Source organism: Rhipicephalus microplus, chromosome 7, assembly GCF_043290135.1.
Source record: "Rhipicephalus microplus isolate Deutch F79 chromosome 7, USDA_Rmic, whole genome shotgun sequence".
In the NCBI taxonomy this organism is placed as follows: Eukaryota; Metazoa; Arthropoda; class Arachnida; order Ixodida; family Ixodidae; genus Rhipicephalus; species Rhipicephalus microplus.
Window position 1 is genome coordinate 140,217,882 of NC_134706.1, and position 72,089 is coordinate 140,289,970.

The following is a 72,089-nucleotide window of genomic DNA, read 5'->3' on the forward strand; positions in this document are numbered from 1 at the left end:
TTTCTTCTTATTTACATTCCATTAATGTTAATAACTTCCCCTGTACATTCCTTGGCATTACTGTCTGTTATATCTCATTATTATTGTGTTAAAAACACGGAAAACGAGCCCTTAGGTATACACTTCTTTCCCTTATTTTATATATATATATATATATATATATATATATATATATATATATATATATATATATATATATATATATATATATATATATATATATATATATATATATATATGTAACGTAAGAAGGTAGCGATGGTTAGGAGTTAGAAGTAGAAGCCGAGAAAGAAGAAGTGAGATTAGAATAAAAATGGGGTATGAGCCAGGCCACGTCTTCCAGTCATCATAGCGTCACATGAGTCGACAGGATGAAGACCTCCCAGCCACTTCATCAGTGTCTCATCATCGACGCAGTTCTACACAAGACGCCCTGACCATACTACGGAATCATCTCCTGGCCGCACACAGTGACCAGCACCATGCCAGAATCATTGACTGCCGTTTCCATCCCCCCAAGTACACCGGAGCAGTGGACGATGGACCTGTACAGAACTGGTTCGACCTGTTCGAGCTCCACGCTACCGCTGCATCATGGTCGGAACGGGAGATGGTTACAAACTTCAGCGACTACGTGACTGGTGAGGCCTTCAAATTTTACCTCACCCACATATTTCAAAACGATGAGTCATGGGAAAAGACAAAACAAGAAATGATCATTTGGTTTAAAGAAGACAATGATGACTACGACGAAGATTCGCTTATAACCGACCATTCACTGACAACCGCGCTCGGTCACCGCAGTCAAAAGCACTGCTCACGCATTGAGACGCGAAAAATGAATCAGGCTTTGAAACAAGAGCAATTAAAGCACCCTCTCATTGAAAGGCAGCCAGATCTGTTTGCAGGAGGAGTGTACCCTCCACCGCACCGCGTTTTGACTGCCCGATCGAAAACCAACCTTTACGTCATCACTGCACCGTAGCAATCACATTAGGGAGCCACCCTGTGCACAGTACTTCCCGTCTAGCGCACTTCGACCACCTCCTACTTTTCCGTCGCTTGGCCCTTCGGTCGCTCACAACGCCCACCTCGCGTCTCACGCGTTCACTATGGTCGGAATAGAGCGGAGAAGCTCCGAGCATTCTCAGCCAAGCCCAGGGTCTACCGTCCATATTCATGCATCAGAACAGTCAACCTCCAAAGTTGCACAGACAGAGAACCAATCCTAAGCAAAATCCGACCAAATCAAGCGTTTGTCAGTGTCGCCGTTGGGTTCCTAGCCACCTAGAAAGTCCAACGAAGACAGTAGGCTCGGAAGAATCAACTCTCAAGCACTGCCCTGTACCAAAAGCGTGTATTAAGAATGGCGTTGCAAGAGCCTCCAAAGACCTCCCTGTCAATTCTAGTGCACCACCTTCATTTTCTTTGGAGAATCACGACAACCCAACGACAACCACTACTAGCCACATCAACTATGAAGAAAAAGCAAGCTCGTGTTACTAAAGGAGTACCACCTCGTAAGATTCCGCAACATCAGCAGTGCCATCAAGAACTCAAAGAACTCCGGAAACTACGGCAGTTACATCAAGCACAACGACGAACTAAAATGAGATCACAACTAGATTTGTGGCTTAAGGATGGTCGTCAGAAACGACACCAACTAAAGGAAAGACCAAGTCAACATCTGAGCCATATTCGTAGAAGGAAACGTCAAGGAAGTCTTCTGTACAAGATATCAAGGCTTCATGTACAATCCTACCGATGGAAATACCACCACAAAAAACCACGAAAGAGACTGAACGTTACCATTGGAAAATTGCAGGTACACAGACATCGTATCATCAACTTCGGTTCTCGCGAACGCAAGCTTAAAGCAATGCTTCTGTCTGAGCCACGACAAAGAATACAACACACACGACAGAAAACTCGGCACCTACGACGTCCGACCTTCAAATTCTACAAGGACGTCCAGCATCGTTGGGTCTTCGCAGCTGCTGAATCCGTGTCATGGTCAGTGCAGTTGTGCAGGACGCGGTTATCTTATCCAGAACGCCACAGCCAGCCTCGTCCACCCGAGTTCTCTTAGATATGGCCGGACTGCTTCCCTCTGCTGTAGATTTTTTGTGTGAGTTAAGGAACTCCCCTCTAAAATGGAACTATGGTGCATTTTGATATTTTTCACTCGCTTTATGACCCGTTTTTGTTGTTTTGTTAAGTGTCTGACGCGACTTCTTCTGGGGGGAGGGGGAATCCTGCAACGTAAGAGGGTAGCGATGGTTAGGAGTTAGAAGTAGAAGCCGAGAAAGAAGAAGTGAGATTAGAATAAAGAAGGGGTATGAGCCAGGCCACGTCTCCCAGCCATCATAGCGACGCGCGCGCGCGCGCGCACACACACACACACACACACACACACACACACACACACACACACACACACACACACACACACACACACACACACACACACACACACACACACACACACACACACACACACACACACACACACACGCACGCACACACACACACACACACACACACACACATATATATATACACTCTGACGAAGGCTGGTCCACCAGCTGACAACGTTTAGTAAAGACGCTTCCACGAAAGTAAGTTTCGTCGTCTCTTTCTTGCATATATATATATATATATATATATATATATATATATATATATATATATATATATATATATATATATATATATATATATATATATATATATATATATATATATATATATATATATATATATATATATATATATATATATATATATATATATATATATATATATATATATATATATATGCTGGTCTCACAGCTCGCATTTGACGGGTCAAAGCGTCTGCTATCTAGCCAGTTAACGGTCAAATACTTGTGATCATTTAAACAAAAGTAACTTTAATTAACAGGAATTGGGGTCACATTTTAACAAACATTCACGAGCACTCAGTAAGTCCCCCGTGAAAAAGCGGTGCTGTTGCTCGGGCTGGAAGGGTGAGTCTGCCCGCCGCCTGGCATTTCTTCTTCCGTTGACGACCGGTGCTTTCACTCTCTTCGTGAGCCGACAGAGAAGATGACAAATGACGCTCTGAAGGTCGTTTGCGGCGCCCGTTTAAAGTGGCCATAACAAAGGAAAAAGGATTTTCAAGACGTGGAAGTAGCCCCTATTAGGCGCTTAAGCGTCCCCCCGACTTCCTTTGGCGGCACTTGAAAGGCAAACACGGCTCCTGGCCGCCGCTCTCTTCATATATATATATATATATATATATATATATATATATATATATATATATATATATATATATATATATATATATATATATATATATATATATATATATATATATATATATATATATATATATATATATATATATATATATATATATATATATATATATATATATTATATTGATCTGCTGCATGTTCGCCCTTTTACATCGATATGATTAGAAAGGCACACCGAGTGATTTCTGTAACTATAGCGACATAACGAACAACAAGAAATGCTCAGGATGAAAAAGAAAACAAAACAAAATGTGGGTGTGGTTGCTATCATGCGAAATTACGAACAATATACATGGTTACCATGATTCTTAACAAAAAATGAAACAAACTCTGTGTTACAGTCACTGCGAGCTTCGTATAGGCAGAGAGAGAAAGAGAGAGAAACAATTTTTTTAAGTGAAAAAAAAAATATTCACAGAGGAATGGCGATCAGGCTGTGCCTGGCCGCCACCTCCTCAGCTCGCTGTATGGCCCGGAGCTGTACTTCTAGGCTCGTATGTCGGAGTACTCTTTCCCATGCCTCGGGCGAGAGAGTGGTCAGGAGATCAGGTGAGGGTGGATCCTCGCTGCAGTCCCATAGTATATGAGAGAGGGAGGCGACGGAGCCACATTTTGAGCAATGCGGACTGAACTCATCGGGGTAAATTTGTGCGTATACACGCGGGCATGGGAACGAGTTCGTTTGGAGACGGCGCCATGTGATTTCTTGTGGTTTCGTGAGTTTGGGATACGGCGGTGGTTTTGTTCGACGTGCGAGGCGATAGTGCTGAGCGATTTCGTGATAGGATATGAGGGCTCGCCGGTGTTCTCTGGGTTCGTGGCAGGGCCCACCGCTCGGTTGACGAATTCTCGAGCTTGTCGGTTGGTGGCCTCGTTCCCCGGGTTTCCTGCGTGCGCCGGGACCCAGATAAGAGATATGGGAAACGGATCCTCGTCTGCGAGGTTGGCGAGGGACTCAAGGAGCCGTAAGGTACCGGGAGCAACGGTACCGAGAGCGAAACGGGAGACAGCCATTTTCGAGTCGCTGATGATCGCAGTGAACCCGGAGGACACCCCGAGAGCTACAGCCGCTTTCTCGGCTTCGGTGGGGTGGAGGGCATGGACAAAGCCGGCTACTTGCCAGATAGCGTTGGTGTTGAATGGGGTGCGAGTAGTTATTAAGCTAAGTGCGTACGCGCTTGGTTGAGAGGGTTAGTGGGCCGCGTCCACGTAGGCCACATCAGGCCGCTAGGCGTAATCGTCGTGTAAGGCTTGGGCTCATGCTCGCCGTCTACCGTCGTGGTGTTCTGCAAGCATGTTTTTCGGCAGTGATTTGATGAGAAAACGTCGACGTAAAGTCGGAGGTATAGAGACCGGGTCTGCGCCCGATGGTGAGGAGGTGAGTCCTATGTGAGCGAGTATCCAGCGGCCGGTCTTGCTACAGTGAAGTCTGAATCTGTGCTGTGCGATGCGCTTCGATGAGTTCATCGACAGTGTTGTGGGTACCGAGGCTGAGGAGATGCGACGTAGAGGTCGTGCGAGTGAGTCCAAGAGCCGTCTTGTACACTTTGTTGGTCCAGTTTGTCCCTCTCGCATCCCAGTAGGCGCAGGTATGGTAGCGCATATGTGAGACGAGATATCACGAATGCGTGGATAAGCTGGAGTAGAAATTTCATGCCTTGCTTTCGAGCGGACACGCGAGCAACGAGACGAATTGTTTGAGTGACGGCAACGGTGAGGCGTTCCAGTGCGATGGTGTTCCCTTGATTTGATTGAATGAATAGGCCTAAAATGTGCATGTGGTCAACTTGTGGTACGGCTACACCGTTGACATAGATTTGGCTGGTCGGTTGGGGAGGCTACTTGTTCCGACGGTGGTCGGGAGGATGAAGCAGCAAGAGCTCCGACTTGCTCTCCGAGCACGTGAGGCCTGCCTGCGTCGCGTGGCTAACGACGGCGTCAGCCGCACGTTGGAGGGTCGCCTCTATCTCGCCATCTGAAACCGTAGTCGTCCACAGCGTGACGTCGTCTGCATAGATGGTATGACGAAGGCCCGGCATGCCATCAAGTGATGGCATGCCGGGCAGCGTGTGCATAGCAAGGTTAAACAGAAATGGAGACAAAACCGCTCCTTGAGGGGTCCTCTGTCTCCAAGTGTGAGGTGCTTAGAGGGGGAGCCACCGACTAACGATATCTCAACGGTACGGTTCGAAAGGAAGTCACATACGTAGTTATACGTACGTTCAGCCGGGTCAATGGCAGCAAGGTTTGAGGCGATGGCTTCGTGGCGCACCGAGTCGATTACCTTATGAAGATCCAGACCGAGCACGGCGCGAGTGCCAGCCTTCGGCGGGGTATGAAGGAGGTTATGGTGCATTTGCACTAGTGCGTCTTGCGTCGTTATGTGGGCGCGAAATCCGAGCATCGTGGGAAGAAGGTCATTTTCTTCAGCGTAGGTCTGTAATCAGGCAAGGACAACGTGTCTATCAGCTTGACAATGCAAGATGTGAGCGATATGGGGCGTAGGTTGGCGATGTCCGTCTTCTTGCCTGGTTTAGGGATAAATACGAGCATCGCGTGTCTCCACTCCTATGGCATGTGGCCCGAGCACCAGCACTCGTTAGCGTACCACGTGAGCGCAGCCACCGATTTCACGTTGAAATTTCGAAGGGACTTGTTCCTTACGCCATCAGGACCAGGCGCCGGCGTTGTGCGAAGTTTGAGCATTGTGGCGTAGATTTCCGCCTCCGTAATATCTTCGTCCAGTCGGGGGTTCAGTCTGCCGTTGTACGGGGGAAAGTGTTTCGGTGGTGCGTTCGCCTGGGTAAGGTTCACGTAACGACGAGCCAACTCTTCGAGCAGCTCGGCGTCCGTGCCAGGGTAACGATGTAGCAGCCGGTGAAGCTATTTTTGCGCAGATGACTTGGACGCACAAGGATCGAGCAAGTGTCGTAGTAGGTGCCACGTTCTCTTGGAGCTCATCTGCCCATTGAGACTGTAACACAGCTGATCCCACTGCTGTCTCGTGAGGGCGAGGCTGTGGTTCTCAATTTCACGCGCTAGCGCCTCGGTACGGCGGCGCAATTTCTTGTTGTGACGCTGCCGGTGCCACCTGCGTATGAGGCCAGCGTGTGCGTCCCACATGTGGAGGAGGCGAGAGTCGGTTGTGGGCAAGCCGGTGATATCTCCACTTCACGGGTTGTGACTTGTACGTGCTCTTGCAAGGAAGCGATCCACTCATTGATGTCCGTAATGGTGTCGGAGGCTTGTTGTGCACGCAACTGGCGAAATTTCGGCCAATCGGGATTGCGAGCTGTGGGTTTTGGCTTCTTGCTGAGGCGTGTTTGAATTGTTATCGCGAGGATGTTGTGGTCACTACACACTAACTTGAAGGCCCGTGTTGTCCCAAATAGCACGCATAACGTTCTTGCACAGTGTTAGATCCGGCGATGTGTCACGGCACACACTGTTTGCCTATGCGTGTGGGCAGCTGCTGCGGATCGTTAAGTAGGGTAAGGCGAAGGTCTTGTACTAACGACCATAGCTTTCTGCCTTTCGGATCCGTGTGCGTGTAGCCCCAATCGGGATGTCATGCGTTAAAGTCGCCGAGCAAGAGCAGCTGCGCGTCTCCGACGAGAGCGATCGCCTCAGTGAAGAGGCGAGAGAAGTCTGCCGCTTTCTAACGGGGTAAACTGTACACATTCAGGACGAAGAGCGACTTGCCTGTGCGTTTGGGTGGTAGAATCTCTACGATCGTGTGCTGAATGCCTTTTGCTTCCAATTCGTGCTGTACAGCTGTGAGGCTGCTGTGAACGAGCGTGGATGTGCAGGTGGAAGCATGCGTATCAAGCTGATCGTAGGCCACTACTTGAGTGAGGATGGAGAGAGTAGACGTCTCTTGCAAGGCGATAACATTCGGGGCTGGTTCCGTCGCCTGCGGATCATCCTGCAGTTTCTGTACGAGCTACTGCAGGTGGCTCCGTTTCTTACGGTACACCCTGCAGTTCCACTGCCATATAGTCAGTGTGGGACACGCCATTATTAAGCCATTGCAGGCTTGGGGCCCGCCTGCAGCATGGCAGGTGGGCCGAACGTGGGCGGATGCTCGCGGCGCTCGAGTCGTGCATAGATTTCGGCAGTGGTGAACTCCATGTAATTTTTGAGAGCATTCTGTGAATTATTGGTGGCCTCCGTATAACTCTTCTGGGCGTTCAGTGAGGTATTCGTGTCCGCAATGGCTTGTTGCAGAGTGTTGAAACAGACTTCGAATTTCGCGTCTAGGGTCGTGAGAGACGCAGATACTGATTTAGAGACCGCCGCGATATCGGTTTCGGCATGAAGCGACGCGGTGGAGGTGTTTGCTTTGTGCTTACCCGGGGGCTGCGATTGCGGCTGGTATGGGGAAGAGACAGCCTTCATCGGTTCCGACGTGGTCTCGGCTCATTGCTCAATGGTTTTGTCTAGCTTTACTTCTAATGACTGGACGTATTGTGTGAGGTTTCCTATCTGGGACATTAGTTTAGAGAGTTGAGACTGCTGCGAGGAAGGTTGTGTCTTATGTGAGGAGTTCTCCCTGACTAACTCCCTCACCTGTGGATCCTGAGACGACGTCGGTGATGCTTTGAGCGACGCTGGGGGTCCTTGGGCCCAAGCAAGCTTCTTGGGACCAGGCACAGATGATGACTGTGACAATCCCCGGGACGAACCAGGGGAGGAAGAGAGAGGCGACGAGAAAGAGTTGAGGTATTTAGCAGAACGGGACCGTGATTGGGACTTGGACCGTGACTTGGACTCGGACCAGGGCCTGGACCGGGACCTCAACTGTGACCGGCCATGGTTGCGGGATCCAGAATGGTCGGTTTGTTGCTGCTGCTGCGGCTGGCTGAGAGGCGGGTATGACTGCTCTTGGAATGGTGAGTGATTGGTGCGAAGGATTGATGGCTGCTGCGGTTGTGGCTCTTCGTCGGGTGCTTGCGCTGGTGCGGAGCCGGACGGGGTAGGCTTCTTAACGAAACAGTATTTGCAGTTCGAACTGTTCGTTGCGTGACCGGCCTTGTAAATGATGCAGCGGGCACGGCATATCGGTTGAATGCCCTGTGGTATCGGTGGGTGTTCCTCATCACAACGCGCACAGTGGTTGCGTTTTAGATCAGGGCAAAAGTCAGTTCGCTGACCCACGTTGTGGCAGTTAAAGCATGCTTCTACTCTTGGGTAAAGGGGTGGAGGCGATTGTAGGCGCCATGATAGAAGATCCATCGTGGCAAACAATCTCCAAGCATGGTGACGAGTACGTGGTTGGTCCGTCCCATGCGACGGCCACCCACGACAGGCATAGTTGGGTTGCTCTCTTGCAAGTCCTTCAAGATTTCTGCATTAGTAAAGCTGCCGTCGGCTTTGAACATGATGCCACGAAATGCACTGTCAGGTGGTGGGGCGTAAAGGTGAAATTCGATGGTCCGGACTTCGATCTGAAGTGACGTGATTCGAAGGTAGGCTTGTGCTTGGACGGATTCTCGCCCACTAAGGGTGCAGGTGTTGTTTGCGGGGTGAACTCGCACTTTGTCAAGGGACGCTGGTGGCTGGTCCGGTAGCGACGCGGCCTTCAGCAAGGCTTCATACAGTTGCCATGGCGGCAGCTTCGTAAAGTAGACGGGAGTTTTAGATGCGGAGCATCTAATACTGGTGGTGGTGGTGGTGGTAGTGGTTACAATGAAGAGGAAAAAGGCGCCTAATTTCTGTCTGCCTTCAGGCGACACGGCGCAGTGCCTTATAGGGGTGGGGGGAAGGAGGGATAAAAAGAATAGAAGGAAAATAGAAGGAGAAGAAGACAGCCAACGAGAGAAAAAAGAAGGAGATAGGAAAGTGGGGATCCGGTCGAAGCAGTCCAAGGGCGGGGTGCCACAATGCGAGAGCTGCACGGCTTCAGGAGACCGCGGAGGGCGAACCAGTCGGCGGGAGCTACGCTTAAGTCGGAGATCGCGAGGGCACAACCGTCCAGCTTGAAATCCTGCGAGCGAATCCCTAATACTGGAGGCTTGTAGTGCGGCGCCGTCCGCAAGCTTCCTCCTCCTTCTTCCACCATCTGTGCATCCCTTCCTCCTCTACACACCGCGCGCGCTTCACTCCTCCACCATCTGTGCACCCTTCCTCCTCTACACACCGCGTGCGCTTCTCCTCTTCACGAACATTCGCTAGCTGTATAATGTAGCGCGCATGCGCCGTCACGCTTCGAGAACATCGGCAGCTGACGCGCGCGCATGCGCCGTTGCGCTTCTCCCCCTTCTCGAACATTCAACAGCTCACAGTGCATGCGCCATCGCGCTGTATATATACTCAAGGTCGGCGCTCGCTCGCTCAGTTGCCGCTCGTCGGTTGGTTTGTACGGCGCGTCGACGTCCAAGGTCGCGGTGAAATGAATTCCAACGAATCCACAAACACAATGATCGACGTCCCTTCGACCAGCGCCGCCCTTTCGCATACGTGTGTACGTGTTCACTCATTTAACACCCCCTCCTACAACCACGTTAACCAATTTAGCCATCGACCCAAGTAAGTCGCAATTTAACACCCCATTTCACAACCACGTTAACCAATTTAGCCATCGACCCAAGTAAGTCGCACTTTAACACCCCGTTAACCAATTATATGCTCCGCATCCTCCTCAGTGTTCCCCCGAGGGAAGCTTCGGGCAATTTTTTTTGGCCGTCGCACGATGCAGATGGCGTCAGGCGGCATCTTAGGTAGTGGACCGTGTCTTTGCAGGGGCGGCGGGCGCAGTTTTAGGTCGTTACGTGGGGGCGTCGCTTGCTGGGAACCGTTCAGGTGCGGCGTTGCCTGGCGGAGCTCGAGGCGTCGCCTCTCCTGGGCGCGAAAACAGGGCGATGGCTGCCAAGAGCCATCCGACCATTCTTCTGCCAAAATTACGGTTACTACAACCATGTACTCCGTGTCAGTGGCGTGCGGGCGCGTCAGGAAGGCGGGGGGGGGGGGGGGGGACGCTAAAGCACTGGCAAAAAGCCTACGTGAAAGAAAGCGGGAGCGTTGCAAGAGACGCAAGAGCGTTTCTCACAGACGCGAGAGCAAGAAACGCACGTCCGCTCTCTTCGAGAGCTAGAGAGGGACCTCGTATTGGCATCTTCGTGGCACCACGGGCACTCGAGTAGTGGGTGCGCCAGTGGGTCTGGCCAGCGACGTCGCATATCGAGGTTGTAGGCGTATATCTTCGGGAAGGAAGTAGCACGTGTGCCGTGTGTATAAGTGTTAGTTTGAAGCCTCCGAAATATTGTGGCCTCTTATTCAGTCAACTTGGGGTGAGGTGACGGGTAGACCCTGTGAGCTAGACGATAGTGTTGCAGGATGGCGTGCAACGTTAAGAATGTCGTGGCACCACTTGTAAACATCGACGGAAAGTTCCTCATGTGACATCATGCTGAGAGTGGGTGTCAGGACCAGGGTTAGATTGTTAATCACCGCTTAGTAAAAGTCAGTGGATGGTATTGAAAAGCACAGAGTACAATGAAACGTAAACAAAACCGTGGTAGAAATCATGTGTTTCACTGCATTTCCAAGAAGACGAAGTTATTTTCACGGTATTGTATCTGTAAGCAGACACGTGGCTCGGGTAGAGCACTTGCTTGCCACGCAAATGACCCAGGTTTTCAATCCTTGCTGAAACTTGGAAATATTTATTGTTCATTTAATTCGCATCTCCTTGATTTTTCAGTCATGAACCAAGTGATTTTTGCCTGCAGTCAATGGCCCTGACACTAACGCTGACGCCGGAATTGCTGCAGAACGAGCTTTTTGACGCTATTTCATTGGAAAGTGCATTCGCCAGAGCTGCTTCGCCAGCACTGAACGCACCCTCTTCTGGTTTCAGTCTTGTTGCACAGCTCTTCTTCCAAGTCTTAACGCGACAGCGTTAAATAGACCGTTCTGAAGAAATTCCAGTGTCGGCGTCGTTGGTTGCGAGCGTAGAATTAACGTGACCAAAAATGAAGCAAGACTGAAATAAAATAAATAAATAAACAAATTATTCGTTTCAGTGAAAATCCAGTGCTGGCAGGTGTTCTCCGACAAAGCCATGTTCAATGCTTGAAACTGCTTCGGGAAGAAAAAAAAATGGCAGATCCCTCGTACAGTGGGAATCAATGATACGCGAAGCACAAATGAGTAAGTTTGATATGTCACCTTAAAATCAGCATAACTTTACGAGGTGTAGGTAAATTAGGCCGTACATGACTTTCGTGTCATAATTATCATGTTTGGATGTGTCGTTTACCTTCGTCATCTATTCACGTCAGGTGATACAAAATTTAGTATATGTGGAGCTACTTCATCGTCCATTGACGTCACGTAACACCAAATTTGGTTTATGTGGAGCAAGCGTAATGGCCGCGAGTGCACCATAAAGGGCCCGACATACTACAACGTAACGTTGACACGCGTGAACGCTGAGCACGGTGACGCTACGTAAGAAAAAGGCGAACACTCTATAATCTAACGCCAGGTGCGACCAGCGTCCGTCGGCGCGGCCCGACGGCAACGGGCGCGAAACACGACATGCTGCATTTCAAGCCGATGCATTATCCAGACAGCACTGCGTCTACCTCTCTTCGTGACGGAGGGATGCCGGACGCGCTGAAACGCGCATGCGTCAAAGCAACGCAGCGCGGCGCTCGCATGCGAGTATATGGCAGGACCGGCGCCTGGTGTGGCAACACCTACGTGAAGCGACAAAACGAACGCCGGCGAGCACGCGCACCGCGTCACGTCGAAATGCATCGGCGCCTTGACTGTGGCGTGTAATCATGTTCTCACGTGACACGCATCTCATGAGTATCATGTTTGCACTAGTCGCATACCGTCATCATTCATTCACGTACCGTAATACCAAATTTGGTATATGTGACGCTAGCGAAACAGCCGCGAGCGCATCATGAGTGTGGCGTGTAGTCATGTTGTTACATGACACGCATGTCGTGATAATCATGTTTGGATGTGTTATTTACCTATGTAATCCATTCGTGTCCCGTAATACTGAATTTTTACATACGAAGCTAGCGAAACGACCGCTAGCGCATCATGAGCGTAGCATGTAGTCATGTTGTTACATGACACGCATATCATGCTTATCATGTTTGCACCAGTCGCATACCGTTGTCATCCATTCACGTACCGTAACACCAAATTTGGTATATGTGACCCTAGCGAAACGGCCGTGAGCGCATCATGAGCGTGGCATGTAATCTTGTTACATGACATGCATGTCATGATTTTTATTTTAGGATCAGTCGCTTGTGTTCGCCATGCAATTACGTCCTACCATACCGGGTTTGCAACATGTCATGTGAACGAAACCACCGCAAAAGCAGCAAGACCATGAAATGTAAATCATGTGACATACATATCATGAATTTCATGTAACGACTAGTCAAATGTCTTCTTCATACAGTCATGTTATGCCATACCAAGTTTGGTATCGATACCATTATCGAAACGGCCAGGAGAGCTAAAAGTTGTAGGCGGCTAGATAGATAGATAGATAGATAGATAGATAGATAGATAGATAGATAGATAGATAGATAGATACGCTCAATGTAGCCGAGGTTCGCTAAAAAAATGCTTCGCATTTAAAAAAAATCAGCAGATCTCACATACCTGGGAATCGACGTTGTGCAAAGCTTGCGGAGGGAGCGTGAACGTGTTGCAATTTTTTTATAGAGCAACACGTCATGAAATGACGCTAAATATGTGTACAAATATCGCACGCACAGATATATGTTGAAAGTTGCAGATGTTTCTATAACCAGTTGTTTGCACTTGCACAAAGATGTTAGCTGGAACATGCGTGTTAGAAACACCAGCAGCTGATATGAAGCGCTGATGCTCGCGAGGATGCTGGCCCTGAACACTGCTACATAAATCAAATTCAGCGCATGGCAACTAACCGCAATTGATGGTAACCCGACGTGACAGCTGTATCAAAGGAGTAAATATGTCATATTTACAAAATTGGGTAGGCAGTACTGCAACCATCATTGACGTTTTACAAGACTAGCGTCTCTTTGAAATGTAGTTCCGAGAACTGGCATAACTCTGTGGTAAAATGCTTTGTTACCACGCAGAATGCTTGGGTTCAATTCCAGCTGGGACCCTGACATTTATTATTTGCATTCGTCATGTCGACAATACCGATGTCGGATATTTCTTAACGTTCGCGTGTTAATTACCCATGTGTGTGCTCATCGTTCCTGAATATATACTAGGTGTCAATCACCTGTGGTGCTGTTGTTGTCGTTGTTGTTGTTCTCCTATTGTTAGTGGCGCATACCCATTGTGGGGAATCGGCCAATAATCGAGTGGTTTTAAAATTTACTGTTCAGATTTGGAATGATGGAGGTTTAACAGAAAGATTACCGATAGCCTAGGAAAGTGTGGTGCTTAATGTAATGCATGCAAATAATTCCACAAACGAATTTATTCTTAGAATAGAGCAATAATCTTATTTTATACGTATATAATTATGTGGACATGTTAGGATAATGAAACTGGTTAATTAGTCAACCTATTAGTTTCATCAATATAGTCCCGGACGGCCGCGCATACTGTCACATTAGAGAAACCAGAAATGGAAGCTCCAAAAGACAAAATGACAGGCAGCGATAAGTCCATACCAATACCACGTAAAGGTATTTCAAATAGGGTTTTTTGTGATGTGTTAAACCGTCTGTAGATCGATCGATATGTGGGGTTTAACGTCCCAAAGCTACTATAAACCGTCTGCAGGTCAAAAAGAAATGGTCTATTGTTTCCAGTTCATCACAGAATGCACACAGTGGCGAAGGTGCCTGAGCATACCTGTGTTTATAGAAATTTAGATTTGGTACCCGGCAACGCAGCCTTGTGATAGCTACTTCTTGTTTTCGAGTGCGGCAAAAGTCTCTTCACCAGGGATATAATAAATGGCGATATTCTGTAGAGTTTGTTAGTGCTGAACCTTTAAAGACTTGCATAAGCGTACGTCTGTGGAATTGAGCAGCAGTCACATAAGCGGATGATTGACAGAGCGGTAGAATTGGTTCGCTGATTGACGACTTAACTAAGGAATCGGCTATTTCATTCAGAAACAAACCTTTACGTCCAGGCACCCAAACTAATCGCACTTTTCTCAAATGCACAGGTACTAGTGCACGGAACGCCCTTGTTACGTGATTATCAGCACCAACAGAAAGTGCCGCACAGAGAGATAGGGAATCTGTTATTATGACAGCTGATGTAATTGCTGTATCTAACTTGCGTAAGGTGAGCACTACTGCCAGAAACTCAGCCACAAAAACGGGTATGAAATCGGGTAGCTGAAGGGAATAAATCCAATTTAAAATCGGGCTGAAAATACCAACCCCTGACTTTTCGTCATATTGCGATGCGTCTGTAGCAATAATAACGTTCGTTGTAATACGGCGCAGGTGATCTTGTAGTAAACCATCCAAAATATTATGCGGAGTAATTTGTCATTATTAGAAAAAATGTCGTCGAATTGAATTTCCACCGGGGCTCGGCATGATGTCGCATATACGTACGTTTAGAGGCTCCAGTAAATTTTGCACAAATATAATTTGTGGCGTGTGAAATCGCGGCCATCTAGCAGCAAAAAAATGATTCCGGGGTGGAAATAAAGGCTGTTTCTGAATGTCGTAATGGTGATTAATAAATTCTTAAGAATGTCTGAACAGTCAGAAGGCAAATTCTACAAGAAAGCGGAGGGACCCTCGATTCGAGATGCAACACATTGTTGGCAACTGTTTTGGGAAGGCCAAGGCATAAGCGCAAAGCTTCTCTTTCCAGAAAAATTAGAGGCCACAACTTGTAAGCTGGAACTCCAGAGAAAAGTACACAACCAAATTCTAAAATGGGACGAACGTACATGCGATATATAATTACCAATGTGTCTCTTCTCATACCTATGCGGTAGTTGCTTAGCCTACGTAATATGCCAATTGCCCGCACACCTTTTCCGGCGATATATTCGATATGAGGTCGCCAGTTAAGCGATGTGTGATAAATTACTCCAAGGTAGTTAACAGATTCCACCTGTGATATATCCTCATGATGGTAAGACAGAGAGATGTTCACAGGGTATTGCAGAGGGAAAACAAGGAGGACACATTTACTCGGATTAAGTAAAAAGCTGTTGCCATCAAGCCAGCTCTCCAATATATTAAGGTAAGTCTGCAGCCGTTCATATAAGGTCTGAATGTTATCTGCCATTGCAAAAAATGCGATATCGTCTGCATAAACATAAGTTGTTATATCCTGTTTACGTGGAATGGTGCTCATAAGTAAATTAAATAGCACCGGGGAAAGCACCGAGCCTTGCGGTACTGCCCTCGTTTGGGTATGAGTAGATGATGAAAATCCATCTTTAAAACAATAAAATTTCCTGTATGCAAGACAATTGTGAACCCACGCTACTATGTATGATGGAAAATCAAGGTATTCTAATCGATCTATCAAAATACAGTGCTCCACGGTATCATATGCTTTAGCGATGTCTAAGGTAACTAAAGCTGGATGTTTTTTATGTAGCCGAGCTAATTGAAGCCGACTTTCTAAATCAATGTGGTCATCCCAAATTGAACAGCCAGCCCTGAACCCAATTTGACAGGGACTTAGAATTGACCTCATGGTAATAAGTTGATTAATTCGTATATTGATGATTTTCTCAACCAATTTCACTAAGTTTGATGTCAGTGCGATCGGCCTTATGTTATTCAACGTGTATGCATCATTTTCATTTTTTAGCAACAATGCAGTTTTGGCAAGTTTCCATTCTGGAGGTATCCATGCGTTCCCTATCGAATAATTCACTACTTCTAGCGAAAGATTAGGCGATTCCTGGAGTAAACATTTCATCATAGAGTTCGTAATCCCATCTGGTCCGGGAGCCGTCCTCGGTAAGCAGAATACTGTCTGACTCAATTCAGCTAAAGAAACTTCTGGAAATTCATGCAAGTTTACCAGAACGGACTGAAAGCCAAAAAAATTAGCAGTGAAGCGGCATTCTAAACCTTGCGCTATGTCTTCCAGAGAGGTGTTCATTTCTTCCGGTGTCAAGACACATGAGTGCAACGTTAAAGGTGCTGGCAGTACTTTTCTTGTCCGAAGATAAGCGAACAAAGCACGCTTATTTTTAGATTTAGAAAGATAATCAAAATGTCTACTATGGTATTCTTCTTTCGCACGGTTCACTGTACGCCTAAATACGCCAGCAAGGAATTGATAGTCCTTCCAGTTTGTTGGGCTCTGATTAAGGAGAAGTTTTTTCCAAGCGGCTTTTCCTCTTCTATAATCTCGCGTACACTCATCATTCCACCAGCGAGAGGAGGATAGTTTATTAGATGGACTAGAAAATTCGGAATTTTTTCTAGATCCCTCCAGCATTGAACCAATAGTAGATGCAATCTCCTTAGTACTGGCATTTCCAAGCTGGGAAATGGCAGAACGGAGGCAGGTTTGAATTTTGCTATGGTTGATGTACGTGCGTTTTGGCTGATCGAAAGTTATTGTTGGACAAGTCATGTCAAAAACTACAGAAAGATGGTCGCTGTTGGTTGCCGAATCCAGAACAGCCCATGACAAAACCTTGATTGCATTGGAGCAAAACGTTAAATCCAATACGGAGCTAGTTTGACCTCGAACAAATGTTACATGACCTTTATTCAGACAGGAGAGGTTGTGATCAATAGTCCATTCCCACAGTCGCCTACAACAAGAATCTGTCCTTATACCCCAAGACAAGCGATGTGAATTAAAGTCTCCTGTGAGTACAATTTCCTTTCTACATGCTACCAAAACGCTGTCAAGATAACGCGTACTTTGCACACCGGAGGGGAAGCAACAATTTACAATTGAAAAAGGGTGGTATCCGGGGAGACACAAGTCTAATGCTAATATTTCACAATCCAAGTCTAACATTCTGAAAGAAATTTTCGCCCTATGGCATAATTTACTTGATACAAGGATCATTAAACCACCACCACGTGATGGGCAATCTAATCGAAAAGAACGAAAACCTGGAAGATGGAAATTTTTATCTGGCATGAGCCAAGTTTCTTGTAGAATTATAATATCAAGATTAAAATTATTGCAAAAGTAATGTAAGTCGGTTGAGGCTGGGAATATAGAACGGCAGTTCCACTGTAATACCCTCAACTGACCTATGATGTTGAGTGCACCACAGAGGTGCATGTCGCGCCCTTGTTAGCATCTTCACGCGAAATAGCTGATTCATTCCGTTTAGATTTGGACTTCAGATCTGTGAAGATAGGGGATCTGGTACGTTTATTAATTCGTATATCAAGTTCCATATCCGTAGCAGTACTTGTGCTCGGCTGAGGCGAATGTCGGTCCAAGTGCACCTGTGTTCCTGCCTGCTTGTTTTGCCTGCAGATGCAGAAAGTACGTCCAACACTACATTGCGTAGCTGTGTGGCATCGCTGGTAATGTCTAATACTGCAGGTTCTGTACTAGTATGTACTGTTTGTCCAATCTGACTTGAAAGGATTTGTACCAAACAGTAGGAAAGGTTAGATATGAGTTTATCCATTGCCTTACTCACTGCTTTTTCCACAGCAGTTTCAATAGCCTGCGATAGGTTTGAGTCCATACTGGAAGTGCAGCGCGCTGTAATACCAGGGTATCCAAAAGCCCTGCCTCTAACTATGTCAATGGCTTCCCTTCGATAACAGCGGAGGTGGTCAATGACTTCTAGGATTTAAACCTCCCGGGAACGAGCGGAACAGTCAGAGTTGTCAGCGCAGTGACTGCCCCCACAGAGACAACACTTTTCCGCTGTTGCAGTACACTTGCTTGAAGGATGGCTCTCTCCGCAGGTGCTACAACGAACGTTAGATTTACATCCTCCCACACTGTGGCCGAATCTCCAGCAGTTCTTGTATTAAATCGGACGAGAAACGAGTGGTTCTACTCGGAAAATCAGTGGCCATAATTTTATTTCTGACGGGCATTTTGTGCCCACAAATGTCGCGATGACAGATGCGGTTGGTACCCGCTCTTTGTCGACTAGGCGATTACACCGGTAAATTGAAATTACACCTGCTCCAGAGAGCCTGTCTAGGGTCTCAGCTGGACTCAGCTTAGAGTCGACTCCCCGTACAAGGCCTTTGGTACATGCAAGGTGAGACGGAATAAAAGCACTCACTGGGGTAGCAGCAAAGGAGGTGCATTTGAGAAGATCCTGCACGCAGGTCTGATCTGGCGACCTACACACGATACCTCCTCGCCCAAATGGGCGCACATCTGTGATGGTCTGGAAATGGTTTGAAGTTGTCTTAAGTTCCTTTTGAACCGCCTGAGTGTTTGTAAGTCTGATGAAGACTCCACTTGTAGGTACCAGTGCCACGGGAATGCTGTCGATACCACTGCGGAAAAAGGAGTCTAGCGGTAATTCATTAGACGGCAGGGACGCTGACCAGGTGGATCGCGCCTGGCCAGGAGAAGTAGCTGATATGAGCACTAGAGATATGGTTAGGCTAAGATACAGATAAACTATAGAATCGGACTCTAAGACAGAAAGTTAAAACCACTCAATCCTCAGCCAAGAACACCCCAGCAGGTTGAGCACGGGCAAGCTTGAAGGCGAGACTAGAACGGTCTTGCGAAGGATCTTTCCACGACAGAAAAGTACCGAACAGGCCCGAACGCCTGCTCACTTTGGACTGTGGTGCATACCCGCATACCAATGGCACATGCGCGCCCTTGAGTATGTGCCACTGTCTGGCGAGAAGTGTTTTACGACGTACGCGGCAGGATTGTAACATTATTGATGTCTTGACTAGCGCGTCATATTTGTCAAACCATCTTACCACCCATGCTAATTTTGGTTCGCGCCAAGTTGAGGGGGTGACCACGAGAGCACCCAAACGTAAGCGGCTAGATATACAGATAGATAGATAGATAGATAGATAGATACATACATAGATAGATAGATAGATAGATAGATAGATACATAGATAGATAGATAGATAGACACGGTCAAAGTCGCTGAAGTTCGCCAAGAAATGCTTCACATTTAAAATTTCTTCACCTTCCCGAAGGAAATCGCGAGGAAATGAGAATGCATTTCTTGCGCCGAGAGAGGGTACCATTGCCGTCAGACATTCGTATTCACCAAATTCTGCCATCGCATTGAGAGGCGCCAAGACAGCGAACGGTTGATAGTGAGGAGTGAGCGGACACAAGAGTGAAGCGCCAACGTTCTCGGCTAGGCGTTGGCGTTTCACAGCGGCTTCTCGAGCACAAATTTCCGGATGTTCTTGAGGGGTGCCTAGCCAGCAAACGGCCGATAGTGGTGGAGGTGGTGGTAGTACTTAGAAGAGGAATGAGACGCCCGATTTCTGCAGCCCGGTAGGGAGCACGGCGCAATGCTTCCGGGGATGGGGAATGGGAGAAAAGTGGACGGAAGAGAAAGAGGTTAGGTACGGAGTGGCGCCGATGTCTTTAGCACGAACAGCAGTGCGGCAGCAAGGATAGGGTTGGGGTGGCAAGGGTCTTGTTCTCGGAGATAGGCGAGAGATTGTGAGGCACGAGCGGACGGGAGAGGGTGTCGCAGAGAGGAGAAAGAGCGAACTACGAGAAAGGGAACGGCGAAGACTGCGCACTAACGTCTCCTACACTATCGCTCCACATGCTCTGCTTCCTAGTAATGAGGATAAGCATGCGCTCCCGCAGCTGTTGCTATGGAAAAGCCAGTGAGAGCGGAGAGATAACACCTGCCAGCGCGCGGAAACCACCGTGGACAACGCCGGATGCTTGACATAGCCCGACTAGAAAATGCATTCGCATTTAAAGAATTCACTCCATCCTCCCTGAGGGAACTCTGATGGGATGCGAAGCAGAAGTGTTGCGCATTGGTGGTGTCAAGGGTTGAACGGTGCTAATGCGGGTGCTGTGGTGTTTCAGGCGCGACGTCGCCATTGGCGAACGCGATCGGCTTCGCTAACCTCCGCAACGCCGGCGACAACCGGGTTCGACTTAATCGTTTCGGCGGATGTTCCGGTGGGCGAGCGTCGTCTTCCGGTGTCCTCTCCATCGCAGATAAATGAGCCGAAAGGGTGTTACCACTCGATGTGGGCTCGAGCGTTGTGAGTGTTGGAAAGGGTGAAGCATGAGAAAGGTGACACGTACAGACATGTTTGAATGCGTACTTTAGGCACGCGTCAGGTAAATTGTGCATGAACCGACAAGTCGGTGGTGTAGCGATTGGTGGTCGCGGTACAAGAATGAGCGACGGGTGAACGTCGGAGCGAGCATGTGTTGGGGGTGAACGGACGAGGTGGCAGCTGCGGGCGCTGCGGCAAGAACGCGATAAGCGAGGAAAAGAGTGATGTCAGCGCGAACTGCGAGGGGAACGTGACGTCACGCGCAGCTGCAGCGTGACCTACTCGGCACCGCTCCAACACCTGCGGTGAGGGCAGCACTCTGTGGCGGTTCGTACGAGCGCACGGGGGACAGCGTAACACAGGCTAGCCAAAGAGCTGCTTCGCATCTAAAACGCTGAACGTGAGGTAGTAAGGGGTGGTTAGAAGAATTTCCTTAACGCATGTATTATCGCGTGAGAAAAGCATTGAAAATATCAAAACATGTCAATAGCGCAACAAATGGGCGTCCTAAAGGCCCACCCGTCACAAAGCGCTCTGACATATTTTAATAACATCATCACTGAAATCATCAACGCAGTGAGGAGCTGTGTAGGCTCGCGCGTCACCTTACGTGTGACTGGTAGGCCTTTCTCGGATTAGTATAAGGAAGAATTACGCTGTAGTGGTCACTGTGCAATCGTGTTTGAAGGTGGAATTCTAAATAACTTGTAACAGCTGATGTTAAGCTCACAGGCATTTGTGTTCTTGTGGCACGGTTGAGGCATGCCCCAAGAAACGAGTCTAATAGCCCCGAGAACGAATACTGGCATCGCTGCAGTTGCGGCAAAGTGACGTCACGGGAAGGACTAGCTTGCTCCACCGTCGACGCATGCCGACAGTCGCTTCTTTCTGGGCCCGCCGTGTACCACTCTTCAGTGATACGGTGGTGAATTCTTCTTAATTTTGAGTATTATATCACTAAATGCACAAAGAAGAGCTATTTATTGGTAATAAAAGTTAACTAAGCTGAAATTGGGACGTTTTCAGTTTACTCACAGCAATGCGTTTTACAGTGCAAGCTATGTCTGCCACTGCAAATAATGTAGCTCATTACACCTAATTCCGCTGTGGAATGCAGGGGACTATAGATGGATCTGTTTGTCCCACACGACCACTTACAATAGTGAGAAAAAAGGCAACGCTGCAAACCACAAAATGGTTTCCGCAATTCTTAGGCGTTGCTGTACTCGGATCTCATGTACAGATTTATTCTCAACAGTCGTTAAGATTACGCTGTCGCATACCCTGACTTACGCGAACAGCCGAGCCTATCTACCACCACGTCATAAATGGTAATGTTCACTTCACGCAGGAGTACTGCTGATAACAATCGTTTGCCAAACAAACGCCAGAAAGTAAAAATGAACTGTTTTGATGGCGCACTCCGCTTCGTGGCCTACGTGATACTGAAACGTCCTTTGCCTCAATGAAGCAACGATTGGTCTAGCCCGTCATGTTCATATACAAACTAACGCTATTCTGGGGTGATCAACGATAGGGAAAACTTTTTCATCAGGTGCCTATCTAAACTAGTACTTACAAGCATGACAACACAGTTGCTAGGATCATAGACACTATCTCAAATCAGTAGCAGTTTCTGCAACATCAGCTTGTTTTTGTAGTGAAACGGAGCTCCGAAATTATTTACAAAAACATGAAGCTAAATAACGTGATAAAATATGAGCAGCTACGCACAAGAAAGCCTAACGCAACCGCTGCAGTGGTTTTCTCGGGTGAGCGCTTTCGAAATATTTTGCGACACTCGTAACTAACTTAAGCATACGCCCATAGAAAAAAAAAACGCTACCAGCAGTTAATACTACGATGCGTCCGATACAGATACCAATTGTGGAAGCGAAGCAAAAAGCAATCACATCTTTTTAAAGGAATCACCCATGAACAATGCAGCCAATCCATATCAGAAGTACGACATGATTGCTGGGCACGCTGCAGAGTAATTGTGGTCACCTTGCATTTTTTAACCTGCTGCACATGCGTTGTCTTGCTTTTCACCCCCGTCGGAGTGCGGCTGCCGTGACCGAGAATGTAACCGATCTCCGACGCAAGCAGCGCGACACCACAACACACCTCATCAAAGCGTGTACGCTGAAGCGCAGGGACCGTAGGGGTGCTTCTAATGAAAAAAAAAAGTTTAGTTTTGAGGCGATGAAACGAAGCTTCTCATAGCGGCACCCGTTCATCCCTCGTAGCCGTTGTAGTAGTATGTAACCAGTATTACGTTTTGACCTCCAAGGTGGTGCCGGTGAGAGATTTTTTCTGTGAGTTGTTGAGCAATAAAAGATAGTGCTCAATATACATGCCAATGACTGCTAAGAGGGCATGAGAGACAGGGAAATTCGGCTTTCAGTTAACGCGCACGCTGCGAATTTTTCATGGTTCAACAACGCACAGAAGACAAGAAAGGCTTGCTACATTATACTCGCTGGGCGTAACCTCCTAGGTTTTAGAAAGGTTAGGGAGCGTTGGGCCGCCGTGCCATGAATACAGTGAACTAGTATATACTATGAACTCGAGGTGTTTAAATGTGGGAAGTAGACACGAAGCGCAAGCCTTAAGAAAGTGTGCGTGTGCCTCCTCTCGTTCAGTCCTTGGAATGTCCGCTGGATGACGGTGCTTCTATATGAGAAATATATTGTTACGCATGCCTTGGAAGAAAACGAAGATGGGTGAACATGCTGGCTGCCCAAGCTGGAGGAAGAAAGAAGAGGAAGACACTGCGATCATCAACCTGTTGGCCGCTCCGGCGCTTCTCTTCGCGACCAAAATAAACGGCCCCCTTCAGCCGTGTACGTCCTGGTCCTCCTTGTGCGTAACAGATTGGTGGAAGCGTGCTGGGTAAGACAAGCCCGACGACGGGAGCTTCACTACCTGGGCTACGCCGCAGCCGCCGCCTTACCGGACTCCCGCCTGCGCCGATCGTAATGGCCCAAGATCAGCCATCTAACGCTTCAAGGCCAACTCCAATGGGTTCCGTGCCCTACTACGGAGTCCCGCCAAGCTTTGGAGGAAAATCGGGAGAGGATGTCGACACGTGGCTCGTCCAGTACAAGCGAGTGAGCAAGTCCAACGGCTGGGATGCCACCGCTCAGCTCAGCAATGCGGTCTTTTGCCTTACGGATACTGCGCTCGTGTGGTACGAAAACCACGAGGACACACTGACGACATGGGACGTTTTTGTTGCAGAGCTGAAAGCGTGTTTCGGCGACTCGAGCGTCAAAAGGAAGCGGGCAGAGCAGACATTGTCTCAACGCGTGCCGCTTCCAGGTGAGACATGTACCACGTATATAGTGGATGTGCTGAAGCTCTGCAAGGTGGTCAATGATCAGATGTCAGAAGACGACAAAGTAGGGCATTTGCTGAAAGGCATAGCCGAAGATGTATATAATTTTCTCATCGAAAAAGAGCACCTGAGCTCGGTGTCCGACGTGATTTGGCATTGCCGAACTTTCGAACAGCTGAAAATGCGCAGGATTGCTCCAAAGTTCGGCCGGCTCACAAATGTTACAACGGTTGCCAGCATCGACACGAGCACCTGCCCAGACCTGTCCTCGACGATTCGAGAGATTGTTCGCGAAGAACTTTTTCGCTGTAGAGAACAGACGCATTCAGCAGTTGATCACCATTCTGTAAATGATCAACATTCGGTATATGTGCCATGTGAGGCTGTGACTGCGCCGCCGCCTTCTACGACCCCTTGGCAATCGATGGTTAGTGCAGCAGCCGTTGAGTACAGCGCACCCCCACAGCCAAGGAGAGCACCACGGTTGCCAGCTCCTTGCCATGACCGACGCCCCCAGCGTCCGCCTTCTCAGCGACGCCCGGTCTATCCCTATCATATACGGAACGAACAACCCACTCCGCCAGAGAAGACAATGTTCGATTCATCGACGAACAAAGAGAGTTTCAACCTCTCACAATTTGCTACTCCTGTGGTGTACCAGGACATATTTCGCGATTTTGCAACCGTCGACGTGTAGCCCCACGGTATGGCTACCCACCACACGGCCTTCCGAACGATTTCGCGATGACCCGCGAGCAACGTACTATGGCCCACCACAACACTTCACACGATCGTCTGATCGACCGTACGACGACCCTAATGCAACACACCTGCTGCCTCGCGACGACTACTGGACACGCAGCTTCCGGAACCACTCCCCTACATCTGACAGGAGCTTGACGCCTCCACCGCCTCGTGTTCCCCGTTCTCCTTCACCACGGCGCCGCAACACGTCTCCTTTGCCACAGGAAAACTAGCAAGCGCGGCCGATGGAGGTGAGGTCGCCGGAGACGTGCTAATATCAGAAATACCTCCTGTGTTGATGCTCAAGAACAAAGTACGTGTTTTTGTTGACGGTGTGCCTGTGATGGCTTTGGTGGATACGGGGGCAACCATTTCGGTCATGAGTGCGTGTTTTAAAGATACCTTGGGGCGGAAGGTTTTATTTTAGTGGAATCAAGCTGCGAAGTTTTGCGGAGTGAGTGGTGAGGCACTGCATCCTGTTGGTGTGTGTCAAGCTGACGTATTTCTCGGAGGCCGCGTTATCTCAACGGAGTTCGTGATTATTTCGCAGGCGACACATGATGTTATTTTGGGTATGGACTTTTTGAGGGAGTGTGGTGCGACTGTCGACTGCCGCACAGGGACAATAGTCTTGAGTGATCACGTTCCGCCAGCACTCTTGGAAAACACCGTGGATGGTGAGACGGCATTGTGTGTCTGTGGCGACACTATCATACCACCGTTATCAACCGTTCGTGTACCTGTTGGTTGCAGCGACAGCTATTCCGCCAACTTTGATGCCAACGTAGAACCAGTGTACACCAACTGCATGAAAAAGAATGTGTTGATCCCACATTGTGTGGTGTCGATCAGACGTGGACGCGCTGGTTTATGGACTGTCAATTGCTCTACAGAACCCGTGATGTTACCAGATGGTCTAAAGTTAGCCGTCGTGAGTGGCCAACACGAGGCCTTACTGGTGACCGAACTTAGAGATGCGCCGGAAGAGCATCGTAGTCACAGTTTCGAAATGGCTCTTCTGTCAATGGTGAATAAGTCGCTGAGCACAAGTGAACGCCAAACACTGGTCAATGTACTTTCGAAGCACGTATCTGCATTCGACTTTGCGCAGAAAGACAAAGCGCCCCTAATCCCTGCTTCTCGGACATGTCACACTATCAACACGGGTTTGGCCAATCCGATTAGACAAAAGCCATACCGTGTTTCGCCATTCGAGCGGCGGATTATTAATGAGCAGGTGAACGAAATGATTGAAAACGGTATCATTCAAGAGTCGGTAAGTCCATGGGCAGCTCCAGTAATTCTCGTTAAAAAGAAAGACGGATCCTGGAGATTTTGCGTTGATTATCGCCGATTGAATGCTGTAACAAAAAAAGACGTGTACCCACTTCCACGTATTGATGATGCCATAGACTGTCTGCATTCGGCCTCTTACTTTTCCTCTGTAGACTTAAGATCGGGCTACTGGCAAATTCCCATGCATCCTGAAGATAAAGAAAAGACAGCCTTTGTAACCCCTGAGGGCCTTTTTGAATTCAACGTGATGCCATTTGAACTGTGCAACGCGCCGGCGACGTTCGAGCGATTTATGGACACTGTTCTTCGTGGCTTGAAGTGGAGCATTTGCATGTGCTATCTCGACGACGTCGTCATCTTTGGCCGCACCTTCAGCGAACACAATTCACGTCTGGATACTGTACTGACTTGCATAAGAAACGCTGGCCTTGTTCATAACTCAAAGAAATGCCACTTCGGAGACCGACAAACCCTTGTTCTCGGACACCTAGTCGATGAGGAGGGCATCCGTCCAGATCCCCAGAAGACAGCAGCCGTTGAAGCATTCAATGTGCCGCGCTCTGTGAAGAAGCTCCGCAGTTTTTTGGGGCTTTGCTCCTATTTTCGCCGCTTTATACCCAAATTTGCCGATGTCGCGTATCCGCTGACATGTTTGCTACGGAAGAATACTCCCTTCGAGTGGACTCCGGAGTGCGACTCCTCTTTTCGTCAACTGAAGTTCCTCCTGACGTCGTGGCCTGTTCTTCAACACTTCAACCCATCAGCTCCAACCGAACTGCACACAGATGCCAGCGGCATAGGAATTGGTGCCGTCCTAGTTCAACGCTACGGTAACCGCGAGCACGTGATTGCATACGCAAGTCGCTCCTTGAGTAGGCCCGAGAAGAATTACACTATCACAGAACAAGAATGCCTCGCGGTAGTATTTGCGATTCAGCGGTTTCGGTCTTACTTATACGGACGCCCTTTTACAGTCGTCACCGACCACCACTCATTGTGTTGGCTCGTCAACCTTCGGGATCCTTGCGGCCGTCTAGCGCGCTGGGCACTTCGGCTCCAAGAGTATAACTTCATAGTCTCGTACAAAATTGGTCGACGACACGCCGACGCAGATTGTCTTTCGCGCATGCCACTGAGCACTACAGAGTGTGACGCCGATGACCTCGATCGCCTCGTAGCTTCTGTGTCACCAAAGTTTCCCGACCTCAGTACTTTCAAAGATGAACAGCGAAAGGACACCAGGCTATCATCGCTTTGCACAGCTCCTACGGCATGCCATTTCTGTGTACGCAACGGACTCCTATATAAGAACTTTTTCAGCACTGGCGCACGTTTCCTCCTGGTAGTGCCAGAAACCCTTCGGACAGTGATTTTAGGTGTGATGCACGACGATCCTACGCCCGGACATTTAGGTTCTGTGCGGACGCTTTAACGTGCTAAGGAACGCTTTTATTGGCCAGGATTGCGACAGTCAGTTGAGGCGTATGTGGCCAGCTGCACACAGTGTCAACGCCACAAACGCCCGTCTACTGCTCCGGCTGGTCTTCTACAGCCCTTGCCACCTCCAAGCACACCTTTCCAACAGGTGGGCATTGACCTCATGGGCCCTTTTCCAAAGTCGGCTAAGGGCAATCGCTGGATAATTGTATGTGTCGATTACCTCACGCGCTACTGCGAGACGGCGGCCATACCAACCGCAACTGCCAGCGACGCCTCTGTGTTCCTGCTGCAGGACGTTATCCTCCGACTTGACCCACCTCAGGTGATCATCAGTGATCGTGGGCGACAATTTACGGCAGACATAGTAGAAGAGCTGCTTCGATTGAGTGAGTCCCGCCTTCGTCCCTCGTCGCCATACCATCCGCAAACAAATGGGCTCACTGAGCGCACCAACCGAACAATTGTAAACATGCTCTCTATGTATGTGGCATCCGACCACAAGAAGTGGGATGACGTGCTACCATTTATAACGTACGCGTTCAACACCGCTAAGCACGAGACAACAGGCTATAGCCCCTTTTTCTTGATGTACGCACGACCGCCACGGCACACACTCGACACAGTTTTGCCATTCTCGGCGCACGAGAACCTCTCAGTCACCGAAATCCTCTGCCTTGCAGAAGAAGCGCGTCGTATTGCTCGTCTACGCACTTTGGCATCACAGGAAAAATCGAAGGTACGCTATGACGTCCGCCACCAGCCTCTAACTTACCACCCAGGCGACTTAGTGTGGCTGTGGACTCAGACGCGGGTTATGCCAAAAGTTCTTGGCCACATACGACGGACCGTTTGTCGTTCTCGACAAAATCACGGAAGTCACATACACAATAGCTCGCCTCACGAGAAGTGGTAGAAGAGCCGCTAAAACCCAAGCAGTCCATGTCGCTCGACTGAAGTTGTACACACCAAGGTGAATCGGTTACCTCGCCCGGCGGGCTTCGTCTGCGAGGGGAGGAATGTTACGCATGCCTTGGAAGAAAACGAAGATGGGTGAACATGCTGGCTGCCCAAGCTGGAGGAAGAAAAAAGAGGACGACACTGCGATCATCAACCTTTCTTAATAATACCCTTCCCTCAATTTTTGTAACCAACCCTTCTAAGTTTTGGAAAAATGTTAAACCTAGGGAAAAGAAAAACATTTCGCTTACGAACTCAGACGGGCAGCCAGTTCGCTGTGAAGAGTGTTGCATTGCATTAAATGATTTTTTTGTTACTTCTTTTTCAAGTTGTTCTGCTTCTGCATTGCCGCAAATGCCTAGTCGTGATTTTTTACCCATGTATCCTGTTACCGTTGATGCCGTTGGAGTGCAAAATTTAATTCACAAGCTTAAGTTATCCTCTTCTTGTGGCGTAGATGAAATCAACTCAAAGTTTCTAAAAAACACTGCATTGTATTCATCAATTTACTTGTCCTTAATCTTTTCGCAATCTATTCAGACCTCCACTTTGCCGCTTGACTGGAAGGTGGGGAAGGTGGTCCCTCTGCACAAATCTGGTAACACACAGTCTCCTCTCAATTACAGACCAATTTCCCTAACCAGTGTTCCTTGTAAAATGTTAGAACATATAATTTACTCCAACCTTGTCTCATTCCTAGAATCAAATTCTTTTTTTACTCCCTACCAGCACGGATTCCGAAAAAGTTACTCATGTGAAACCCAACTTCTTTATTTTACTAATGACATAGCATTGGCTTTAGATCGCGGCTCACTTGTGCATTGCATTTTTCTTGACTTTCAAAAAGCTTTCGATAAAGTACCTCACCAATTACTCCTCCTGAAAATTAGTGCCTTAAACATTGACCCGAACATTCTTAAATGGATTGAATGCTTTCTGACTAATCGCACTCAGTTTGTAACAACTAATGGCTATAACTCACCTCTTTCTAAAGTAACATCCGGCGTACCCCAAGGTTCCGTATTAGGCCCTTTACTTTTTCTTATATATATTAATGATCTCCCAGACAGCATTAACTCCGCTATAAGGTTATTTGCAGATGATTGTGTAATTTACCGCGAAATAAACAATGAATATGATAACCAATTTCTACAGTCAGACCTTGACACTGTCTCAACCTGGTGCAATAAATGGCTTATGACTCTCAACTCTAACAAATCTAAATGCATGTCAATAACCCGGCGATCTATTTCTCCCCCCTGTACCTACAGAATTAACGCCGTTCCCCTCCAGCATGTCTCTTCATATAAGTACCTCGGCGTTTACATTACCAACAATCTATTTTGGCACACGCATGTTACCTACCTCTGTAATAACGCTAACCGAACGCTAGGATACTTACGCCGCAACTTTTCTCGCGCTCCGCTGTCCCTCAAAATTCTATTATACCGATCACTAATTCGCCCAAAGCTTGAGTACGCGTCCGCTATATGGGATCCCGTGCAGCAAAATTTAATTAACGCGTTAGAATCTGTTCAGAACCGCTCAGTTCGGTTCATTTGTTCTAATTATTCCCGTACTGCTAGCATATCAGAAATGAAATCTAACCTTGACCTACCCAATTTAACTGTCCGGAGGAAACTGGCGCGACTGCATTTTTTTCATAAGATATTTTTTCACAATCCATCAATGAAGCGAGACCTCATTTCACAACCGTCATACCACTCATCGCGCATTGATCATCAGCATAAGGTTGCCATTCCGTTTTGCCGCACCAAATTCTTTTCAGCAGCCTTCTTACCGAAAACAGCCGCCGATTGGAACCACCTTCCCTCTTCCGTTGTATCAATAACAGACCCTTTGTTATTCAAGACTCCAATTTCTCAGCAATGCTTGTAACTATACGCAGTTTCCATTATCTATCTTTGTCTTGTATGTGCTTGAATTCTTATACATTTTTAGTTGACTTATGCTGCCTTCCTGAGTTGCGCATCTGATACTTGTTTCTTTATTTTGTCTTTTTTGTGTGTTATATATGTTGTACCCACCCCCTCTGTAATTCCCTACGGGCCCTGAGGGTATTCTAATAAATAAATAAATAAATAAATAAATAAACCTGTTGGCCACTCCAGAGCTTCTCTTCGCGACCAAAATAAACGGCCCCCTTCAGTCGTGTACGTCCTGGTCCTCCTTGTGCGTAACAATATCATGAAAAGATGCGAGATGGTGGTACTTGGAGTGTTGAATAGGTGGACGAAAGGACGCACAGACAGATGCATGGACGAACGAACGGATGGCTGCACGGACAGATGGACGCAGGAGCGGATGCATGGACGAAAGCAGGGACAGACGCACATATGAACGTGCAGACACACGAACAGACGCACGCAAGGACGGGCGGATGGATGCATGGGGGGCCACACAGACGCAAGCATGAATGGACGGAAGCAAGAACGAATGGACGGACGGATGCTTCACCCAACTATCCATCATTCACTCCGTGTATATGCTGTCAATTTTTTTCATCGTTCTACCAGGAGGATTATTGATCCTGCTTTCGTCATTTATTTTAAGTGTGAGAGAAAGAAAAAGGTGGACGAACGTGTTATGTATACGCGCGCCACAGCGAAAGTCGAAGAGTCCGTGCCATGACGTCATGAAAACGTCCCACAAGGCGGCGCCACTACAGCATCTCTGGGCTAATGGGCTAGCACTTGAGAAGACGGTGCGCTCGAGGCCCGACTTTGTTGTCGAGTTCTACTTTTGAAGGCGAATCTCAAGCGTACTTCATGCTTCTGAGTTTTTCTTTTCTACACGCTCAACCCACTGGTGCTGATACATGGTGGCCTCAATGACTGTTGTCCTACCTCGGATTTTTTCTGACCTATTCGTGGTCATCTTTTAGCGTCAGTATGCTCTCTGAGGCACACTTTACGGAAGAGAATAGACCTTTTTCAAGCTATCCAAGAGTGCTTTTTCAAGCTATCCATAGTGCTTCATGTGCCCTGCGGGCGCATGAAGCACTATGGAAAAAGTGTGTTCGCCGAGAGAGCCGGCTCTTCCCGCTGTTCTGTGGCGTCGTGGCAGCGGAGGGATCGCAAAGTAGGGTCTTTTAGCAAGTCACATGAATACGAGGTGCTTTGCATGGCGACTCGTGCAAGCTATGTAGCATGAGAGGCTAGAACACTACCGTAGAGCACAATTTATAGGAAATAACATGTGTTCTAGGGTGGCATGTTTCACGCTACATATAGCTTACCCGAGTCCCCATGGGAGATGCGATGTAGGTGCACCGGGTTGCGAAATGTTCTGATATGATGTCGCCTCCAGTCAACCTCCTGAGATCTGTCAAATTTGGAGCTAAGTGGTGGAAATGTGAGCCTCAACTTTTGGTAAAACGTGATAACGTCGCGAGAACTAAATATTCTGTCCCACTCCCTCCACGCCCCTCCTCCCTTACCTCGTGGGAAGCTCCATCGCGAGCGCAGTAAGTGAGGCCTAGGGCGACTCGGTGGACTTTCTCGTTGAAGTTGGAAACCGAGAATAGACAGGAGGCGGGGGCTCACAACCCTCGAAATTCCTCAGGCGATATGAGCTTGGCCTTCGCGAGGAGTGTGTTAGTGGCCTCGGGCGTGGGCATCGGAAGGAAGGCCGCAAAAGGAGCACTTGCCCCCCTCAGGCCTCGCTAGCACTTGCCCTCCCCCAAGCTACACCAGTGCTTTCCTCCTCCCCAGCCACGATACAACACTGATTTACACCCCCCCCCCCCATTCATGCAGCCACCATTCATGCGGCCATCCGCCTGTCCGCGCGGGCGTCTGTTCGTGCGTCCGTCGCTGCGTTCGTCCATGCATCTGTCTGTGTGTCCGTTCGTCCATCTATTCAACACTCCAAATACCACCATCTCGCATCTTTCCATCATATATTCCCCATATAAGCACCGCCATCTAGCGGACATTACAAAGACTAAACGAGAGGTGGCACATGCACACTTTCTTACGGCTTGCGCTTCGGGTCTACTTCCTACCTTTAACCACCTCGAGTTCATGGTATATACTAATTCACTGTATTCATGGCACTGCGGCTCAACGCTCGCTCAACCTTTCTAAAACTAAGGAGGTTACACCCAGCGGGTATAACGCAGTAACCCTTTCTTGTCATATAACGCTCAATGTACATGCCAATGGCTGCTAATGGGGATCGCAGGGTGCGCGTTAACTACAAGCCAAATGCTCCCGTCGCTCATTCCCCCTTAGCAGTCATTGGCATGTACATTGAGCACTATCTTTTATTGTTCAACAATGCACAGAAGAAATCTCTCACCAGCATCACCTTGGAGGTCGAAATGTTATACTTGTTACACATTACAACGGCTACGAGGGGCGAACAGGTGCTGCTATAAAGAGCTTCGCCTCGAAAAAACTCCTGCTAATGACCACGGCCTCGGGTGATTTATCCTTCCTCCCGCGTAGTTCGTAATGACGGGATATATGTATCCCTGATGATGTACATGCAGTTGGAGAAATTATGGCCTAACCAATTAACCGTCCGAAATTTCTTTAGAGTGTGGAAAAGTGTATGTTGGCCAAACTGGGTGATGCGTCAACGATAGGCTAAGGAAGCATGCGAACAATGTGAAAAATGTACGTGACGGAAAGGATTTTGATGGTTTTCTGACAGGCCATTGTATAACCTGTCAGTGTTGATCCCGGACGCAGCGGTCGCATTTTGATGGAGGCGAAAAGGCAGAGGCCCGTCTACTGTGCTATGTCAGTGGGCTTTAAAGAACACCACTTAATCGAAACTTCCGGAGTCCTTCACTAGGGCGTCTCTCATAATCATATTGTTCTTTTGGGGGTGTAAAAAACAGATATTACTATTGAACTTGTCAGGATTGCTCACCCTACCTAAACAACACATCAGTCATTAAGAAGAGGAAAATACAAATCACCCGAGAACTCGTAGAAGCAGGAAGCGTTTCGTACGTGGGAGAAACGACCCGCCATGGAGGTGTAGTGGCTAAGACACTCGGCTGCTGAATCGCAGATCACGGAATCGAATCCCGGCCGCAGCGGTAGCATTTTCGATGGAAGCGAAAACACTTCAGGCCCGTGTGTTTAGATTTAGGAGCGTGTTGAAAGACCTCAGGTGGCCAAAATTTCCGCAGCGCTCCACTCCGGCGTCTCTCATAATCATATGGTGCACGGTTTCGGGACGTTAAACCTCAACCATTATTATTATACCTTGGAGAAAGGTGTTCAAATGGGATATCCATACAACTTACAGGTAAAGAGATGGCATATCTGCGCACGTGTAGTGGACGATGTCTGTGTCGGACAGCATGAATTTATGTGCAGTTTTTCTGAGAAAGGCCATTACAAGTTCTGCGATTTTTTGTTGTCGTTTGTGTTTCGTTCAGTGCGTGTGTGAACAAACGATGATTACTTATAATTACTTGTGAAGCAGGGCACAACGACAAGCACAAAAGGAACGATAGGGACAAAGCTGCACTCTCAACTAGTTTATTTTGCAGAAGAACACGGTAAATATCCAACAAGACGTTGTACCACGTGTTGACGTTCAGGCTACAGCAAATTTTCCGAAAAGGCCACTTCGCAATCGCTTAAACTAATCAATGCTTGGCTAGTGCAGTTATATTTTCTTTTAGTGATGTGGAAAACATTGAAAACTTCCGTGGTCACCTGATCCCTGTGGCTGGAAAGTATTTCAGTCTCAGAGAACAGCGGAGAGCAGCCACACTATAAGCAATGACGCCTTAGTGTGAACTATGAACAACTTGCCCAACTTCCTAAAAAAAAAAAAAAAGATTCAAGCGATCTGTAGTGGGAGGCCCATGGTGACAGGCTCAACCCCAAATACCAGCGAAGTCTGGGCCAGCCTGTCAGCTTAAGCCCACGGCATCCTGGACAAGGGACGCCGCCCCCTCTGGCGTCTGCTAACGTTGCTGAATAAAGCTTATTCCACCATCTCCTCCTTCACTCACATACGCTCACTGTCATGTAATGACCCAATAACAGACACATTGAAATTAACATTATTGATAAATGAATAAATACAAATAATACCTCGTACAGCCATCAATCAAGACGGCGTGGGTTGGAGGCAACCGGCAGAAGCCTCCGTCCTACAGTGGACATGAGACAGGTTGGCGACGTTGATGACAATGAATGTGCTGTATTCTCCATTAGGTACGACATATTTAGTTATTCGAGAAGTTCATCGAGGCATGCTTCTTAGTAAAGCGAAGCGCTATTTCGAGAGCGGAACTAAGGTTGACTCTGTTGACTCCACGAACATAGTTCTGCAGATAAAAAAAAATATTATAGCAAAGCAAGCGTCATACCGCAGGTTGATAGCTCTTGAGGGCCCCCGGGACAAGAAACCTGGTTCTTAGTGTGTGTATATTTGTTGGGAATGCATATTAACTAGACTATGATGGCCGCATCGTGCTCGCCGTGAACCAGCAAAATGGACGGCGGTATGTGGACCGCCGGTGCACGCAGTCTGGGTCACGCCGCCATTTTCATTTTCTTTTTTCGGTTGTTGACGTATAGTGGTGCGTGTGATAAACATACATGCAAGCATGCACAGGAGCCCGACGAAGGCCTTTCAGAGAGCTGCCCGCATCACGTATATAGCACATGTAAGTGTCACAAATATTCTAACGAAGTGTAGTTAGAGCTCCTCTTTACTTATTTCATGATGTGTCTATTGAAGGAAACTTCGAAAAATATATACTGATAAATAAAAGTTAGCGTCACTAACACCGAAAACGAGGCTCTGCTGTGGGAAAGTGCATGTCTGTGTGCACGGGTTTGACCTTTAGCCTACATTACAAACGACGACGCGGTATGTCACTTTTCATCCTCAGTTCTTTCTTGTTTTGTTACGTCCTCTGGCTCGTTTGTTTTGGACCGATGGCAATTCAAAACAATAGGTGCTTTCACTCGGGCACTGTTCCACATGTGTTTGAAAGGGCTGCGTTTCTCCGCGGTAACGCGTGTCCATAGATTGACATTCGAAGCTGACGTGCAACGGCGGACGAAAAAAAAAACGTTAAAATTCTTTCTGGCGTTCGTTTAAAAAGCCAGACTAGCGGCCATTCACACAACGTGACGATGTCTGCTGTTAGGAGTGGGGTGTTCGTTTTACTGGCGATGGCTCTGTTTTTCATGTAAGTAGTACTGATGGTGAGTGGTGTGATTTGACACCAAATTAAAATGTTGCTGGCGAGTGTTTTTACACGTGTATACGATGTGGAACAGGTGCTTGAGTGTGCGGCATAAAATATTAGGACGCGCAAGAAGAGACGCTGAACTTAAAAAAAAAGTATTAGCAGTGGCTTAGCTCAGCAATGCTAGGATATAAGTAGCGTGAGCTATGGATAAACAGACGCATGAACAGACGGATGGGTGGACGGACTAGCCAGTGAGTTCACGCTTATCTACTGCCAGCCTAATAGTGGCACGTCACTCCTGGAACTTACAGGCCTTCTCTGGTGCGCCAGCTGTGCGGCGCGTGACGTCACTGCTGTTCGCGCATGCGCTGCGTGGCTTTCGATAAGCCACGTGATATTAATCAACCTCGGCCAGTGTAGCTTAGGCAAAAAAAAAATGGCTGGCGTAGGCAGTTTACGTGAAGCACTTTACGTCTGAAGCACGTGACGAAGGCACGAAACACTTTCGACAATCCAACAGGCGTACCTCAGAAGGATGAACAATTCCTGCGTTCTTACTTAAATATGCACACTTGTTAGCCACCTCTACCCTCGCATTGCATCGGAGCATTTTCGCAGTTGACTGACAGTCGTACGCGTAAACCAAAGGAATGTTTCACCCATTTAGGCAGAATAACGCTGAGTACAATACATGCGCTAAAACCACGTTGCAGCGTCTAAATTTATTATAACCCGGAGAACTTCGTCTGTGTCATCGAAATGACATACCCGAAGTGTCTGTGACGGCGAGTGTGGGACACTCTTTCTTTTTGACACATGACGTCATGGCTACTAGCGGCGCTGACTAACACTCCCAGGTTATCATGCGCGTAAATACCCCACGAAGTGGATGAGAGGACGGCTGCCGCGGAAGCTGAATTGATATCAGCATCGGGCTCGTTATACGAAGCTTGCACGTTCGGTACCAGCAGGTGGCAAGTTATCTCTTCATGCACTTCCCTTATCGCATATGTACACATCTCAATCCTTTCAATACGCTCATAAAGAGTAGAAATAACGTTTTTCATGTATCTTGCTTCGTGTCATAATCTGCTGGTTTTCACTATGCCTCTGTGAGCTCTTGTGCTTACATCGATGTTAATACTAACGGGCTACATTCAGTACGAAGTCTGAATAAATTTGTTCAATATGAAAGGCTTTACTCAAAATTCAGTCTGTGGATACGGTACAGCATTATTGACTTCATATCTACTTCAGTCAGGTGTTCCCATTTAACCGAATGCATGGATCGACAGCTTATGTGTGACTTAAGCATTGAAGGCTTGCATCACGCTTTATTTTACGGTGCAACAAGATATGCTCACGCAGAATAATTTGCGACCTATCGTGTCACACATAAAGTACCAAATGGTAACTATTTTTGTATCCTGATGATGTTGGTCATGTGAGATGTCAGCACTCCTACACACAAGCAAAGTATTAAGAGCGATGCGTTACAGGTATTATGAGCAAAGAATACAGACACAGAATTCAACTACACCTTTGTTCATAGGAACATGCCATGTTCGGGTAAAGAAACACTAAACTATACTGGAGATTAATATTGTTTACTCATGTGCCACTAGTAGGGGAGGATGATGACCAGTCCCTCGACGAATGTAAAATCAACAGAGTTTGCACAAGGGAAAAGTGCTAAAAGAGAAGATATGCACCTGGTGTACGGCCTTTCGTTCTATGTGTTCTTTTTTTTTCTTTTCAGGACTGACACTTGCGCCATGACATCGTGTGGCAGTGTGGTGAGATATTCTACACTTGAAGGTTGCGTGATTTGCATTGCATTGTTCTCCCCCCCCCCCCCAAAAAAAAAACATTGCACAGCTTCGACTACCAATAGCGTCATGCTTTTATTACGATACAGATATCGACGAAAATGAGGCAATATATTAAAATTCCTTTTATTATATACGGTGGCCAAGTATTAAGAGATATAGAGATATATAGGAAAGCCTAGAGATTGGCCTCAATTAGTGATCTCAGCGCCAACCAAGCGCTGCGAAAGCTGGGAGGAATAGAAAAAATGATGACCATGAGGACGAAGATAACGGTAAAAAAAAGAAAAAAAAGGTGCTCTGAAGATTCTGGTTAAGACCAGTGGTTAATAAGTTCGCGCAGGAAATGAAGGAAAAAAAGTAAACCTTGAATTTCTTTAGGAAGTATCTGTACACAGATCCACAGCTTTTGAAGTGCCTTCAGCCGTGATCGAGGCTGATAATGAAGGATACATAGCCATCCACTTCAGTTGTAGCACGAAATTTCCAGGAAGTTTCAGGAGGAGGACGAGGAGTCAAGAAAGGAATGGAAGGCAGATATTTCAACTAGACGCCCGTCCGGTTGGGTACCCTGCACGGGAGGAAAGGATGAAAAAGAAAGAAATAAGAGGGAAGAATCACTGTCAGAATACGTGCGCGCCCGTCCATTTCAAGCCTACAAACGATCGCTTAACTCGATTCATTCTAAGAACATAAAGCCCGAGTCGCTTTCCTGGCTTGCGTCACATAGAGGCACAATCCAAGGGTATGCTCTTTCTTAAATGGTATGTTGCAACCTGATTTGTTCATTCAAGCACGAAGAAAGTTGCAATCGCTCACAAAGCGATCACAAAGGCATGGTAGATATTCTATCATTTCGGCACTGTAAATTGAGCCACACCTGGAGGTGACAAAAATTTGTCGTGGTCAGGGGATCAAACTCAAAACCAGCGCCATCCCTTGGTGGTCACGTGACTTTTCGAGCTTACCGGGATACCAGCAATCAAGCGCGCCAGCAATCATACACCTAGAAGCTCGTTAACGCTGAATACGCGAGCGAGTATATTTAGTGGAATCTTTGAAGGCAGAAAAGGGTTATATTGCAATTGCGTTGGGTTATGTTGCAATATCGGGCCGTCATCGCCCTTCGCGATGACAGCCCGATATTGGCAAGATCATCAAGAACGACAGCCCGACAACTCACGGATATTCGTTGTGCGAACCTTTTGCGACGGAGGCTGTTTGACTTCGACTTCGCCTCGTGTCATGGCCAGCCAGTGACTTCTCACGTTTCCGACACCAAACCGGAGCATAAAGGCCTTCTACGAAAGGCGTAGTAAACCACACAAGGCCATCACGCAGATCATCGCAGATATCGAACACCTTCCGCATATGGACCATCCATCTATATGCGATTTGAAGAAGTTTCGCCGAATTTTGATTGAGTAGCACAATGAGCTCAGAAGAATCGACAAAGATGTAGAAGATGCAGTTGGCATCGATAATTTGGAAGTTGAGATGAAGGAAGCGGATATTTACGAGCACCAGATTATTCTGGAAAGGATGAATGGAATGGAATAAAAAACTTTATTTCAGTCCTGCAGGACGCGCTTAGCGCGTAGCGGGCGTCTCCCACGTAGGGACCGACAGGGAGTACCTGGCGGCCGCTTCGTGGGCCTGCTGGACGGCCCATTGCTGGTCGGCGAGAAGTGAGCTCCTGAGGGACCTCTCCCACTTGCTTGAGGTAGAGTCGGGAGGAGTTGTTCTACACTCCCACAGCATGTGTGCGAGTGTCGCTGTGTGTCCACATGATGGGCATGTGTCGCTGGGGTATGCATCGGGATAATAAACGTGAAGCGTGGCAAGGTTTGGGTACGTGTGTGTCTGTAATAGGCGTAGGGTTAATGCCTGCGATCGGTTAAGTTTCGGATGTGGGGGTGGAGAAATGCGGCGTTCCAGGTAAAAGTGCTTTGTAATTTCATTGTACGTAATTGGTGCATCCCGATTGGTATCTAACCCGGCAAGATGAGGTTGCCCTGTGGCAGTGCGGTCGGTAAATGCGCGCGCTGCATCATGGGCGATCTCGTTGAGGTTGGATGGGGCACCCGGCACCTGGGCGAGATGGGCGGGGAACCAGATGACAGTGTGGTGCTTCAGGGCACTCGGGTCCGCATTGCGCAGGATACGCAACGCCTGGTCGGAGATGACTCCGCGTTCGAAGGCTGACTCCGCGTTCGAAGGGACCCCCCGGAGAGTCAACTCCGGGGGGTCCCTGCCCTCGAGGAGAAGAAGCTGAGTTCGCGCAGAATATGGCGGCCCGCCTTGGTGGTAGTGAGTCGGGTCAATTGGACGCGTTCCTGAGTTTCGGCGATCTCTTCTAGCGTGTTATGTACGCCAAGCTCGAGGAGTTTGTACGTTGGAGTGGTGATAGGGAGGCCAAGGGCTTGTTTGACCTTCTTGCGAATAAGCGCATTGAGTTGATCGCGCTCAGCACGTAGCCACTTGGGTATAGCGGCAACGTAGGTAAAATGGCACAAAACAAACGCGTGTACGAGACGCAGCAGGTTGTCTTCTTTGAGGCCATGGTGCCTGTTGGCTACTCTACGTACGAGTCGTATGGCATTCTCAGTCTTAGTCCTGAGCTTGTGTACTGTTTGGGTGTTGGTTCCGCGGGACTTGATGATCATGCCGAGGACCTTGATGGTGTCTACCCTGGGTACAGTACGACCATCTCTGGTGTGGAGGGTGATATTGCGTTCCGCCGGAGGTTTCCACCCTTTGGGCTTGGCACCCCGGCGTTTGGGCAAATATATCAACAGCTCCGACTTCGCAGGTGAGCACCTGAGACCGGTGTGGTCGAGGTAAGACTCGGTGGTGTCGATAGCTTCTTGCAGTGCGGACTCAATGAAGCCATCCGACCCTGTGGAGCACCTTATGGTTACATCATCCGTATAGATAGTGTGATTTAGCCCGTATATTTTTGAAAGTCGTTCGGAAAGCCCGATCATCACGAGGTTGAAGAGTGTGGGTGAGAGGATGGATCCCTGAGGAGTGCCCCGCTGTCCGAGCTCTACTTTTTCCGACACGAGGTCTCTTACGCGGAGGACGGCTCTGCGTCGAGTGAGAAAAGAGCGGATAAAGTAGTAAAATCGATGACCTAGGCCGAGGGCTGCGATCGCTTTCAAGATTGACGAGTGCGTTATTGTATCAAAGGCCTTTTCTAAATCGAGACCGAGTATTGCGCGAGTGTGCCGAGTGTTTCCGCCATCTAGAATTTGATGCTTTAGGAGTGACATGGCGTCTTGAGTGGATAACCCTGGTCGGAAGCCAATCATGTGGTGCGGGATGCAGTCGTTATCTTCGAGGTATCGACCAACCCTGTTGAGGACGACGTGCTCAGCCACTTTGCCCATGCACGACGTGAGAGATATGGGGCGTAGGTTATCTAGGCTCGGCGCCTTTCCTGGTTTGGGTATGAGAACCGTGTGAGCTAGTTTCCAAGCATCGGGTATTTCATCCTTTTTTCATATCTCGTTGATAGTGTCAGTGAGGTAAGTGATGGAGGAATCGTCCAGGTTGCGTAGGAGCTTGTTGGTGATGCCATCGGGACCAGGGGCTGAGCGGCCATTGAGCTCATGGAGAGCTCGGCACACATCTTCAATAGAGAAGTCGGCGTCTAAGTTAGTGTTGTAGCTGCCAGAGTAATCAGGGTGAGGGGTCACAGGGCCCGTGGGTAGCGTGGAAAGGATCTGAGCAGAAAATTAGATTGCGGACATATTATGTGCTCGGCAAGCTCGCTTGGAGGCCATGAGGCAAAGTATTTGGGCAGAAGTACAAGTTAACGTACACTGTTCGTCTGTGGTGCCACCATCTAGCCTCTGCTTCTTCAGTAGCAATCTTGTTTTACGGAAGCTAGACGACTCAGACTCACGACGAATTGCTGAACTTGCTCGAAGCCAAAAAGCTGCCTATTTTTCTACCGTAAGAAGCATCCAAGCATGCACAGAACCGTTACTTTGAAAGAACTGGCCCCTCTCTTTATAACTCCCGTCAGCGTGCACTATGACTGAAGCAAAAGACACAGCAGTTACAACTCCAGTGCACATGGTGGAGGAACAAAGTTCCATAAATAAAACAATTCTTCGAAGATATAACGGGCCATTCATAGAATATTAAGAATGAGTGCAAGCCAAAGCAAACAGATTCAGATGTTGTACAGTCCTTGAGCCATGCGTAGAAATGTCTGACAGAAGCAAATCAAGACGAATTCAAGCGAAAAGAAGCAAGAGAAAAACTGCGAGGGCACAGGAGCCTGCAGCCTGTATAAGTCCTCAGAGCTCTACGATGAAGCTACAAACACCAATGAGGAGAAGAAGGCGGACCATACAAGTTACCTGACTGCCGATTAAGTATACTGAGACAGGGGCACAGCGGCAAATGAAGCAATAAAGTTTGGGATGGAGGCAGAAGGATGATGCTTTCAAGGTGAACACCGCCAAGGCAAGAAATTCAAAAGGAAAACTTATCAAAATGAGCTACACCAGAACTTCGCAGAAGAAACCATGTTTCTGCCAATGAAACCTGATCATTGAGAGCGCAAGCTCACCGAAGGCAACGCGTTCGAAGGCACGGATATGGAACAAGTGTCGGAAGCACCGTTGAAAAACCAGACGCAAGAGAAAACCCGGATTGTTTCATGTGGATTGACTTGGACCTCAAACTATTAGTGACGAACATTGTATGTTAAGTGCTTACAGCAACTGTGATATTGTTCATCATGAGGCCACACAGTGGGGGCGTGGAGGATGTTGCAAATCGCGTAGAGGACGAGGAGCGACATTATCCTCATCGGGGTTCAGAGAGTGTATTTGAAAGAAAGAAGAGGTTGACGGTTGGCTTCGCCGTGGGGACGGCGGCTCGTTCTTTCCTCATCATTTTGTTCACTATTATTTTTAATATGCGAAGAAAAAATTATTCTTTTCATTTTTTTCAAATTTTGGAAAAAAAATGTGAAAGACTGTTTTTGTCTGATTTCTCAAACTTTCGGAAATATTGCATACCTAAGACGAATGTGATCCAACACATCAAAATTTGTCATACATCCGCATGTATACCTCAAATGTGGGAGGGAATCACTACACAATTCTCTCAAAAGGAAAGCTTTCCAGCTCGAAGATGCAGGCATGGACAAAAGTTTCACCAGATGAGAGGCTCTTCTTTACGAGAAATTTATGCGAATTTCTTTGCGGAATTGTAGAATAGGCGAGTGTGTGGCACATTTCAATTTGCGTTGAAAAGCATTGCTCCACGTTCCAAGATTCTACAAAACTGGTTTATTAGGGGCATGAGTACCGAGTGGCACTTTTGCCCAGTTACCAGAGAACGCACGAACGTGGTCTGAAAACTGGACAAGAGTGCCTGCTACTCAAGCGCCGTTGCGAGTTTTCCAAAAAAAAACATAATAAATATGGGAAAAAACTACGTAAAAGTTGCGGAATGAGTTAAAATAAGGGTTTCAAATAATAATGAGGAGATTAAGCTTCGTGCTAAACCTAATTTATATGATATAATTTGCTGATATTAGTGTAAACAGTGATTCGTATAACCTCTTCATAAAGCTGTATATAACTGATGACTGTGATTCAAAGGAAGAAGCCATAAATGTCTCGTCAACGTGGAAAAATGCCTGTCGGCATCAACACGATGATAAAAGTCATGTGATCAAAAAGTAACACTCGATGATATCGTCATGGTGCCATAGATGGCCGAAATATGCCGTATTATGAGGTTATCATGGCGTTGATGTGGCATCACAAAAAGTTAAGTAGATTTGATAGATTAATATACGGCGTTTAACGTCCCAAAACCACCTTATGATTATGAGAGACGCCTTAGGGGAGGACTCCGGAATTTCGTCTACCCTGGGGTTCTTTAACGTGCACCGAAATCTGAGCACACGGGCCCACAACATTACCGCCTCCATCAGAAATGCAGCCGCCGCAGACGGGATTCGATCCCACGACCTGCAGGTCAGCAGCCGAGTACCTTAGCCACTGGACTACCGCGGTGGGGCCGAAAAGTTAGGTAACGTGAAGGCGTCCACACGGGAAATCACCGCACTGTAAGGGTTGGCCGATCTTGGAGCTAGTGAAATACAACGTGACGTGCAGTAAGATTGCAATGCTGCCGATCTTGGAGGCTGTGCGAAAACCCGTTACGTGCAGAATGCCTTCGGAAGGACGAGGGCAAGATCAATACATTGATTTCGCGTTTACCAAAGCAGGTCAGTGCAAGTGCCATCGACCGACACCTACATATTGCATTAGGGTCGCTTTGCATTTCGTTTAAATTTAGAAAAGAAAGAAGGGTACGTGCGATGACATATAAAATAACAGAGAATAATGCAAAGTCTAGACCCTTTCACTGTTTGGAAACACAGGCCCTTGATGACATCCGGTTTCGTGTCAGTGCCGTAATAGCACTGGTGGGCAAGAAGAGCTTTAGAAAATAACCCGCTGATTTACTACAGTTTCCTTCTCTTATTAGGAAAATATATTCAAGTTATTGTTTTTTTGAGGTACATAAAAGTTAAACAAATTTTCTTAAACTTTACGCACGTTCATTTTTTTTCTGAAAAACTAAAGAGCGACTTTCTTTACCCTTGAAAAAAAACTTGAAAACGTGCTTTCAGTTATGATGTTAGGAGCTGATAAATGAGGTGACCGGAAGTTTTTTGGGTACAACGCTTGTAATCTTGAAACCATCTATATGGGATGGCATTTGTAGTCAAGGCAATGTAAATGCGAAAAAAAAAGTTGATGACAAGACAGCTTGCCGCGAGCAGCCACTGAACCTGCGACTTTCCATTAACACGTCCGATGCTCTGCCAACTGAGTTACCATGACTGCTATCTCCTCCCGTCTACTTTATAGGGCATATATGTGCATTTAAACGCGAGAGCGTCCGTCAACGTTGCCTGTTGTCATTGAGGCGAGTGTGGAATACTCTTTTTCTGCCTGTTGGCGTCACGAAGCACGTTATGTTATTACGAGCTTGCAGCTTACCAATAATCCCTTGCACCTTGTCTCTGGTCACACGTAAGGAAGAGAAGAAAAGACGAGAGAGAAAAAAAGCAAAAGAAATCGATGACCGTTCCTAGTCTCATTTCCTAGGTGGCGTTACTCTGCCGCTACTCTCCTATTGGCTGCTGCGTGCGCTTTGCCTGAGTGTGCGAAGAACGAGTGCCTCTCTAAGTCTCCTGGATAGCCACAGTACGTGGCGGATCGTTGGTGAAGCATGGAGAAAGCAGAGTGGCAGCGGCGTTGAAGACGCTTGCGCTCGGCTTTTATGGTCCGCGTCTCGACAGTGTTACCCGCGCGCCATCTGCATTCTGGAACGCTATCGTACGCATGCTCGGACGGACGGACGCACACACGGGTGGACGAACGGACGCTTTGCCCCACTCATAATCATGCACTCCGTGGATATGCTGTGCTTTTTTGCCTTTTCTTTCATTCATTTATACCGTGGGTCTCGTTCTGGCGGGCTTTATACTTTCAGGTAGTATGTGAGAGATTATTGATCAGCTGTCAGTTTGTATAGGATTATGCCAGCTACAAGTTTGTATAAGACGTGACGCCACAGGCAGAAAAAGACTGTTCCCCAGTCGCCGTCAAGGCTACTAGCAGCGCTAACCGACGCTTCAACGCTTCACATATATACTTCATAAAGTGGACGGGGAAATGACCACCATAGTAGACCAGCTGGTGGAGTGTCGGACGCATTATTCGAAGGTCGCAGGCCTGGTCTCTTCGTGCGGCAATTTGCTTTTTCTTCCAGTTTTATTTCTTCGTATTTAGATTCGATTTACTACAAATGCCATCCGCTATACTTTTTATTCGCAATATTGTTTGTGATAGTTCTCATTATTATTGTGTACAAAAAGAAACATGAGCCCTTGAAATTTCCACTTGTTTTATCGGCATAAAAATTTTAGCGTATGCATATTGCCATGAATTGTTAAGTTACAGCTTTTCACCCCGGTGGCGCAATGAGGACAGCTACAGGCAATAACCCAGAGGCCCAGAACATATTGCTTTTGTCGTTCTGTGTCGTGCGGAGTTTTCATTTTTCTTGAGTGTCATGCTTTCCGCTTTTCCCCCAGTGTCGTACTTCTCAGGCTGGAGTGGTGACCAGCTGTCCTAGGGGCTGCAAGTGTGTTATGGAGGCCGAAAGCAGCTTCGGAGGTGGCATAGGGAGATGTCAGCGGACTTTCAGCTGACAGGGGCGAGACCCCTATACATTTGTCTTTGTCGACAAATAAACGAAGGATGAAGAAAAATGATGAAGAAACATAATTTGCATGATACCCTCCTGCTTGAGTATCGTGTGTGTTCCACCATTAATGCGCTCTTTTTTAGGGCTTGGTCATTTTAATAGAACCCGACCATAATTAGCGCCGGCAATAAACATGCTTTCAGCCCTCTTGATATGCTCAGGAAGCTTTCAGAAAAATAGAATATTGAGAGAGTTCGTTGAAATACTCCCTTTTAAAACTATATGTCAACAAACACAGCACTAAGAAAAAAAAATGCCCTCACCTCCCCGAAGGAAATTGTGAGGAAAGGCGAATGCATTTCTGGCACCGAGAGGGGGTACCGTTGTCGTCAATCATTCACCTTCACCGACTTCTGCCATCGCCTTGTGAGGCGCCCAGCCGGAGAACGGTCGAGAGTGAGGTGCGATCCGACAGAAAAGTGGTGCGCAGGGAGGAGACAGAGCGAATGGCGAGAGAAAGAGCGGCAAAGCACTACCCCCACTCCCTCCTACACTCTATCGCACCACATGGTCTGGTTGCTAGGGGCGATGATAAGCGCGCGGGCCCGCAGCTGCTGTTATGGGAGAGGAAGTGAAAGTGAAGAGAACACCTGGCGGCGCGCGGACAACGCGGGAAGCCTGACATAGCCCGACTAAGAAATGCATATACAATTAAAAAGAAAGCTGAAAAGTATTTACTATAGGCCATTAGTCATTACTCCCATGCCAGCGCATGTCAGCGAACATGCTATTCTGAATAAAGGGATTCCAGAATGTTCGACGACGTCAAAATTATTTTATATTCGATTGTGCACAAAACATTTTACAACCAGCGTACGTTTTCATACCCTGCATAAAGCACAATAATCGTGACAAAAAAAAGTGGTCCCCCAGGAGCTCACTCATCGCCTACCAGCAATGGGCCGTCCAGCAGGCCCACGAAGCGGCCGCCAGGTACTCCCTGTCGGTCCCTACGCGGGAGACGCCCACTACGCAACGCATCCTGCAGAACTAAAATGATCTTTTTTTCATTCTATTCTATACCTTTCAAGGCTTGTTTCGCAGAAATTCTGGCGTTTGCATGTGCGCCACTCGTTGTGCGTGAAAAATCGTCATTTAGTTCGTGACCGAAAAACCGGGAAATGTGCAAATACTATCATGCTAGATGCTATATACTGCCACTTGGCACATGATATGCAGTGGCATCCCTTGAGTCAGTGTTTTGAAGGATAAAGCGATTATTTATTTTTCTTCCAAACTGTATTTGAATGAATCGGCTCTGTCTCATAACTTTCAATAACCGCGGTTTCAGGAACCCCGTGAAACGACAGGAGATAATAAACTCTTGCTGAGGGTATACACGCTCGCTCTTTTTGCAAGAAACTTTCGAGCGCGAGTGAACGTCATGACCTTCCGTACTAAGTTTTCGGTGGATGCATTCTTCTACCTAACGCTTGCAAAGTCCCGTGGTAAGTGGTCGTGTTTTTCTATCCGAGCTTCAGGCGGGGGAACATTGCCTCTTCAACGCAGAACCCCGTTTTATCACGGTAAACATGTGCTTGAACGACCAGAGACTTTGATTCGCCAACTTTTGCGCTCCCGTGACTCGGTCTCTTGTGAATGAGTTTTGTAAGTGGACCAGACCAATTTTGCTAGACTCCACACCGTGCGTCTTGTAAGGAGATTACAACTTCGTTTTCGATTCAGTTAGTTATGCTAAGGGCTGTAGTCAAGGGCAAAGCACGTTCCATTAAATGAAGCTGCGGATAATATATAAAAAGTTGCAGTTTGTCGATGCATGGATAGCGCTTCACGAAAACGTTTTTGCAGCTGTTTGTTCAGGCTGCGCCTCCGAGCAGGATTGACACAGTCGATTTCCCTAACGAACTCGTTGCAAGTCTAGAAGCATGCGATGCCATTCCTTTGGCACCTAGGCAATGCAAACTCAGCCACCACAACGGGGTGCAGTTCACCTTGAAGGCCAAGCTTGGACGGCGTGGCTCCAAGTTGTGGCGAATGAAACCATCAGTTTTAAATGATTAAGTTTCGGCATTTTCGGATCACCGATTCCCTACGAGACTTGGAACATCGGTACAACGCGACACTACGCCGGACTTGGTATTTACCCGTAACGTCACAGGCCACACCTGGACCAATACGCAGGAAAACCTGGGCAGCGATCACTTCATCATACGAACCGAACTACCCAACGCATCAGCCCCACCCCGTACATTCACGCTAACGGACTGGGATGCCTTCCGCACCCTCCGCAAAAACAACACAAAGGAATACAACACATTCATCGAACTACTCACCTCACTTCAGGAAGACATAGCCAAAACAACGAAAACAATACAAACAGAACTCGAGGTCCCGAGAATGGACCCACACCTCGCACATTTGCTCGAGGCAAAAGCGTCAATACTCGCGCGCTGGAAAACACAACGACTAAACAGACGCTTACGAAAACGTCTATCAATACTGAACCAAGACATTGCCAAATATTGCACGGAGCTCACACGACTCCAATGGCATGAACTCTGCTCGGCGGTCGACGGCCGCATGCGAACTGGGGGTAAATGGAACCTCCTAAAATACATGCTGGACGACTGCGAAACAAAAAACAACCAGAGTCATGCCATAGACCGGCTCCTACACTCGCACAAAAAGATGGGAGGAACAAACTCATCCTTTCTTGAAGAAATCTCCAAACGTCACCTCCCCTTAAACACAGCACAACCCACCGACTACCCAGAAATAGAATGCGAAACGATACCCGAACTCGACGAACCCTTCACGGAGTCAGAAATTCGGGAGGCATTACACAACCTCAACAGCAGATCAGCCCCCGGTCCTGACAAGGTAACCAACCGCCTGTTGCGAAATTTAGACGACCAAGCCATCACACTACTCACAAAAGACATTAATTACATGTGGGAAACTGGCCAGGTACCTGAACAATGGCGCACGGCCACGGTAATCCTTCTCTCAAAGCCAGGTAAACCACTCAACTTCGACAATCTACGCCCGATTTCCCTAACCTCATGCATAGGAAAAGCAGCTGAACATGTCATCCTAAATCGTGTATCGCGCTACATAGAGGATCACGAACTCTTTCCGTTCAACATGGTCGGGTTCCGTCCGCACCTTTCAACACAAGACGTCATGCTATTACTAAAGAAACAGATCTTCGACTCAAAAACGAGAGATGTTCGTGGCATTCTCGCCCTAGACCTCACTAAAGCATTCGACAGTGTCTCACACCGCTTTATACTGGAATCCATTGCCAGCCTTGGTCTCGGTAAAAGATTCCAGGCGTACATTCGTTCTTTTCTGCAAAATCGAACAGCTCAGCTGCATTTATCGCAACTTACATCCGATACTTACACATTAGGTTCCAACGGGACACCACAAGGGGCAGTCATTTCTCCACTCCTTTTTAACATAGTAATGAAGGGACTATCTGACAAACTCCGCGACATCCCAAACATAAACCATGCTATATACGCAGATGACATCACCATCTGGTGCCCGGGAGGCTCATTGGCGGAGTTGGAGCAAGCCCTTCAAACTGCTCTCGATACCACAGAAGCCTACTTAAAAAACACTGGACTTCGTTTGTCGCCCACAAAATCAGAGTTGCTACTGTACCGGCAATCTCGCCAAGGCGTTCGTAACTTAACACCCTTAGGTGATCTACCCATAGCGCTACACGCCAAAGATGGGCAGCGAATACCCCGAGTGGACTCCATACGCATTCTCGGCCTCCTCGTCGAGGCCACTGGCTGTCATGCAAGAACAATTAAACATATCACAGCAAAAACAGAGAACATGCTCCGACTCATTCAGCGAGTCTCGGGTCGTAGACGAGGCCTTGGAGAGGCCAACCTTCTGCGCATATACCACGCGTTCCTAATGAGTCACATCAATTACGTCGCCTCTGCCCACAACTGGACGAAGGTAGAAAAGACGAAACTAAACACACTCATGCGCAAAAGCATTAAACAAGTCCTTGGTTTGCCTCAAAACACGAGCACTTCCCGTCTCGACCAACTAGGCATGCACAACGGCATCGATGAAGTGATCGAGGCCCAGACCACGGCCCAAGTGATCCGCCTCTCCTCCTCCAAGGCAGGCCGCCGACTTCTAAGCGAGGCCGGCATGTCCCCACACCCCTGCCTTGAACGCGCAGTAACCCTCCCCAGAGTTGTCCGAGCTACTTACATGGTAACCCCATTTCCGCGAAATGTCCACCCACAACACAACGAAGGCAGACGGCTGGCCCGCGCTCGCGCGATCCTAAACCGTACCGCCGCGAATCGCAACTCTACCGCATTCGTCGACGCAGCGCAATACGGTAACTCCTCCTCTTTCGCACTCGCGGTAGTAGATGGCGACGGAGCCCTACGCTCAGCCGCCTCGGTTAGGCTATCAACAAGCGCCATAGCCGAACAAGTTGCTATAGCTTTAGCGATGACCGACCCCTCACTCACTAATGTCTTCACAGACTCTCGCGCCGCCATTCGGGCTTACGAAACCGGCAACATCGCTCCAGAAGCAGCCCGCATTTTACAAACACGGAAATATACGGGCTCGCACTACCTCTCTTGGTTCCCTGCCCACATGGGCAAAGACGTTCACCCACAACAACCCAACCTCAACGAAATGGCTCATGATCGAGCACGAGAACTGACCCGCCGTGACGATCAATCAGCCACCGAAGAGCTGGGCCCAGACGTGCAGTTTAATGACCCACTACTCACCTTCCATGAAATTACCTCCCACTACCGACACAACAGAAGCCGATACCCTTTACCCCATTCAAAACTAGAACGCGCGCAAGAAGTAGCCTTTAGAATGTTACAAACGAGATCGTACCCATCACGGGGCCGACTCAGCCATTATAACTCAGACATAAATTCACAGTGCCCAGATTGCACAGAAGTGTACTGTTCACTCGCGCACATGCTCTGGCAATGTCCCGCGTTACCTCAGGGACCTCTCACCAGTGAGTCCGACTGGGAGGAGGCACTCAGGAGCCCCAATCTCCGAAACCAACTTAAGGCAGTCCAGAGGGCCCAAGAACTGGCGGAACGCCACCACGTTCCCGCCCCGACTCGGGCGTCGCCTACGGTAGCGGCTGCTAGGATGTCCCACGTGGGCACCCTGGTGGCTTAAACTCCTCAGGACCATATATTAAAGTTCTTGACTGACTGAGTTTCGGCATCGCAAATACGCATGGAAATCTATGTGTCTAAGAAATGCGCAGCAAATACCGCCAACGACGGAGGACAGCTTGAAGGCCCGATGCCATGTGGTTCCACAGAATAAGGCAGGAAAAGTGCACCGCTCATGTCTAACATTATAGCTGGATGAAACTTTGAGGCTCATTCAAATCCCAAGGAAAGTGTACGTTGAGGAAAGAAGAGCTAAATATTACCTCTTGTTGAAGGCAAAGTCCGGAGCTTTCAAGCCCGCGGATCTTTCAAGCCGCTTTCAAGCCCGGACATTTCAAGCCCGCTCGTCCGAAGGCAGGCAACTGCGCCTGCCTTCGGACGAACCAGAAAACTTGGCATGGGCGCAGAGAATAAACATAGTCACACACTTGATGAGTATCCCTTCAAGAACAATGTTTTTGGCCACTCTTTTTTTCCGCGAGCCATACGCGCTAATGCCCTGCATCCCACCGTGTTGACACAGCTGACAGTTGACGAATTTGTTAATCGAGCGAGTGAATGTGTGCTGTCTTTTATTTAGCCGTGATTTCCTGAATCGATGATGTCGCAAGTTTTAACTCTGTCTGTACAATTTCGTTTTGTATTTGTTTTTTGCTTGCCCCAGCATTTCATCTAATGTTTTTATTCATAAAGACTCTTTGCCTATCACTACGGCGAATTTCGCACTATGTTTGAGATATTCGCTTCAAATTTCAAGTGCTTGCAACATGTATTTTTAGTCTGTGTATTGCTTGTTTTAACTATGTACAATGTGACACCACTCCTGTAATAATCCCATCACGGGATTGACAGCATTCTGAATAAATAAATAAATAAAAATAAAAATAAGAATTGAGGACATCTAGACGTGTGACCATTTCTGGGTGACAAGAACGGTCATAATTGAAATGAAAATAGGCAAGAAGAATATTATCTCTTGAAAAAAGACGCCATATATTATAAACGACTCCTATATTATACTGCAGGGGGCGCCGACGCATGCAGACCGGGCCACATCTGGCTCTACTTATTCGTGCTCAAGAGCCAGGATTTTATGACCATCAGCACAAAATCGCACAAGAATCGCAACAGGCAAGTCACCATCTTTCATCTGGCACCAACATTTTTTGCGCTGGACTCCTTTTTGAACGAGAAACGAATGTTTGAAAACCGTAAGCGGTGGTCCCAACATTAAGCCTAGACGCGCCCCCGCTGCAGCGGACGCGCCAGCCGCGTTGGTGCCCGGCGCGCTCTGCGACGCGCCCTGCAATGCGCCTCGCGACGCAGCGAACTGGGCAGGGGCCCGATTCGCGGAGACGACCACCATTGATTCTGACTCACCAGACCAACTGGACTGCATGGATGCTGACGACTTCGAACCCATGGACAATGACGGGCCCATCGACTCCACCCCTGGTCCGAGCGGTGTTGCCGAAGCGTCCAACAATACATACCTGCGGCCATCCGTACCTCACACTCCATGGTTTCGGGTGATCGACGCTCGCCGAAAGAAGGTTGTTGCCGAGGAGGCCTCTCCGCGACGCGAGACCGCCAGGAGGCGCCAAGCTGTGAAGACATGTTCACACTGCGCTCCGCTTTATCGAAGCTTTTCTAAGAGCAATTTCGCGCAAACTCATATAACAATCTGCGTTGTGAAGTTCTCCTGATTCCATGGATACCCAAAGCTTGGGCCAGGATCAACTTTACGAGAAGAAACCATCGCAGGCAGATTGGATAACCTTGTGGAGACGCTCACCTTAACGACCACGGCCGGCGTCGCGCGTCCCGGAAGGCACTCCGACGTGCGGAACACGACGGTGTTGTGTGTTTGTGGGAGCACGGACTAGCAGATAGTGAACTTTGGACACTTGCTTTGCTGCCATGGGACAAAGATCGAAGGTGAGCGATGTTTACCTCACTTTCTTGCCCTGTTTTGTGACACGACAAAATGCCGGCGGGAAAACTCTGTCAGCCTAAGCGCTCCGACTAACTTGGCAGGAGCGGCGGTCACTTTTCCTTTGTTCTGCCAAGCATGGCTGGCCGGGGCTGATCGCCTTTTCTCGCCATATGGAAGTTGACGAAGCTTATCCCGGCCCTTCTCGGGAACCGGAATCACTCACTGCTGACACGGACGCGAGTGGCGTCTCGTCTCGGCAGGCAAACGATGACGAACCAGCGTCTGTTGACGCGACTCTCGGAAACGAGACTGGCGACGCGACTTGTTCGGAACGCCATGGATGGACTGATGATGCCTTGCATACCGTTTTATCGCGCAGGCAAAAGAAAAACCAGTTAAAAAAGCAGAAATTTCAGATGGAGAAGGCTGTAAAAGCGAACGAAAAATTTGAAAGCGATCCGCCCGCCGAAAAACAAAAACGTGAAGCCACGCAGGGTTTCAGACGGAGAAATCGACGCGGCCCACCTCCACTATACCGAAAGAGAACATCAAGATTATTCTGAGGCCGCATAAGGGTCTCTGGGTTAAAAACATATTGGGACTGGAACTCTCCAGGACTGTGATAGATGCCTGCCAACGAAGTTTCAATGGCAATGACTTTCTGTTGCGGGTTCACTCAGGATCGAACATTGTAATCCTATCTACGGCCAAGCATGAAGGTAGCGAGTAGGCTGCGAGGTATCAGTCAACTAAAGATCAGGGGACAAATGCACGCTTTCAATGCATACGTGGTCGACCCAGAAGGCGTATTGCGGGGAATTGTACATGAAATACCGGCCGGGACTTCGCAAGATGAACTAATGGAGAACCTACGTGTTCGGACTCAAGGGGTGAATATTGAGAGAGCAAGAATGTTGGGCTCGCCTAAAACGGCGATTATGACATTCACGGGCAATGTGCTACCGAGGAGCGTATACATAATGGGTGCCGAGTTAATATGCTACCCATACAAGCCAACAGTACAGGTGTGCAAGATATGCCTTCAAACCGGACACCGTACGGACGTCTGTACAACTCCAAATGTCAAGGTATGCCTCAAGTGCGGGGCAAGGGAACCAATGCAAGGACACGACTGCATCCCCAAGTGTGTCATCTGTGACGGTGAACACCCCACAGGAGATAGTCTGTGCAAGAAAAAAACTTAAGAACGTCGCTCCTCCCAAGAAATTGAGGACAGATCAGCCAAAAGACTGGGTTAGCCAACCTGAATGTACCGGCGATGCCAAGTCGTCCGAAGAATTCCCTCCACTAAAGATGAACATGCCTCGATGGTTCAGCTCGGACCAGATGGAACAGTGCCAGTCAAGGTCAAGTTCACGATCCCGATCAAGATCCCAGTCAAGGTCGCGATCAAGATCTCGTTCAAGGAGGGACAGACATCACACTAACACGGCACCTCCGGCCCCTGGGAAATCCAGCTTGAAGAACCAACGAAAGCATCGTGGACCTCCGGCCGAGATGGGTTCCTGCGAGGAATCACAAGACGCCCTAGCCACCGGCCGGACAAACATAAATCAGGTGAGCTTTGCGGGGTCAGTGTCTTCCAATGCTCCTATAACAGAAAATCCACAATATAAGAAAATATTGGAAGAAAATAAGATATTGACTCAAGAGGTCAAACAGCTAAACAAACAAATGTCCGAAGAGCGAAATAACTTACAGGCAGCAATATATTCATTAGAGGGACGGCTAGAGGCTAAACTACGACCACAAAACCCGACAGGAACAGCTGGAGGACGTAGTCAGAAAACGACATATCAACAGTCAATAAAACCCACGCTTTCGGGGGGCATCGCGGCGTCGGCTGAAGTTGAGGAAGGGATGGTGTACGCAGTTACAAACACCCCTACCTCAAAGACGACAGTAAAAAACCACGACCAAATAAGGCAGCAAATATTGGCGCAGTTAGACAAAAACAGGGAAGGTAAAGCAAACGTTAATAAACTGCTAGTCGATTTCATGAATGAGATAAAATCTTTCGTCGGCGAGGAATTAAAAACTCAAAGGCAGTACGTGAATGACGCTACTAGCAGCTTGCAAAGGGCGATAAACAAGCGCTCTCGCTCGACCTCCGCTAGAAATAGCAAACAATCTAAGGCGAATCGCGACGACGCGGAAGCACCCATGCATCATGGACAAAAATAACCTGAGAAGTGTGGAACAATTAGAGATCTGGCAGTGGAATTGCCGCATTTTTCACAAACGCGCCACAGCACTCTAGAGTTATATCAATGTGGCACCAATTAGGCCCGACGTTATATGCTTGCAAGAAATTGGTGCCAGAATAGTGAAGCTTCAGGGTTATTACGTTTTTCAGAACCCAAATTATCCCTGCGTAGCGACGCTGGCGAGCAAGATGATTGCGGCAACAGATAAGTACATAGGAACGCTACAGATCAATCACCAAATTATCAGTTTATTCCCCCAGAAGAGAGGCAAAGCGAAGACTATAATAGTGAACCTATACAGTCCTCCAAAAGACAAAGGCGAAGACTTCAATGAGCTTCTTGCTGAGACGGTTAAAAGCGCAGGCAACAAGGACCGCCTATTGGTTTTGGGTGATTTTAACGCACCCAGCACCACATGGGGTTACCCAAAAGACTCGCCGAAGGGAACGCGTCTCGAACATGCTGCGTCTAGGCTGGGCCTGAGTTTAATAACTCTCCCCTTCGCGCCCACGAGAGTGGGCAACAGCGTATGTAGAGACACGTTCCCGGAGCTCACTTTCACCTACAACCTCAAAGACGCATCCTGGACAAACCTGGAGGAAGATCTAGGAAGCGACCATTACATTATAAGCGTCTCCATATCGACACCCAAAATGCGCAGATTGATAGGCGACGCGGCGATCACAGATTGGACTCAGTTTAGGAAACGAGATCCTCCACCCGACTCTGTATGTACCGAACTCAATAGAGGCATGGTCGGAGTACATAAAGTCGGTACACGCCATCACTACGAAGAAAATAGCCAGAACCGTAGAGACACCAGCAGTAGAAAGCCATCTGCTACACCTATGGGAGAGTAGGCGCAGCCTACTAAAGCGTTGGAAACGTCAACGCCTGAATAGGACACTACTGCGTAGGATCGCTGCTCTTGCAGAGGAAGCAAACGACTATGCAAGCAAATTGGCTACCGAGGGATGGGTCAAGTTCTGCAGTTCGCTCCAGAACACACTGAGCACCGCGAAAACTTGGTCCGTCATAAGAAATATTCTTGATCCAGACAAATCCAAATCCACGGCAAAGAGAACACTGCAGAAAATTGCAGAAACATTTGCGGGCATGGACGACGACCTCGTGAAAGCTTCAAGGAGAGATATATTGGTGATAGTCCACCAAGTAATTCGGCTAATCACATGAGTTACAGTGGAGCTACAAGTGAGAAACTAGACGAGCCGATAACAAAGGAGGAGGTCTTTGTGGCAGCTCAGGCAGCCAAGAGGAACACAGCTCCCGGTGAAGACCAAATTACGAATGCGATGATAAGAAACCTTAGCGACAAAGCCATCGAAGGCATGACAAAACAATTCAATGAACACTATTGGCTCAAAAGAAAGGTCCTTGCAGAGTGGAAAACCACCAAAATTATAACCATTCTGAAACCCGGAAAAAAGCCCTCCCTGCAGGTGCTCAGACCTATATCACTTACGTCATGTATGGGGAAGCTTTTCGAACGGGTCGTTGAGACCAGACTTCAGTATTTCATAGAGGACAGGGCGCTGTTTCCGGCCACCATGCTGGGCTTCCGCAGTGGTCTCTAAACACAGGACGCTTTCCTCCTGATACAAGAAGAGGTCCTCAAGTGCGTTCCCAAAGGTGGAGAGCATTCGCTGCTTGCTCTAGACTTAAAGGGAGCTTTTGACAATATCTCTCATGAAGCTATACTCTCAGAGCTAAATATAATTGGTTGCGGGGAAAAGATATATATCTATATGAAATATTTTCTCACTGATCGGGAGGCGACAATTGGTATCTCAAGCGTTAGGCCTGAACCATTCCGAATGCCAAACAAGGGAACGCCTCAAGGAGCCATAATATCTCCTCTGTTGTTTAATATCGCCATGCGTCGACTCGCTCGGGCCTTGGATTGTGTACCACAGCTAGGTTATACCCTCTACGTGGACGACATTACTCTGTGGGCCACACGGGGGTCCCTGGTCAGCAAAGAGCAGACTCTGCAAGAGGCGGCACTGGCTGTCGAAAACTTTGCCAGAACCAATGATCTCAGCTGCGCATCTGAAAAATCGGAGGTGATCACAATACACAGCAAACGCTACAAAAGTAACGGAAGAATAGAAATTGAAATCGAAAAGCAGAAATTTAAAGAAGTCACCGTCGCCCGGATCCTGGGTTTCTGGGTTCAAAGCAACGGTAGGGCAAATCGCACTATCGGTCTTCTTAAATCGGCAACTAAACAAGTGGATAGGATGATTCAGAGGATCACCTTCCACAAAAAAGGCATGAAAGAAAGTGATACTGTCCGTTTAGTGCAGGCGCTTATAATGAGCAAATTGACATACAGCTTGCCTTTCCACACGCTGAACAAGAGCGAGGAAGAGCAAGTAGATTCTATCATCAGAGGGGCTTACAAGGCAGCATTAGGCTTTCCGATAAGCACTCCGACACAGAGGCTTTCCGAGATGGGCCTGCATAACACGTACGCTGAACTGAAAGCAGCAATATTGATCTCTCAGCGCAACCGCCTCAGCCAGACGAAGTCGGGAAGAAAGATACTGATGAGGGCGGGTATAACACCGCAACCCCAAAACTTGGACGAGGAGCTGGTGGACGTACCAGACCCAGTCCGACGACATATTTCGATCGCCCCTATCTCCAGGAACATGACCAAGGAGCGGCATGACGAAAGGAGAGAAGAGCGTGTAAAATGGATCAGAAAGTTTGTCAGAGGCAATGAGAACGTGCTATACGTTGACGCTTCCAGGTATAACCGGAAGCGCTGCGTCGTCACAATGGTAAGCAGTAACACGAGAAGCATAGCGTCCAGCGCATCACTGTACACTACATCGATCACCAAGGCCGAGTGTTTCGCCATCGCATTGGCGATTAAAAGTCGAGAGCGCAGCGACGGCCAGACGTACATCACCATACTCTCAGATTCGCAAGAGGCGTGCCGGCTATTCACGAAAGGCTGCGTCCCATTAAACATTTGCACATTTTTAGGCGGCGAATTGAGAAAAACTTATAGGTTGGTCTGGTGCCCTGGACATGCAGGCCTAGAGGGTAATGAGAGGCGGACGCTGTAGCTAGAGCGCTCACGAACCGAGCGGAGCAGCCGCCTTTCTCGCTGTTACCACCACCCAGCAATGACGGCTTTCGCGAGGAGGAGAAAAACGACTTGGCTCAGATGGCTCCGCGAGAGCTTCTTGCTCACTAGCGATGCACGCGGCAGAAATATGGCGCCCCCACAAATCTCTTAAAGGGGAAGACGCCATAGACCTCCGTAAAATTCAAACGGGAGTTTATCCACATTTATTACGACTGCAGAAAATTCATACAACTTTGTATGGCCGCGATTGTCCGTGGTGTCGCGACTCGCCACCGACCCTTTACCATATCTCGTGGAGTTGTGCTAAATGGCCTAATGAACTTGATCGCTTACAGCGTATGTATAGAATGGAAAACTCTTTGGAGCAATGGGAGGCACTCCTCGCTAGCTAGGACCCGGAGGTGCGACTAGCACTCCTGGACCACGTCCGGCAGGCGGCGCAAGCCAGTGGAGCCTTGGACATGGGGCCCCACCCATCTAGCTCCTAAACCCCTTCTTTTTCAACCCAATAAAGTATTCCTTTCTCTCCGCGACGCCACCAGCCACATTCCACCAACGTGAGCTCCGACATGGAACCGGCCTGCCCCGCCTGCCACGCCTTCCTGTAGAGGACCACAAGGTGATCTTTCGTATAAGAGGAGGCATATCTCTGCAACAAGAAGCGGTTTCACCCTTGCGCGCTGCTATACGAACCGCGCTCCGATCCCCCTTGCCCATGAGTGCGCTGATACGAGTACCCAAGGAGCAGAACATTGCCCTAATCAGCACCTCAGACCCAGACGTTGCGGTACAGCTCTGTCATGTGCAGATGCTCAAGCTCGGCAGCAGATCGTATGAAGTCTCCGCTTACGTGGCTTAACCAGATAATTCCTGCAAGAGAATAATCACAGGAGCTCTCTCTATACACCCAGAGGACGCCCTCATGAACGACACCGTCGCTTACCCTCAAAGTTTCAATATTATCCAAGCGCGACCATTCGGGACGAATGGAGCATGCCTCTACACCTCCGAGGGAAAGGGCGTTCCCTGATACGTTTACTTCAAAGGCGTGGAATTTCGATGCAGACCTTTCCGACCAGTCACTTAAGTGTACCACTGCTGCCTCAGAACTAGCCACCGACACGACATCTGCCCCTATCCACAGGATCGCCGGTGTGGCAACTGCAGCATTCCCAACCCAAGCGAACACCATGATGGTTGTGTCCCGCACTGTTTAACCTGTGGCTTCGACGAACACCCCACCATTGACCTGGGTTGTCCAGCCCGACAAAGCAGACCTGGGCTTCTTGTTCTGAGAGATGAACGCCAGCTCCTAGAAAAGCCCAATGACCCTCCACTGAAACAACTTTTTGTACAGTTGCCACCAAACAACCAACCTCTCAGCAGTCCTCAGCACGCCAGCAGCAAAGACCATGGTATGAGTGCTCGATCCAAGCGCTCAAAAACCCCAAAGCATGGAAAGCAGACCTCACAACCTATTCCACTCCAAGCACCTCCACCCATCCAGGCATCTGCGCATTCATCCATGAACTACCAACCGCCTTCTTTACAGTGAAATGCGAAAAGCTACAATACGTGGCCAGCACTCCCGCAATGAGAGCCCACCAATGCACCTGGCTTGGAGGCCAGGGCAGCGGCCTCGCGTTCACATGGCTTGGCTGCAAGAGGTCACCTAGATCAAGCCCTACAGTCGCAGCTACAGCGAAGGCAGGACTCTTTGGCCGACCCTGGTAAGTCGTGCTTTGAGCAGGCCTCCTAAAATCCTTCACAATGAACACCACCCGATTCACCAGCCCTCGTTCAACAGACGTGTGCCCAGTATTTCCAAACCACAGAATTCACTCAAGCCCTCACACAACTAGTTTTTAAGTTCGTAAGTTGTGTAAGTCAGTTGTGTTTTAACAGCCTCGAGGCTGTTAACACAACTGACTAACTAAGAAGAACAGACCCTCCAGAGAATAGAGACTACGTTTAGTCACCGCATGGAAAAAATTGAGGCTGCAATTATTCACCTGTATGATATGGAAGCTCAATCATCACCAACCCGTAAGCATAAACAACGCAAATCTGCCACCGCTTCATCTCAGCACACGGAGCAGGGGAACAGCCCAAAATCGGAAGTTTCCACTCCCACAACGACCCAACATGGTGAATTCTAGTAATCGACGAAATCCCGGAAGAGCAGGTTCGCCTTCTTCATCCGGAAATTAAAATTCATTTGATATCAACATATGGCAGTGGAATTGTAGAAGCATCAGAAAGAAACACTTTCAATTGGCCGCCTACATTCAACACTCCGCTGAACCACCACATATAGTGGCTCTGAAGGAGACGGGATCTTTGCCTTTTTCTCTGCAAGGATATCAGGTGGCATCGGTAACATCGCGCACCACTATTCTTATTCATAAAACCCTTCCATTCATAGATCGAACCCCTACGAGAAGCGCATCAGAGAAAGAAACCGAGTACACTGCTCTTGAGGTAATCCCGTCGAATCACACATCGTGTAAATGCCTCTTGGTAATCAACATATACAGCACCCCTAAAGATAAGGGCACCGGCATACCCGAAATTCTTGCTCAAACGTGGTCCACACATCGCATTATAGTACGTGACTTTAATGCACGCCATACCGCATGGGGTTACATAAGTAAATCACCGAAAGGTAACCTTGTACATAACGTGGTGATGCATTACGTAGTTACGTCAATTACTGATCCTACTGTGCCAACGAGAGTAGGCACTAGCACCGCCAGGAATACCACGCCTGACCTCACGATGGTGAGTGCACATGTAATAGTAAAAACACATGAGGTTCTGCCGGATACATTAGGTAGCGACCACCACGTGATTCGAACTGTCATAACGAAAAAATTCCAAAATTTTTCGACCTAAACTGCAAACCATCGTTGACTGGGATAAACTCCGCACATATATCGCCGCAGAGGATACCACTACGCAATCTATAGAGTCCTGGACTCAAAGAATACAAGATACTGTTGATAGGTCTGGTAAAAAGATTAAGAACACGCAAAATGCGCCTCAAGTTGAACACCACCTCCTCCATCTGTGGGAGGCCCGACGAAGCCTTTGTAAACGATGGAAGCGTCAGAGACTAAACCGCCAACTTCGCCTACGTATCTCTCCAGTCAGAGAGGAAACTGCACAGTATGCCACCCAGTTAGCGAAAGCAAATTGAGAAAACTTTTGTGGGACACTGAAATGAACACTTGGCACAAAACGTACATGAAACATCTCAAGGGCCCTTCTAGATCCCACGTATACCAAAAACCACATTCACACCGATACCCAACGGCTCATTTACCCAGAAGAGCAAAAAGGCACATACATTATGACACACATAAAAAACCTTTACATTCCTCAGCCCCTACCGGCGAATCCGAACGCACTCCCTTTAACACCCCCTGACACGGACGAAAACTTGAATGCAGATATCACGCTTGCAGAGGTAAAACAGGCCCTTGCTTGTATTACCCGGGACACTGCGCCAAGGGCGGATCGTATATCATACAAGATCCTCCGAAACTTAGATGACGTGTCTCTACAGGAGCTCTTAAGCTTTTACAGGAGGTCTTAAACTCTACAGGAGCCCATAAACTTTTAGCGGGTGCGCTTTATCTGGCATAGTGACAAGGCCTCGGTTTGTAGGATGCGTTTCTGCACCATCGGATACCCAACATAAAACGGTGCCAGGCCGGAACTACAACATTGTTCGTGCCTGCCCTTCCCCTATTCCCCACATTTACTGGCTTCATCGCGCAGGCGACTGCCCTCTCCTTTAAAAAAAAGAAAAAAAAACTTAAGAGGAATGAAGCATGTAAGGAAGCGTGTCTCAACTTCACTAATGTAAGATTCGGGGAGGTGGGAAGCATGCAGTGCTTTGAGGGGTATTTATTTGATGAAGCCTCGGTAGTTCCAAGCCTGAAACCGGGCGTGTAGGGAAAAAAGTTTGCGCTCCTCTGACGTCGCCAGAAACTTTCGTTGGAATGCAGCTTATTGTTTGGTATCTTTGATGGCTAAGACAAAATGACCCACATTTACTCTGCGCAATGTTACATACGGGAAGGTTTTTCTTCGTCTCTACATTCCTGTTTTCATTTCCCGGCGATCATTGCCTTCTGCCTTCTTCATTTCTACTGGACCGGGGACGAGTACTGGGATTAACCCAATATTTGTGTCGCGTAGCCATTTATGATCAACCGCGACTACGCGGCACATGGTGACGACATTATACGACAAAAAAAAAAAAAAAAAAACGAGACCCTGAGGTGCCTCACGCCTGAAAGGAATCGTGCCTACGGCCTGGGTAGGCTGGGAAGTTAATAAGTACTTACATATTTCTCTCCTTTGTGAACTTCTGAAACACGACATGAAAAAAAAAGAACAATGACAGAGAAAAGAATGAAGCAAGAATGTTTCACAATTGCCGATCACCATGGAAACGGACATAAAAAGAGCCAAAGCGAAGGTTGCGTATGCCATGGTGGAACTAGGTCGAAACTGCTGTACTTTATCGAAAGCCTCAGCTTCCCCACGAGTGATTTTTGACGGAGATTTCACAGCCCATTTATCGCGTTGACATGATCAGTCATTTTTATGAGTGTTTCTGACACGTGCGTTCGGGATCAAACGCGTGCGACAAAAATACGGGTGTTTGCGGCGGTCTGATCAACACGCTTCGCAGTATTGTCCTTGCTCCGCGCCGTGTGTTGGAATACAAAATTTGAGAGATGTGTAACATGAGAGCTGAGTAGTTATGAATGTTTGCTTCAGTCGCACGTGTGTATACTATACTGTGGCTGTTATTATAGCTTGTTTGGTGATGTTTCTAATAATAGGACTAACCTCGTTAGCAGGCTTTTCCTCGTTACACTCCGAAATCCCGAAACGCTATGATGTCCATTGTTTTTTATGCACGTGTCCAGATGCTTTGCTGCTCCGTTGTGTTTGTTGTTTTACAGCATTAACGAAAGCTGCAATCATTTTAGTCATGCCACAGCACCTTTTCTTCTTCATTGTTTTTCAGGAAAGGCTCAGTCCAAATGTTGACGTAGCTCAGTAGCACTTGCAATGCGATCCGTGGAAGCGTCTGCAGAAAAGAAGCCAATTATCACTGCAGCGCTAAAAGTGACTCCGTTTCTGATACCTACAAGGTCAACCGGAAACTGCTTTATGTGTGATGTATGCTTACTTCGCCAGGCTGCTTAATAGGTACCTCCATGTAATGAAAATATCATGCCTACACTATGATATCTGTAGCATGAAGAGTGTAACTCCTATACATCCGGCCAGCCCTACTGACGTCTACACAACGTGAAGTGGTAATTTAGTAATAGTAAGTTCAGTGGCACCTAAATGCGCAGTTAACCTATTTCAATATTTAAAGCTACACAAAGTACTAAAAAATGCAATTCACTCTGTTTCTATGTGATGAAATTGTCGTTGGTCATTCATTTGACCAATAATTTATTTCCTATGCAATAAATAGTGCTTACGGCATGCTTACCTAAAAGTCACGGGTTCGACACTGACCACCGCGGCCGCATTTTGATGGAGCGTAAATGGAAGAACGTCCATGTACTTTGATTTAGGTTCACGTTAAAGATCCCAAGTGGTCAAAAGTTCCGGAATGCTTGACTGTAGCATGCCTATACTAATCATATCGTGGTTTTGACGCATGAAACCCCAGGAACTATATTTATTGTTACAATAGTGTGAACGAATTGCTTAAGCAGGAGGTGATGCCCAAAAAGGAGGTCGCACACACATTAGTACGTAACAAGGATGAAGTTGGTGGTAACCAATCCCTTATCTCATATTTTTTTCAGGAAAAATTGTTTATTTACTCGTTTATACACTATTCATCTGAGCTCTCGTAACTACATGCTCACTGTGAGAGTGCTGGTGACGTAAGACTCTTTTCGCTTCCTTTCATTTATAGTCCCGTCGATCTGGATGCCAACCTTTTCTTAACAAACGTCCATGTAGACATATTTAAAAGAGCCTGTTGAATTTCAGGGAAAACACACACTTTCATTTGCGTGGGCCCTTCATACAAGAGAAAATATCAATGACAATATCTGGGCAATAGGGTGTCACGACAAACTTACGTAGCGTGCGAAGCCTATGAAAACAGAGGCAGATACTTCCTTCACACTCAATGGTGCTCTTACAAGGCGCCATGGACTCTCTTCCGACAATGCTGACGCGATAAACAGTAGTTACGCAAGACTGCTTTGTTCTGGGCAAGTTGGTGCAAAATCTGCGAAGTTAAACAGAACGAAGGACAAGGACGAAAGAGACACGGACTCACAGGACAAGTGCTGAACTACCAAGAACAACATTGACGGCGCATTGTTACTGGTCACTTGTGCGTGTGGTGTCGTGCCGGTGTTGACGAGTGTTAATATCAAAATCACCTTATCGCGTGAAGTTTAGTTGGTAGTTAAGCACTTGCGCTGTGTGTTCATGATGGTGGTGGTGGTGATGATGATGATGATAATGATGATGATGATTCCTCTACTATGGCTTATACCCACTCGGGGAGATTGGCCCAGAAATGATTATATAAATTTTTAGTGTGTTTACGCTGCTTCCATCTTCGTTTTTCTTGCTGTTTAACATCGTAGTTGTTATTCACCGCAGTTGAAGAAATTCTTAGCGGGATATACGCTGAACACAAGTTTTCGAAGGCCCATTTTTTGTTTTTTTTACCTGAATCACCTCGCCTCCAGCACTGACGACCTCATTTCCGCGGAAAGAAACAGTTTATTGCCCTCCATTTCATCCAGACGTTGAATATGATTAACTTCTCATTCCGCGACCTTTGCTTAAAAAAAAAAAAACATCTGGCTCCTTAACAGAAGTGCTCATGGTTATTTCCTCACAACAGTAGCCCGAATAACCACACAGACAACAACAGAGCAAGAAGAGACATATCGCTAAACTAACAACTCTGTTTATTTCAGGTGATGGCGTATATATGCAGACTACACCGCACGAATGAAAAAGTAGGGGCCAATAGGAGGGAGGAGGGGTGAAGGAGCACGCGAGGCACTCGACCCAGCAGGGACACAGCAGCAGCAAGGCCTTGACTGATTATGTCGCGGTGGATGTTGATGTTTCGGCCATGGAGCAGGGTTTCCCAGGATTCTAGTGTGGGAGCCATCGTTTCGACTAAGTTTACACCATGTGGACCAAATTTGCCACCTCATCTCAAAATTTACTCTGGGACCGGAAACACAATCGGCTTACGTGACAAAATAACATTTCCTCTTCTGATGGACAGACTGAAGTGCAACTTACCGCATCTCCATATTTCATCCCTGCCGGTTCAATGTTTTGTGGCGTTCTTCGTCCGAATTTTCGGCTACTGAATCCGTACGGTTGAACAGTGGCTTGAAACCTAAACGCGCGCACTACGCCACGAGTTCGCCTGACAAGGAAAGTTCTTCCTCAGTGTACCTTTGTTACCAACAGCGATCATTCTTGTCTGTCTGGCCCACATTATCTTTGCCACACGCGAGCGGAATAGATTGTACTACACTGGCACGGATAACTGGGCTAGTTGGTATTGGTTCATCTTTTGACTGAATAAGTCCGCGCACACAGACATGGACACTCGGACACTAGAATGTTGCATGCATTTCCTTTTTCTAGTGTCTGTGTCTCTGTGTGCGCCCTTATCCAGTTAAAAGAATAATGTACTACACCCTCAACACAAGAGACAAACCATTCGTGCTGCTCCTTGTTGCAACAGCCGGGCTTGCAACAAGGGTACACACCCGCGTTCACTCCAGATCAAGCTCGCTAGCTTTAACGGATCAGGTAGCGCCACACCCACAAGGAGGTTGTCGTCTCGCCCTACCCTACCAATATTAGTCACCAGCTCGGTCCACGGGACGGCTTTATGCTCTCCCATAGTAGAGTACTAAGTACTCCAAGTCGTTAACCACTTTTTATAAACACCATCTTGAGAAAATTGCGAACCGTGTCGCTGTTGATGTCAGTGCGTTATGTGCAATGGGTGACATGCTATAAAACAGGAACATCCACGCGCGTGAAATGTTTTCGAATTGACTATGCACCCACCCACTGCGTGCTATTTCAGGGAATACGCGCAAGTGTCTGCTTTCTGTAATGGGGTGCCGCCTTTGAACCACAAAGTCGCTATGATAATCGCTTGTTGTGACGCCCGATGACAACATACACGCTTGCACCACGCAATATTACTGCGATATTACACGTTCTATTGCGAAGTATGTATACAGGATACCTGTGTCTACAATCACTGACGTTATTTTCACTTCATTTTGAAGCACAGGCAGTTATTTCTGCTGTATATCCAAGCAGGCACATGGCTGTATGGCAGAGCACCTGCACGCTATCCACGTAAACGACGTGGAGTCGAACCTAACGCGAACCCGAAAATTTTATTACGTTTTCATCTGCATCTTTCTCAATTTTTTGGTCTCCCCAGTGTCGCCGACACCGGATTTTCTGCAAAACGAGCCCTTTAACGCTATTACGTCAAAGAAAAAAAGCTTCCTACAACAGCTTATTTTTGGCCCCTGAATTTTCGGAGGTAAAGGTAAGAATCAGACTTGCGAGTTGCCACCGACCTAACAAGCTAATGAGAATCACAAAAGAAGCCCCCAGAAAGCGGTACAATTTTCTCGAAAAAACCTGAAAGAAGCTTGGCATTTTTTATATTTTGTTTTTTAAAAAAATATTTTCAATTATTAATAACAATGTCGATAACATACAAAGAGAAATGAAAAAAAAACACGTTAAATAGTGTAGTGAAAGTATGCGCAAACATGAGCAAAATGACATAATTTATTTTTTAACATCGCCTACAGGGTATCCTCCATTCGGCTGAATACTGAATTGGCAGTGCATGAATAACATTACTTGATTCTTCCAACAAACATTTGACGTCTACACTCAGGTATTCAATCATTGATAAACGGGCTATTGGGGATCATGATGAGTACTTTTACAGAAATTAGGTGATGTTACACTAAACTGTTTGAAATATGCAATTAGACCTCTTCCCCTGCCCCCCCCCCCCCCTCAAAAAAACATAAGAATACAAAAAAAAATAACGCAGAGAGTAACTAGAAAACTACACAAGCGACTTGGCAAAAAAGTCCTTATACACTTAATATAAATAGAACCGGCAACTCTAGGGAAGTGTAAGTGGTCCTGAGAGCGCCACATCATGTGTCTTCAGCTGCCAGCATTATGCGACTCCCATTGAAAACCAGAGGTCATAAGCATCCTCAGGCTTCCCCTTCAGGGATGGAGCGGTGTGAAGGTTTATTGCAGCGACCATGGCCCTACTATGTTAATGTATGGGGCAGACTTTGCGCCCCCTCCCCCTCCGTGCCCACGCCGATGAGAGAGGCCCTGCGCTTAACACGGCGAGACAGCTCCGACTGAATAAATGTATAGCGCAGACACTTTGCGCTCCCTTTAGTGAACATGCGGGGGGAAAGAAGAGGCCGGGGACTTGTAGGCTTTTATTTCAGCAAGTAAAACCCATCACGATACGCATTCAAACGTGATACTTTGCTATTGTTGTAAGTTTCATTCGCCTATTCACACATTAACTACTGCATTACGCGTTGGGAAAATACTCACATCACGCATCTACATTTATTACAAGTATACTTGATAGCAAGTGATGGCATCACATGTAAGGGCCCCTCCGTTGGCTTTATCAGATGAAGTGTTCTTCCTTAATCAGGTGAATGTCTATAAATCTTTGGCATGTGACGCTTTGATGGTGGTGTGGTGTCTAATCTTGGTGATACGTTCGGGTGTTCTTTGTATACGTCTGGAAGTCTAGATATTGGATGCAATTCGCAAATAATTTAGCACTCTGTCTACTTGTGTCGCTCTACTCGGCCATTTATCCTTTACCGTAATGCGCTATACCACTTCAAGTACGACGATCCAACTCACCCAATCTTCAACACTTGTGCAAGACCAAGCTATTAGAATATATACATTTAGCACATTTATTCACAAAGCTGCGTCTTTTTTACAAGCTAGCCATACTTTTTGCAGTTTTCAAACTCTTTCTGCATAGCGTTACCAAATTCTTGTTCAAAGAAGCTAACTTCAGAGGATGCCATAGCGTTATACTCCGATCTTATCTAACAAAGCATACTAGTACAATGGTCAGACGAACTTGGAATTTTGTCTTACCCAAAATAAATACTACTTATGGCAAGCAGACAGTCTTTTTCTCATGCATAACTGTTCCAAGTTTCCTTGTCATTGAAATCAATACTAAAAAACAATGAATTCATGAATAAAAAACAAATAAAATATTATAATGTTTAAATCTCTGATTTTCAAGTATCGTCGTAATCTTGTTCATTCCAGGACACAGCAGCAGAAAGGCCTGGACTGATTATGTCGCAGTGGATGTTGAGGTTCAGGCCACGGAGCAGGGTCTCCCAGGATTCTAGTGTGAGAACCATCGTTTCGACTAAGTCCACACCATGAGGACCAACTTTGCCACCTCATCGCAAATTTGCCACCTCATCGCTGTGTAGTGCGGGGTTTGGAAAAGCCCCGGTGTGTAACGTATGCTCCAAGCCCTCGTTTTTCTTACTGAGTTAGTTAGCCGCTCTTGGGTATACTTGCCAATTTAGCCTGCAGTGTGCGATTAGTTCATGGTATGTGCGCGATTCCACGTCTTTTTTTGGTAACTATTAGTGGACGATAGAATGAGCCTCCTCGTTCCCTGTAAGTCCTTTGAGAGCCGGAGCCCAGGCGAGCAGAATAATCTCTCTGGGTGCTCCTAACACGTTTAATACACGAACGGAAGTGTACGTCGACCCAGATTCATAATTTTTTTCAAGGCATTTTATTGCGATAGCAATTATATGAACACTCTCAGCTGGATTTCACCGCCGGCGTGGGCGTCAACGTCATGTACTGTATATGTATATACATATCTACATATATGAAAACGCAAGAAAGGAAAAAAAAAAAAAACGGAGAAAAGACTCCGCCTTGCAGAATCGAATGTGGGACCTCTGCGTCGTGAATGCGAGAGAGAGAGAGAGAATTAACTTTAATAAAGGTCCTGAAGGGGCCTGGGCACCCCTTACGGGGGCCAGCCCGGTGGCTCCGCCCATGTGGGGACTGGGAGTCGGAGCTCGCCAGCCACCTTTTGGGCCTTCTGGACGCCCTGGTGTTGAAGGGCCCTGTCGTGGCTCCTGAGGTGGTTGAACCAGTCGTCCTCGGTGGCAGGGGACCCGAAGCTAGCGTTTAGCACGGGACACACAGCATGTGACTTAAATCGCACCTTGAATTTTGGCATTTGGGGCATTCTGGCCTTATATCTGGTAGGTATTTGCTGCAGATATAGGGGCTGGGGTAACTGTGCGTTTGCAGCAGTCGAAGCGTTAATTGTTGTGCTTTATTTAGTGCTGAGTGAGGTGAGGGGAATTCCTTTCTAAATAACTTATAGTGCGAGCAAATTTCATGATATGATAGGAGCGGCTCCCGGTGCGTGTTGGTGTCCCCGGCCAGTGAGCCGGACCGCGACCCCCCGCGGCACGTAAGATCACGCGCGAGGTTATGGGCCAGCTCATTACCGTTGGGGACCCCTGGTTGAACGTTGATCCCTTCATGACCAGGGAACCAGTGGATATGCTTGTCTACAGTTATCTGAACAGATGCTAGAACTCTTAATGCCGCCTGGCAAAGTGTACCGCGGCGGTATGCCAGTGCAGCGGGTTTAGAGTCGGTAAATATTGTGTCGCGCTGAGAGAGTGCTAGAGCAAGGGAAATGTCCACTTGTTCAGCCTCGCAGGCTTTCTGAGTTTTTACGGTAAGAGCATTAAGAGCTTTTCCGTCTGGGGCGACCGCCACAGCTGCAAAGTAGGGTTTGTCCACGTATTTAGCGGCGTCTACGAAAACCACGTCTGTCGCGTGTAGGTTGGCCGCTTTTAGTAAGGATTGAGCTCGTGCCCTTCTTCGAGCCTGATTGTGCACCGGCTGCATGTTCCTGGGGAAGGGTAGCACTGTGATTTTAGCGTGAAGGTGTTGCGGTAATGATTCTGCTTCGTTGACTTGAGTTGGGACAGGAAGACCTATGTGTGAGAGGAGTTCCTGACCCGCAGCTGTCGAAGACAGGCGCATGAGTTGGGACATTCTTTGAGCTTCGATGATTTCTTGGAACGTGTTATGTTCCCCAAGCGATAGCAGGCGCTGCGTGCTTGTGGACATGGGTATTCCAAGTACTCGTTTTGTGCATTTACGGATGAGGTTGTCTACTTTAGTTTCATCGCCTTTGCTCCACGGGTGAGCGCAGGCAACGTAGTGAACGTGGCACATTAAGAACGCATGAAAGATGCGTAGTAAGCTCTCTTCTGTGAGTCCTGCGTGTCTATTAGCGACGCGTCGGGCGAGGTGCATGACTGCCTCAGCTTTTTTGGTGAGATGTTTGATGGTTAATGCGAGGTGTTAATCACTCAGCCACCGAGGAGTACCTCCTTGGACATTTAAACGGCAAGCTATTTATAAGTACCACTTAATGCTATTGGCGGGCATCTCGAGGGGGAACTATCGTGTTTCCAGTGTTATCAGCAAGATAATGCAGTGAGCACGCGGCGGCTCTTATTTCTCACGCGTACTTTGGCCCGCGTAAAGAATAAGGGGGTGTGCGCTTGATCGCGCGCCCTTATCTTGCAGTGGGGAGGATTGTACGCCTTGGCTAGCCTTTGGGTTTCGCCGGAACAATTCTGTTGTAGTTACCGTGCACCTAAAGTCACTGCGACCGTTGCACAGCCTCCATTTGCGAAAAGGGTGCGCTTTTCAGACACAGCAAAGCAACGTCTGAGACGATTATTTGCGTTATTCTGTACCCGTGAGTGCGTTTCGTGCGTCATTTGTGTGTGAGAAACGCGGGGCACGTTTCGATCTGCTTGCCATTCTGTGCGGGACCTTCCGATTTGTTGCTATCGCGTTCATTGCTTTGCCACTGCGGCATAGCTGTGACTTTGTTTATGGAAAAACTCTACTGAGGTCATTGGGATCATGAACTAGCATGTTGCGCATATATCAGCTAAAAATGTTAGTGTTTATTCATTTTTGGTAGTTTAAAAGCTGTCAAGTTTTTAAATTTAAATAATAAACTTGAGTCATAATTTCAAGTCTATAAGTTATATTAGATAAATTTGTAAAACCGTCTTAGCAAATTTTTCGCAGTGGGTGCCAGCCAAGATGACTAGATGAACACGAGCGAAAACGAACGGGCCTCGTGAGCAGCAGAGCTCGTGCAATTTTTGCAACCGGCAGAGAAGAAGGTGACGCTCCTCTGACCACATCGCTTTCTTGAGCCTCCCCGGAAAGGTCTTCATCGCCCTTGCTGTTTCAGGTGAGAGCTTCGACCCAAACAAGGACGCATTAAGCAAACCACAGGATACGACGTAGGTAGTTTAGCAGCAACGGGAGGTCGCCTGTGATAAACCTCGCTGTCTTTCTTTTGCCAATTTGCTTTCTCTTACTGCGTGATTGTCTTAAACATCAATCTATGAGGAATGTCAACGCCAGGACAGGCGATCGGGTTGATTTCGTGTCGACAAGAACGCTCGCGCTCTTGTAGCTAATGGCGGCAGCCCTCGCTACTGTCCACCGTGGTGGAGCAGTATATAGTTATGGCGCTCCACCGCTGACCCGATGTTCACGGGGTTCGATTCATTGCGCGGCAGTCATATTTCGATGAAATGTCGGAGGCCCGTGTACTGTGCGATGTCACGGCACTTTCAAGGACACCAAATGAACGAAATTTCCGGAGCCTGCACTGTACAGAGGCTATAATAATCATATAAAGGTTTTGAGACGTAAAACCCCATATATTATTTAAATTAAATGTTTACACGAATTAGTTATCTTACGCAAACTTGCAGAGGCATTCTGCCCAGCAAGTATTAGTGTTGTGGGAATTTTGCGGAGCACCTTTGCAGGCGTGTTTTCTTTAAAGTGATCAGCTCTACCATAGCGCCGGCCTGTTTGTGG